This window comes from Thalassophryne amazonica, chromosome 1, assembly GCF_902500255.1.
Source record: "Thalassophryne amazonica chromosome 1, fThaAma1.1, whole genome shotgun sequence".
Lineage (NCBI taxonomy): Eukaryota > Metazoa > Chordata > Actinopteri > Batrachoidiformes > Batrachoididae > Thalassophryne > Thalassophryne amazonica.
In genome coordinates, this window is record NC_047103.1 from 61,344,556 (window position 1) to 61,416,644 (window position 72,089).

The 72,089-nt window shown below is 40.5% G+C and overlaps 1 protein-coding gene and 2 pseudogenes across 1 annotated transcript; 2 read left to right on the forward strand and 1 right to left on the reverse strand.

The window, feature by feature from the left end:
• Window positions 1–512: 512 nt before the first annotated feature.
• Window positions 513–26,262, forward strand: LOC117506475 (annotated as a pseudogene).
• A 5,812-nt stretch (window positions 26,263–32,074) lies between these two features.
• Window positions 32,075–44,178, reverse strand: tmem14ca (transmembrane protein 14Ca). The gene is made up of 5 exons (XM_034180862.1): window positions 44,108–44,178; window positions 43,764–43,848; window positions 33,426–33,527; window positions 33,180–33,267; window positions 32,075–32,238 (listed from the first exon to the last, which is right to left on the reverse strand). The coding sequence occupies exons 2-5, from the start codon at window positions 43,837–43,839 to the stop codon at window positions 32,181–32,183; spliced, it is 324 nt and encodes a 107-aa protein (XP_034036753.1). The 5' UTR covers window positions 43,840–43,848; window positions 44,108–44,178; the 3' UTR covers window positions 32,075–32,180.
• Window positions 44,179–55,925: 11,747 nt separating this feature from the next.
• Window positions 55,926–66,165, forward strand: LOC117506565 (annotated as a pseudogene).
• The last annotated feature ends 5,924 nt before the right edge of the window (window positions 66,166–72,089 follow it).

A 72,089-nucleotide genomic window follows, 5' to 3' on the forward strand; every position in this document is an offset into this window, starting at 1 on the left:
GTTACTTTTGGACAGACCTCGTATAGTGCTTAAACTTAAGTATTTGAAAAAAAAATTATATCATAAATTAAAACACCCATTATCTTAAATTTTACATCCATGGTGATCATCAATTAAGTAAATCTTGCAGTTTGTCAACAATCACTGGCTTAACATTCTTATCTAACTCTCATCTGGATATGTGGATGCCTCTGATGTGTACATGCATGCAAGTGTCTTTGAGCACAAATAAGTCATTGGGTACAGACACACCCATGGTTCCACATAGGCAGGTGCTATGCATGCGCTTTAAGAAATTAAATACTATATTTATTTAATCTAGTTATGTCTACCGGTCCCACAAATCCTGATTGTTTAAATGGGAAACAAATTTGTGGGACTGAGTGACATAACTAGTTTATGTAAATGTAGCATTTCATTTGTTAGAGTATGTAGATTCTGCGCTCCACTTCCATTTAACTTCCGTTTGTGCTTTTCTCTCTTTCACCCTTTTTTTAATCTTTTCATTTTGTATGCATGCTGTTAGGGAGAATAAGATGTTCTCAGAGAATGAAATTAGGAACATCATGTTTCAGGTGCTATCTGGGTTGGCTTTTGTACACAAACATGGTAAGAATCCTTTTTCTGTCCTTCTTTGCCTCTTTTACTGTAGTAGCTTCAGTTTTCATGTATATACTTGTAAAATTGTTTGACAGTCCTCAGGTAATCTGCTAACTGTACAATGTAGATAATGGTATATGGGTTAAGTATGCAGTGCGTATATATAAAATATTGATGTAACAGCTCTGTTTTATTATGATCACTGGTATACTCATGCACATACTTAAATATATTGATGAGAAACTTGATTCAAAATTAATTTCACCCATGTAGTCTCATATCCATCTCATATCACATTTTGACACAAATGGTTCATTTTCACTGAGCAATAGTGTATGAGCTATATGTACACAGGTGTGTACCTTTCCAATCATGTACAGTCAACTGAATTTACACCAGGTGAACTCCAGTTAAGCTGTAGAAACATCTCAAAGATGATTAGTGGAAACAGGATGCACCTGAGCTCAATGTACATGTGATTCTTAGTTGTTGTTTCTTTTAATAAATTGCAAAAATCTAAAAAAAAAAAAAAAAAGTATGCAGCATTTTGAGGGGAAAAATGAATTTCATCCATTTTGGAATAAGGTTGTAACACAGCAAATGTGGAAAAAGTGAAGCACTGTGAATAGTTTCTGGGTGCAATTTTAAACGTATGGCCTCAACTGTATGTCACAGTCAAATAACAATCCAGCTAGGTTTGAAAGTAACCCAAGCAGTATTAATATTTTATTTTATATAGCGGCTGAGTGGATCCTTGTCATTTGATTGGTGCGTTGTATGTCACTGGACATGGATTATTCATCCCATTTGTGTTGTGTTGCATTTACAGTGCAAATTTGGTTCCCATTTACTGTGTAAATTGGTTCCATACGTTTGGTACCATTGCACGCTGCGTCCAGCTGCTTCCGCATACACTAGCGGGTGTGGCATTTAGCTAAACATGGTGGAGTTTGTTTTGCTGACGGATGACGATTTGAAGGAGGTAATTGACAATGCTAATTCTTCTAACACACCAAAAAGCAATCTACTACACCATAAGCCGTCTGGAGGCATAAAAAGCAGTTTAAGAGGATGAAGTTAGAATGAAAAGCTGGACAAATTTCTGACGTGATTTTTCACTGGAATGAGGAAAGTGCAGACAGCAATCTGTGCATGAAGTCAGTGCACGGCATCACAGACTATATTATCAGAATTGTTTTTTGCAAGTTGACAGAACAATTTTGGTCTCCTATTTAAAGTTCGTGTTGGACTGTTGACGTCAAAGCAACCAGTGATGAACACAAAATGTAAGTCCCTTTTCAGTTTATAAATTAATAAAATATCAAATGACAAGGAATCTGTTTTGCTGTCATATAAAACAAATTTGAGGATTCACGTTCGATTAAAAACCTTATAGTCAATTCAATTTCAACTGATTTTATTTATGCAGTGCCAAATTACAACAAAGATGCCTCAAGGTGCTTCACACGAATAAGGTTTAACAGGAACAGGAACTTAGAGAACGGAAGAGAGAGATGATGAGTGATTGTACTCATAACACTGAAGCCTTTAACAACAGACTGAAGGCTTAAAACAGGAATGTTCACAATTCTGGAAATAATGTTCTCCATTCAGGAAATAAGGTTTGGTGTTCAGGAATCTTCACAGTTCATAAATTATCTTCAGAGGTCAGATGTCAAGTGCTGCGCACCCTGTGATGCAGTTCCAGTTAAGCAGGGCTTGACTTTAGAAACGACTTGGAGTGTTCTTAGTAGTTCAATGTCAGAGTTCATAAAGTTCTTGGAAAACAGTTCTTGGAACAGTTCTTGGATTCGGTTATTAGTCATGCACAGTCACTGGCAGGAAGGTGTGAGAGCGGAATCCCACAGAACATGAAGGAACTTAACTGCAGCGTTGCAGAACTACATGCTCTGTGGCAGAGAGCCTGAGAGTTCCAAAGTGATGTTGTTGTGCAGGTAGCTGTGGAGCCAGGAGTTGAGCAGCATGGAAGCCACACTAGGATAGTGTCTGTGAACACCAGGAAAAACACGCTCTAATGAGGGAATTAGATTTGGCCAGGTTACCTTGAATATAGCTGCAGAAAGCGCTGTCATCTGAGTGCATGGAAGCAGCAGGAAAGACAAGATCAAGGTCAGCGAATGATCATGGAGCGTCAGTGATCATGGAATCTCGATGAAGAATCTGCCAGTGAATGAGCTGAAAGCCTGGGTTTATGTAGCCCGGTGCTGATCAGCCGCTCATGCACGCCGGGTGTGTGGCAGTGATGACTGCAGGTGTCCTCGGCTCAGAGTGTGCCATCTGGGGGAAAATTCTCAAACTACACACAAGGTTAAAACCAGGGCAGGGGTAAGAGGCAGCCAAAGGCTGGCCACAACAATTTAGTAATTTAGTAAACATTTTCATTTGGTGCAGACCAAATTCAATTTAATTTATTTAGTTTATATAACACCAAATCACAACAAAGCTGCCTCAAGGCACGTCACATAGTAAGGTCTACCTTTCCAACCACATAGAAACAAGCACGCATGTGACAGTGGTAAGGAAAACTCCCTTTGATGATATTGAGGAAGAAACCTCAAGCAGACCAGTCTCAAAGGGGTGACCCACTGCTTAGGCCATTCTACTAAAAAGGTTTTCAAATCTGACTACACTTGACCTCAACAGATTTAAAACTTTCCTCGAAAACATTGAAATGTTAATTTCATCTAGGGCTAGGCCAAGCTACATTGTTTATCTGGTTTTAGCTGAATCTGCCTGCATTTTTATTTGGACTGTGACAGACACATTACTTTTAATATCCCATTATGTGTGGCTAGGCAACTTAAACAGCTTGGCTAATGTAAGGGAAAGGATGTCAGTGTTGAATTACAAAGGTCTGGAGTTCAAGCTGCTGCCGTCAAAGGAAAAAGATGTATATATCATATCTTGACTCTACTTTTTCATGCTGTTATTTGAGTGCCACAATACACATTTCCAACACCAATTTCAGGTCCATGTGAATGTCTCATTTCAAGGATTGTTCTCTGTAACTTGTTTACTTTTGTAATTTTTGCAGGTTTTTTCCATCGTGACATGAAACCAGAGAATCTATTGTGCATGGGCCCAGAACTGGTCAAGATAGCAGATTTTGGACTGGCTAGAGAGATTCGCTCTAAACCTCCCTACACTGATTATGTATCAACCAGATGGTAACTACTTTTAAGATCTCAGTAATCCAGTACAACCAATCAAAATACAAAACAAAGCCTCTGTTTTGAAGATATGTTCTCCCATATCTATTTTGTTTTCAGGATGTTTTTTGTGTGTTCTTTCCCCAGGTACCGAGCTCCAGAGGTCCTGCTTAGATCATCGACTTACAGCTCGCCCATTGATTTGTGGGCCGTGGGCTGCATCATGGCTGAACTCTACACTCTCAGGCCCCTTTTCCCTGGAAACAGTGAAGTGGATGAGATCTTTAAGATCTGCCAAGTCCTAGGCACTGTGAAAAAGGTGAGAAGTAAAATTTGGTCTTTGGTGGATTGTGCTGTGGTTGTGGTTCATTTCAATCCATTTGTAATTGGAAAAGTGCTGCCGTTGTGTTGGGGGCCAGATTTTTAGGGTTTGAGTTGGCATTACTGTTGATGATGTAGATCCAAGAGTGTATTTGGCATCAGTCAAATACGAACTTCAGCCAGAAAGGGCAAAGAAAAGTAAGTGATTTAGGTATCTAGGAACTGGTGCAAAGTAGGTGCTCTTTAATTGTCTCTTCAGACTTTGACAGATTTGTGTAGTGCAACAAACTGACCTAGGAACACCACTGTTTGTGATTATCAATACACTTGCATGTTAGGACTATTGATGAGTTTACAGGAAAATTCTCTTGTCCTGTTACACTGTTTTACGGGGTCTGTTAGAAAAGTATCGGACCTTTTTATTTTTTGCAAAAACCTGATGGATTTGAATCACGTGTTCTTGCATCAGCCAACCTTGAACCTTTGTGCGCATGCATGAACTTTTTCACGCCTGTTGATCACGTCATTTGCTGGTAAGCAGCCTTTGTGTGAGGACTGTGCAGCGCGCTCGGCAAATTTTCATTTCAAGGAAAAAGACGGAATGACTGGAGCAGCACCGCATCAAATTTTGCCAGAAACTGGACGACAGCCAGGTGGAAACCATTCAGATGATTCAGATTTCGATGACAATGCTCTGGGCATCACACAGATTAAGGAGTGGTATAACCGGTTTAAAGACGTCCGTACAACGGTGGAGAGCGAGCCACGCTCCGGTCGGCCATCAACATGCTGAAATGACCAGATCATTTCCAAAGTGAATGCTGTAGTGATGCGGGACCGTCGTGTGACTATCCGAAAATTGAGGAAGAGGTGGACATCAGCACTTTTTCGGCACATTCCATTGTGACAGAAGATTTGGCCATGAAAAGAGTGGCGGTGAAATTCGTGCCGATGGCTTCGGCATGAAGCTGCTGATGGCGGAGCAAAAGCAACTTCCTGTTGAAGTCTCACAGGACATGCTGTGACATGCCCACCTCTTCCAAATTACTCGGATAGTCACACGACTGAAAAGTCACTGAAAGCCGTCTGAATCTTCCGAATGGTTTCCACCTGGCTGCCGCCCAGTTTCTGGCAAAATTTGATGCGGCGCTGCTCCAGTCGTTTCGTCTTTTTCCTTGAAATGAAATCTGCAGAGCATGCTGCACAATCCTCACACAAAGGCTGCTTACCAGCAATGACGCAATCGACAGGCGTGAAAAAGTTCACGCATGCGCACGAAGGTTCAAGGTTGGCTGATGCAAGCACACGTGATTCAAATCCACCAGGTTTTTGCAAAAAAATAAAAGGTCCGATACTTTTCTAACAGACCTCGTATGATGAATTGTGTAACTGCATTGGATATTTTTCAAATCATGCCATTTGATGACGCTGAATACAGTATGCAGTATGTGTTAGTGTTTGCTGGATGCTGTTTGAGTAATAGAATTATCTTGTCTCCTGTATTAGCTGGATTGGGCTGAGGGCTAACATTTGGCTACTGCTATGAACTTTCGCTTCCCCCAATGTGTTCCGACACATTTGAAGACCCTGATCCCCAACGCCAGCAATGAGGCTATCACCCTAATGAAGGACTTGCTTCAGTGGGACCCCAAAAAAAGACCCACTGCTGTACAGGTAGGCCAGGCATGAGAATGAGGGTCTGAATTTTGAAAATACAAGGCTTTGTTTTCTGTGCTGTGGGTCCTTGGGAGGGAACCTGTTGGGTTCTGATGGTGAGCTCAGTGCTCATAATCTTGAGGCTAAGTTTGGAGCCCTCTGAGAGGACTCTGAGAATCTTTGTGAATATGGACCCTGGATGTTTTCAACAGGCATGGAGAACTGCTCTACCTGAAAGGGGATATGTTGGACAGTGAAAGAACACCTTGAGAAACTCTTAAATCCTACTGACATGCAATGTTTAAAAATGCTAAGTTGCAGGGACTTTAAACAACTGCAGCCAGTCTGCTCTGTATGTACCTGCTCCTGTCATCTCTTTAAGCTAAGCAGAGTGGGTCCTGATTGGTACTTGGATGTTACTGATTGGTACTTGGATTGGTACTGTTAAAAGATGATGAATTTGGTGAGCAGATGGACAATGCCCTCGAAAGGGATTTTATTTTGAATTTGATCCAGAACTTTTTTTGGATCCAGGAATGAGAAGATGTCCTTAAGCATTCTAACATGTGGCCTTAGCTGAGGCATAGTTAATTCCAGTTATGATTATTTTTAATGTTCTCATAAAACCTTACATTTGAGTTCCATTACTGCACTACATAACTAACTAACTTTTATTTTGGTGAAGTAGTGCTTCCACTGGAACTTATGCACAATTAGACAAAGTGCTTTGACGTGCAGTCAAATACCTAATTTCTTTGCCTCTGTCTTTCTAGGCCCTATGTTACCCATACTTCCAGGTAGGTCCGGTCTTACGTCCTCGTCCTGAGAGCCAGGAGAAGAAGAAGGTCCATGCCCGACAACTGCCCTTGAACCAATCATCTGTGCCCAAAGCTGATACACTGCATTCTTCCTCTGGATCCAAGCTTCCACATCCTCCTCCAAAAGCCAGCATCAACCTCTTCAGCAGATCCCCCTCCCCCAAGTTAAAAGCAAACTAGGAGGTTTCAGCCATGTAGTAAGTACTCATGTGTTAATCAGAAGCATGTTTACTGAGTTTAATTTTCTTAGAAAAACGCACCTCAGGATCTCCCAGAAACAAAAATGCAAGAACAAGGAATTTGGATTCTAGGTCTGCAGACTGGCAGTTTTCAGATCTGAGGGTGGGGGAGAAACCGTTTGAACCGTTTCTTTGCATCCTTGTTGTATCATATTTATAGAAAACCATATCGCTGGGCAGTGAAAATACCATTGCTGGTGGTGGGACAGGAGTACTGAAGAGTGGACGTCGTCGCTGGGGTCAGACAGTGGCTCAGACCTCAGACAGCTGGGAGGAATCTGATCCCTCAGAAACTACAGCTTCTAACTCTAAGAAACCCAGCCTGGGGAATGCAGATGAGGAGAGGAACTCAAAGGAGCACCACCAAGAGTAAGTTCTGTCATTTAAGAATATTTTGCAAAACTCAAACATCAAAAAACAAACAATAAACAACAAAAAACCTTTCAGTTTTTCATTGCTTACATATGATAAATTGTTGAATTGATAAAAATTCTCTCATCCATCATCCATTAATTACCATGTGTTTATGTGAGTACAGATGCAAGTTATTATAGGCCCACAGGTTAGAAAAATGTCTGCATACAAGGTCTGTTAGAAAACTATCCGACCTTTTTATTTTTTGCAAAAACCATATGGATTTGAATCACGTGTGATTGCATCAGCCAAGCTTGAACCTTCGTGCGCATGTGTGAGTTTTTTCACGCCTGTCGGTTGCGTCATTCGCCTGTGAGCAGGCTTTGTGTGAGCAGTGGTTCACCCCCCTCGTCGGATTTTTATTGTGAATAAAATGTCTGAATGATTTGGAGCTTTGCTGCATCAAATTTTTCCAGAAACTGTGAGAGACCTCTAGGTGGACACCATTCGGAAAATTCAGATGGCTTTCAGGGACGATCCAGCCGGTTTAAAGACCGCCCACAGCGGCTGAGAGCGCGGCGCACATCCGAGTGGTGATCGACAGGCTGAAAACCCCCGCTGAAACAACCAGATCATTTCCAAAGTGAAGGCTTTGTTGATCCGGGACGTCGTCTGACTACCACAGCAATGGCAGAAGACGTGGACATCAGCACTTTTTTTGGCACATTCCACTGTTACAGGGGTTTTTGTCATGGAAAGAGAAGTGGAGGGATGCGCCACAGAGCCGCGAATGGCGCGGGACAAAAGCACCTCCGTGTTGGTCTCACAGGACGGCTTTCAGACGGCTTTCGGTGGCTTTTCAGTCGTGTGACTATCCGAGAAATTGTGGATGAGCTGGACATGCCAGAACATGTCCTGTGAGGCTTCATCACGGCATTGCTTTGCGCCATGCGGTTCCGTCCCGACGCGTGAATTCCTCCGCACGTCTGTCTCAATGTGCCGAAAAAGTGCTGATGTCCACGTCTTCTGCAATTTCTGTGGTAGTCAGACGACGTCCCGGATCAACACGGCGTTCAGTTTGGAAATGAACGGCACATTCCACTGTTACAGGAGTTTTTGTCATGGAAAGAGGAGCGGAGGAATTCGCGCGTCGGGACGGAGCCGCATGGCGCAAAGCAACGCCGTGATGAAGCCTCACAGGACATGTTCTGGCATGTCCAGCCCATCCACAATTTCTCGGATAGTCACACGACTGAAAAGCCACCGAAAGCCGTCTGAAAGCCATCTGAAAGCCGTACTGTGAGACCAGCCGCTGTGGGCGGTCTTTGAACCGGCTGGAGCACTCCTTAATCTGTGTGATCCCCATAAAATCGTCCCTGAAAGCCATCTGAATTTTCTGAGTGGTGTCTACCTGGAGGTCTCTCACAGTTTCTGGAAAAATTTGATGCAGCAAAGCTCCAAATTGTTCAGACATTTTATTTGCAATAAAAATCCAACGAGGGGGGTGAACCACTGCTCACACAAAGCCTACTCACAGGCGAATGAAGCAACCAACAGGCGTGAAAAAACTCACGCATGCGCACGAAGGTTCAAGCTTTACTGATGCAATCACACGTGATTCAAATCCATATGGTTTTTGCAAAAAATAAAAAGGTCGGATAGTTTTCTAACAGACCTCGTATATTAAATGCTTACTGTCCTCTTAAAATTTTAAGTCTGTTATATTACCAAATTAATCATATTCATTGTGCGTTTTTTGTTATTCAGCATCACCATGTTAACCACTTCCTATACATTTAACAGCCTTTTACACAGTATTTTTATATACACCACAAACAAAAATGGGAGGGGGCTATATGTAGGAATCACCTTGTCTGTCCATTTCTCCATGAAATCCTTCTAAACCATTTGTTAGATTTCACTGAAACCTCACCCAAAATAATTCTGGTCCAATAGTGTCAGCAGGACATAATTGGACTTTTGTGTTGATACATCATATGATATTGATTTTGTAAGCCCAACTCTCCAGTCAGTTTATGGATATAAATAAAACATCATGCAATAATAACACCCCATATGAAGATGTGAATAAAGGAAAATAGTTCCGGTACGATATTGTCAAGGGGAGATAATTTGGGTTTGTGTGTAATTTATTCATCATATGATACTGATATTTTAAGTGCAACTCCATCAGAATAGAATAGAGCCTTTATTGTCATTGTACATTTATACATACAAACAAGGAAATATGTCCTCTGCATTTAACCCATCCTAATTACAGTTAGACACAATCCAACCACTAGGAGCACACAGGCACTAGGCTGCCACAGTCTGGCACCCAGGGACCAACTCCAGATGTAGAGATGCTGCCTTGGTCAGGGCCAGAGACAGGAACAGACCCTAAATAAGCATGTTTTTTGACCACAACTGCTTTATGGATTTAAATGAAATATCACACAATGGCAGTATATCATATGAAGATATGCATGAAGGAAAATATTTCATGTCTGAGATTGTCAAGTAGAGAAAATTGGAATCTACAGTATATTATAATAGCCAAGTGGCCTCTGCAGACGTACATGTGTGAGTGCGTGCGTGCCTGCGTGTGTATGGGTTCGATCACAGAGGAACTGGGGAGAGCTGACATTTGCCGTTTCGTATGCTTATGTATTTTGGGTCAAGGATGAATGCTGTGTAAACGGAAACTTGATAGAAGTAATATTTTTGGAGAGATTAGTGATATTAGCTAACAACAGTGAACAATGGACATTGTGCTGCAATGCACCATGGGAGTTTGGGGTTTAAAATGTTGTTATTGTGGTTCATGTTAGATTAACAGTGTTGTTAGTGTTATTGATTTATTGTGTTTTTGTAGTTCAGTTGGTTTAGTCAGTTTAGCCAAGTGTCATGTTGGCATTACCATGAGTGACAAATGTAGTGCGTTTCATGTCTTCCATCACTGTCTCTGTTTGTGGGTGTGTAAAAATAAAAGCACCTCCTTGCGGCATAATGCAGAAAAGACAAAAAGCTCTGGCTCAGTTTTCGTTCTTCCGTACAGCTCGCCACAATAAATTAAAAGAGAAGTGGCATCTGTGTACATGTATATGTACATGTGTATAACTTTGATCATGGACAAACTGGGGAGAGCTGACATTTGCCGTTTATTATGCTATATATTTTGGGTTAAGGATGAATGGTGCCAAAATGGAACCTATGATAGGACTAATATTTTTAAAGATGATATTAGTTAACAACACTAAAAAATGGACATTGATAATTACATTCTGGGCTCATGGGTGGTAGATCATCTACATATTAAAAGCATGCATGCGGGCATGTATGTGTGATTTTATTTAGTAAGTTCAATGTAAGTGCATAATATAATTGTCAATACTTTAAAAATACATGAATGACACAAGTGAAAACACTTATTTCCATTGTGGCCCATTCAAAAATCAAATTACAATAGAAGTAATAATAATAATAAAAAAAATGATGATAATGATAATAGTGTGTATATGATAATAAGAACTTAAGTAATTTATAAATTAAGACAGTAAATTAACATAAAAATTACATAATTAACAGGAAATAAAAGGGTTGAGTTTTCCTTTAAAAACTGTTGAGGACTAAGGTTCTGAAAACTCACAAATTATTCCAACTCATTATAGAAACTTTGCATAATTTATTACCACCCTTGAAAAATGTCAACTACCTATTTTATAAAAATTACACAGTGTAGAGCCCGTGGATCCCCATGGGCAATGCCTTAGCTTTGTGTTTAATTGTGGCATCAGCCTGTATGATATTGCCTTTATAGCGCAAATCCCCCAAAACTGTGTTACGGAGTTCAGTGGAACTTCAAGCAGTCAGCGATAGTTCCAGTGTGACGTCTTCAAGTAGAGATGATTGTAGTTATGTTATTTTTAATACATCATTTTATTCATCATATCAAGTCTAATATCCAGTCTTTCAGTAACTTCCTGGACTCAGTCATGAGAAGTGTATTTTCATGCAGTGAAAGTGTCACATGAAGAGAAGTTCCCTTATCTTGACACTAGCATTCTCCTGGCTGTGAGAGATAGATGGTTAATTTCAAGAGGTGGAGATGGACTAGTTGGATGGTGATTGCAATTTAGGACACAAAGTAGTTCCACGGTGTGGTAAATGCAGTGAAGCACAGCACAGCACCCGTTCCTACTCCCACACCTAATTTAATCTGATATTTGTCAGTTACATTTACAGAGGTTGACCAGTTACAATACGTAAGCAGCATACAAAAATACAAGCAGAGTAGGAGGTATCATTTTGTGAGCTTGCACAAAGACCTTTAGTTGTCTAATGTGACTCATAATCAATTCATATATATTCGGGAAAAATGGTAAAATAAACAATCAAAAACAGATCTCCAGCTGTGGTAGGCCTTAGGATCATGTTTTTGTAATACATTCAGCTGCTCTGAAGATGGCATAACAGTAACATATCACTCAAACCATAACATGATCATGATTTTGTTACTAGTTTGGGAGGTCTTGCGACCTGTACTCGGGTGCAACTTATGTACTGAAAAATCACCAATTCATTATTAATAATAAGTCCCTTTGACTTCTCCCTTGTTTTCACATGGGGTAGCAACAGCAGATCAAAGGTGAATCTGCATATTGATTTGGCACAAGTTTTACACCAGATGTACTTCCTGATGCAACTCCACATTCCATGCAGGATGGGGGTTGAACCGGGAATCTTTCACACTGGAAATGAGCTCACTTAACCACTTGGCCACCACCCCTGCTCCAATTATAATAACTATTTATATAGGACTTTTTTTTATATAGGACTTTCCCAGGAATCAAGACATAAAGCAAAATAAACTCCAATAAAAAAGGTGATTCATACTCTGAAAAATACAGTATAATGTTATTCAGTACATCCAAGATGAAAGGGGCAATAATTTCTTTCGTGATTCAGAAGGTTTGAAATTTATTTTAATTTGGAATCTGAGGTGTCGGAATTGCAGTCAAGATTTGACACTAAATGCATTTTTTGAAGATGAAAATTAAGTGACTGATCACAACAGAACCTTCTTTGCTTTTCAGATCCAAAGAGCAGAAACCTTTGTATTCCTTCAGCACAGTTACTAAGCTCCCGAGCAATGTTAAGATTGACCAGATGGACTCCAATCTCCCAGGATCAGCTGCAAGGCAGCATTATCTTAGCCAGTCACGATATCTCCCTGGTAAGACTGCATAAGCCAATTAGTTGTCTTGGTCACATGATTTATTGAGAGCTAAATGCATTCTAGAGATTAACCTGAAAGAGAATTCCTTTTCATAAAAGTAGCACATTTCTTATACAAAAAAAAAACCCCAAAACAAACACCAAATATAGCAGTAGGTACTATGTCAAAACATAACTGTAAAATAATGAAAATTCATAGGTTTTGAATTAATATGTGTGGTAAGACATTACAGAGCTTTGTATGACTTTGATTCCAGTTACCTCAGATTTCTACAGCTTGTATAATTAAGAACCATGTTGCAAGTTCCAGATCCTTTGTATACTTGTGAAATGCAAAGGATCTAGTCATCACTAGCATACAATCTACACAGTGCCATATTACATCACTTTAATGTGTAGCACAAATATTTTATCCTTGGATTCAGTTGGAATGTCCATTCTGTGTAATTTGTCATTGCTGTTGCCTTAAGGGTTGATTGGCAAGAATCAGTCAGCAAAGGAGCTGAGCGGTATGATGCTGCAAAGTATGTGGGAGAACTCCTCAAACGCTGCAAATAAACCACTTGCTCCGATTAATGGAGGTGTGTCTGTCACCAGAGTCAAAGGAGGTTAGAATAAAAGCTCTTTTCTGACATGTACACTGCAACATTGCAGTCACCCTCTTATTAGTCCAAGAGCCAAGGGCCATTTAATTACGTAGAATGACAGGTTGTTTAATGGGTATTTTTTGAAAGGAGGAACCTAGGCACATTCAAAACAGGAATGCTTGCATGTCCAAGGCGGGGCGTATAGTAGGAATTCACCATTTTTGAATAAAAGTCTACATTAAAACAAACATTTTGGTGTATAGAACTTTTTTCTACTTATGGAGATATTGAGGTTTTAATTTGCCCTACCCCATTATTTTTCGATAAATGCGAGTGCGGGAAAATAACAAAAGGGTTAATTCCTACTATACGCCCCGGCTGGGACACGCAAGCAGTCCTGTTTTGAATGTGCCTAGGTTCCTCCTTTCAAAAAATACCCATTAAACAACCAGTCATTCTACACAAATAAATGGCCCCTGGCTCTTGGACTATATGTTCTTACTGACTTTCAACATGCACCTGCTTTAGAGCAAAATCTGTACTTACACATCTTTGTTCCACCTAAAATGTTTGATTCTTGTACGTGTTCCAAATGGTCATGGTTCCAGTACAGAGCAAAATAATATATTCCTATTCAGGATACTGTTATGGTTCTTACTTCAGGTCCTGCTATTGTGATACAAAGATAAACCTTTTTTATTTCAAGCTATTTTATTTTTGACCAAAATGGCCAGAAACGGATCCATAATACGGCCACACCCCATATTGTGTTTGATGTAGAGTAAGCTTCTCACCCTGTCATAGGGTGTAAGCCCAGATACTTGGTGGAGGAATTTCATTTTTCCCACTTGTATTCAAGTGGGAAAATTGGAGGCAACTTTAACTTTTGACCCCTGTACAAAATGACACTGACCTTTGTCACCATTCTTGCTGTTTTATCGCGTAACTCGTAACATAGAATTCAGTCACAGATAGTCCAGACTATACCTTTTTGGAATCTTTATGATCAGGCAAATAATGTGGAAATAATGTGGAATATTTTTCATATGATTGGAGCATCTTTTAACTTTGACCTCTGTGTAATTCTTCAATTGACCCCTACCTGACCACCGATTGAAAAGTCAAGTGGCCAATCGTTTTTTCAAAAGAGGAGTGTCTAAGGAGTATTTCTGCTGAATTTGATGCTTTTATCACCATTTGCATGATTGTTTCACTTATCTGCTGCACTAAAGGAAAAGGTCTCTGTGAAGAGATCCTCCATTTCATTAGTGAAATGGAGGACTGCTACTATCCATAGATGGAGGGCCTTTGATAAACTGTAGCACCCTCCTAAAATCTTGCAATTGTATTCTTCTTCTTCTTTTTTCTTCTTCTTCTTATTGTTATCAACATTTATTTTTTTTCTATTGTTATTGGGCTTGAGACCAGAGGATTGACAGTTCAAATCATGGCTTTGAACCAGAATTTTTTCGCAACTGGCTCGTTACGAACAGAAATGCTTCAGGTTTTGGGTTCCACCCCAAAATTGACATTCCCAAACTAGTTAATAACATTCCATGTCTGCTGTGGGACACTGAAACACTGTATATGCCAGACCTATATGTGGCGCTGTAATGCTCCCATGAAAAATGGAGAAGAAGACAATACAGCATACTGTAGCAGGCGGCAGAAGCTATAACTTTTCAAAACAGAACACTGAGTAAAATAAACTCTGCTAAGAGTAAGCAGGTCTGTGCTGATGTATATTTATATATACATATTTATATATTATATTTGACCTGTTGTATATTTAAAGCGAATCAGTGTGTTTCTTGTATTTTAAAAGACATGACGCCAGTGGTGGGCACAGTTCCATAATCCGATAACCGATAATTATCGAAGATAATGTTTTCATTATCGGATTATCTTTTCAGATAACTTAGAAAACCATTATCGGACTAATTATCTTCCGATAAATTTTTGTTTTTAGACCGTTAACGTGGTCTAACACAGCTACAAACATATACAAAATTTAAAATCAGTTGAGCACCTACCTGTTAAATGTTTGTAGCAGATGTGTAGCTCTACCCTCTGCAGGCAGATGAGAACTGGTCACACAAAAAAACAACACCACGGACAACAGCATTAAACTCTAGTGCCTAAAACTCTCGTGAATATATTCTCTGGGTTTATAGACGTTATTGTGCTTGCGTTTATTAAATTCCACACATCTTAAACGTAGCAACACAGATTATCTGGAATTTTGTTTTGGCAAAATAGTGTTCATGGCAGTATTCGCCCTGAAGCTGGGCTGATATTTTCAATCACTGTACTCGGTTCCAGCTCAAACTGTACGACAGAACCGCACGGTGTAAAAGTTCAGAGCGCAAAATTTATGTTCTGACACACATTGTACATTCCAAAAACCACACGTTGGACTCGTGTTTCCAGAAGCAAAATGTAAACAGAAGCTTTTTTTTTCAAACTCAATTTACAAAAACTCTCAATGGGAGACATCAAAGTAAAAAAAAAAACAAACACAAAAAACAAAAAACATGGCAAGACAGGTCTGCGGTGTTTGCACAGGCACAGTGCGAGAGGTTGGACGCTTGTAGCGCTTTAGCAGCGGGTTACCCTCACAACGGCCGACCAGAATAGGTGGTGGTTGTGAGATGTTAAACGCAGCTCGTTACTCCATGTATAGTAAACAATAGAGAAGCTTGAATCTTCTACTGGACTGGGTTGCTTGACGTGAGGATGTTTCTCTTCAAATCACAGAAGCTTCCTCAGCTAAAATTCTTGCTCTGGTAGTCTGACTTCTGTCTTGACTCTTGTAGAGAAGAATAAATCAGAAGCCAACAAAAGCTGGAGTTTTTTAACCTAACCAGACCCCACCTACCGAGAGGCTGACTGCTATAGGCTAGTGACTAAACAATAGCTCTAATTAGCACCTATTGTGCTCTAGTTAGCACTCTCCTAATGACAGGACGGAAGCCTCCCCTGATGGCTCTCTTGACGACTCTCTCCTGATGACGTGAATGACTCATTACCATGAACAAAAGACTGAAACTGCTTTGACCTGAGTACCACATTGTAAACAGGGGACAAAGCGTGTCTGAGACCCGCTCTGCGGTTAAGGCTGGGTTTCAACTGTTTTACAAAGAATGCTTCCTTGACACCTCTCTCAAACCATTTCTTCTCTCTGGCTAAGATTTTAACTTCCTTGTCCTCAAACGTGTGGTTAGTGTCTTTCAGGTGGAGATGAACTGCGACCTCTCTGCGGTGCTGGTATAGCCTCTTGTGTAAAAGTTGCTTCGTCTCACCTATGTAGTGTTCATTACAGTTTTCCTGACATCTGACATGATACACTACATTGCTCTGTTTGTAACTAGGGATCCTGTCCTTAGGGTGAACTAATTTCTGTCTCAAGGTGTTGACTGGTTTAAAGTAAACTGGGATTTTGTGCTGTCTGAAGATCCTCTGTAGTTTTTCCCCTACTCCTGCTAAATAAGGGAGAGACACTCCTCTTCTTCTTGTCTCCGTCTCCTGTCTATCTGGTCTCTTTGTTTTCTGGGACTTCTGCACTTTGTCCAGGGACCAACATGGGTACCCACATACTGTGAGGGCTTTCCGGACAAGTTGTTGCTCTTTAGCATTTCCCTCTGCAGTTGTGGGCACCTGTAGGGCTCTGTGTTGAAGAGTCCTGATCACCCCAAGCTTGTGTTCAAGGGGGTGGTTTGAGCCAAAGAGCAGATATTGGTCAGTGTGAGTGGGTTTTCTGTAAACCTCTGTCTGGAGCTGCCTGTTCTCTCCAATCGTAACATCACAGTCCAAGAAGACTAAATGGTTGTTTCTGGCATCCTCACGTGTGAACTTGATATTGGAGTCCACCGAATTGATGTGTTCTGTAAAGTCCTTGACCTCCTGTTGCTTGATTTTAACCCATGTGTCATCGACATATCTGAACCAGTGACTGGGAGAGATGCCCGTGAACGACGTCAAGGCTGTCTTCTCCACTCGCTCCATGTACAGATTGGCCACAATGGGGGATACCGGAGACCCCATCGCACAACCATGGATCTGCCTGTAGTAATTCCCCCTAAACAAGAAATACGTGGTGTTAAGACAGATCTCCAAGAGTTGGCAGATGTGGTCTGGTGTGAGTTTGGTCCTTTCAGGTAGAGACACATCTTCCAGCAGTCTCTGCCTCACAGCTGAGATGGCCTCAGCAGTGGGGATGCAGGTGAACAACGAAGTCACATCAAATGACACCATAGTTTCATCTGCCTCCAGCTGCAGGTCTTTGATTTTGTTCACAAAATCTTGTGTGTTCTCCACATGGTGGTCTGAGTTACCCACTAGAGGGTACTTGAGGTGCTTGGCCAAATTGTATGTGATGGAATCTGTGCTACATACAATAGGCCTGAGTGGCACGTCCTGTTTGTGGATTTTGGGCAGTCCATAGATGCATGGAGTGGCGTCCCCCGGGTACAGTCTGTAGTATGTCTGCCTGTCGATGAGTCCCGCTTTCTCCAGGTTTTGGAGGCAGCTAATGATTTTCTTCTTATAGCCACTCGTGGGGTCTCTCTTCAGACGTTCGTATGTACGGGAGTCATTGAGCAAGTTGTTGATCTTGGCCTTGTAGTCCGATGTGTTCAGGACCACCGTGCATCTGCCTTTATCTGCTGGCAGGATAAGGATGCTTTGGTCCTTCTGCAGTGCTGCCAAAGCTTTCTGTTCTTCTCCTGTGATGTTGGACGGAGGAGGCTTAGCACTGTTAAGCGCTGCTGTGACTCTTAGTCGGAGGTCCCCAGCTTCTGACTCTGACAAACTGTTGTGTTTAATGGCTGACTCTACTGCAGTGATGTAATCTGCTGTCGGTATATGTTTAGGGGTCACTGAGAAATTTAGTCCTTTGGTGAGCACATCCTTTTCCGTCAGTGTAAGAACCCTGTCGGACAGATTCTTTACCCAATTTTCCCTGTTGTCACTAATTTGTCTGGGTGTATCTTTAAAACTACTCCCACTGAAAGTACACCTTTTCTGCACTAAAAGGTTGTGAAACTTCCTGATTTGCCTCTCCTTACTTTTTAAATGCTCAGCCATTTGAATTTTAACTATGAACTTTGTGATCTTTTTATGGGCCTCTTCCCCCACTAAGGTTTCTAACCTTTTGTAAAGACTATCAAGATTATTTTGGAGGTCTAATATTTTAAAATGAAGCCTTCTAATTCTAAGACCCAAAATCCTCCTAAGGTGCTGGATCTTTTCTGCTGTGTGGCCTGCTTCTAGTGCCTTTTGCTTCATGCATTTGGGAATAACATTGTTTTGTTTGCATCTTAGGTTAAATCTTAAGTGGTTTCTAAAGTTAGCTATCTTTTTAGCAGTCCTTTCCAGCTTACGTACCAGTGCCAGGGCCTCATGCCCACAGTTGGTCGCAATGTTTCTGTGTAGGCTCTCAGTTGTCCAGGTGGTTTCCATAGTAGAGAAGCTTGAATCTTCTACTGGACTGGGTTGCTTGACGTGATACTAAACGATGCAGGACACGCGATTAACTTGAAACTCGGTGCGATCCAAAAAATTCTCGCACGAATGAAAAATCAGCTGATAAAGGGCCAAAACTCGGCACTGGCACAGTAGATCATGGCAGTGTTCTATTTATTTTGACACCCGTTATATCAGATGGTTATCTAATTACAACTTGGCTTTTTTTTTTCTTTTTCTTTTTTTTGAAAATGCCTTTTTTTTTTTACAAATAAAAAATGGCATATTTTACAAAAGCACATTTATCTGTAAACACCAACACACGACACACCTCACATTAACCTGTTGGTTTACATAGAATGAATGAGTCAACCAATCAGTGTTAGCGGAGGCACATTTTACCAAGAATGCCATCTGTCTGTGTTTGTTACAAAACGTCTGAATTAGTGCATGAATAATTATTCAACATTAAAAGATATACACTCAACAAAAATATAAACGCAACACTTTTGGTTTTGCTCCCATTTTGTATGAGATGAACTCAAAGATCTAAAACTTTTTTCACATACACAATATCACCATTTCCCTCAAATATTGTTCACAAACCAGTCTAAATCTGTGATAGTGAGCACTTCTCCTTTGCTGAGATAATCCATCCCACCTCACAGGTGTGCCATACCAAGATGCTGATTAGACACCATGATTAGTGCACAGGTGTGCCTTAGACTGCCCACAATAAAAGGCCACTCTGAAAGGTGCAGTTTTGTTTTATTGGGGGGGGATACCAGTCAGTATCTGGTGTGACCACCATTTGCCTCATGCAGTGCAACACATCTCCTTCGCATAGAGTTGATCAGGTTGTCAATTGTGGCCTGTGGAATGTTGGTCCACTCCTCTTCAATGGCTGTGCGAAGTTGCTGGATATTGGCAGGAACTGGTACACGCTGTCGTATATGCCGGTCCAGAGCATCCCAAACATGCTCAATGGGTGACATGTCCGGTGAGTATGCCGGCCATGCAAGAACTGGGACATTTTCAGCTTCCAAGAATTGTGTACCGATCCTTGCAACATGGGCCGTGCATTATCCTGCTGCAACATGAGGTGATGTTCTTGGATGTATGGCAAAACAATGGGCCTCAGGATCTCATCACGGTATCTCTGTGCATTCAAAATGCCATCAATAAAATGCACCTGTGTTCTTCGTCCATAACAGACGCCTGCCCATACCATAACCCCACCGCCACCATGGGCCACTCGATCCACAACATTGACATCAGAAACCGCTCACCCACACGACGCCCACACACGCTGTCTGCCATCTGCCCTGGACAGTGTCAACCGGGATTCATCCGTGAAGAGAACACCTCTCCAACGTGCCAAAACGCCAGTGAATGTGAGCATTTGCCCACTCAAGTCGGTTATGACGACGAACTAGAGTCAGGTCAAGTGTTGGGAAAGTGTAGTGACACGGACCCACAACAGGGGGCGGTAAATGAACGGACAATAGAAGGAGTTAAATTAGAACACTTTACTGTTGTGAATGCCACAACCAAACACAGCAGATTACAGAATGTATACAAGTCAATCAATAAAGGTGTCGTGTGGGCAGGCTCGACGATAGGAGACGCCCGTCTGGAGATGAACCGGAACCACAGGATTTCCACCGCCACCGAACCCGAGGGATACTGGAGCCGCCAAGTCCCGAAGTCCCCAGGTGGCCACCGTCTCGGCGTGTCGGATCTGGTACTGCTGGCGGAAAACAAAAACAGTCAAGTGTGGGTGTGTGTACACCCAGTAACAATTATGGTGGGAATTCCACCTCCACCTCTCACTCAATATGTGTAAGCAGTGATCCTTCAGAGGAAAAGAGTGCCGTCCTGCACTCACTCAGCCTCCACAAAACTAAGGACCAGTACTCCTGCAAACACTCACAATCGAAAGATTAGTAGATTACCACAAAGGCTGAGGATATTACCTCTCACTGAAGATGATATCTCGGCGATGTGGTGGAGGTGTCTTCCTGTTTTTATTCCAGATGTGATGTAGATGATCAGTGACAGCTGTCATGGTGATGGGTGACAGCTGTCACCTCGGCTGTTCCTGGAGGCGGCAGCGCCCTCTCGTGCCTGAAGCCCGCACTAATCTCCAAGTTGCTCCCAGTGTGTACTGTAGTTGAGCACCTTGCATGGCAGCATACTGACTTTGGTGTATGTGAGTGTTCATGAACATGTGAATGTGAGGCATTATTGTAAAGCACTTTGAGCATCTGCTTCAGATGGGAAAGTGCTGTAGAAATGCAGTCCATTTAACAACTGAATGTGAGGCATTATTGTAAAGCACTTTGAGCATCTGCTTCAGATGGGAAAGTGCTGTAGAAATGCAGTCCATTTAACAACCACAATGGGAACTTGTTCATCATTGGCGGATATAGAATTACACACACACTCACTCACGTTCATCCTCAACCGCTTAGTCCAATCAAGGGTCGCAGGGGGGCTGGAGCCTATCTCAGCAGTCATAGAGCGCGAGGCGGAGTACACCCAGGACAGGACGCCAGCCTGTCACAGGGCCACAAACAGACAAACACATTCACACCCACTCGCACACCTATGGACAATTCAAAGATTCCACTCCACCTAACCCACACGTCTTTGGATGTGGGAGGAAACCGGAGCACCTGGAGGAAACCCACGCAAACACGGGGAGAACATGCAAACTCCACACAGAAAGGCCACAGGCGGGAACTGAACCCATGCCCTTCTCGCTGTGAGGCAACAGTGCTAACCACTAGCCACCGTGCTACCCCATATAGAATTACAGATTTAAAATACCTAAAGACAATATCTTTGAAAGTTTAATCAAATTTAGGAACAAATTAAGAACATGCTGTCAGTATTGACTACTCATAATTTGTGACACAAAAGCTGTAAATGTTTATCAGTGAGCTATTATCTTCTGATCAGTAGTTACAGGGCCATGGAAAATATTAGGAGCGCCTGCTACTTTTGAGACGGGAGACTTCTAGAATTCATTTGTCATGCAGACAGACACGCAGTACGTGTCCCTGCTGTTTCAACTTGTGTCTCCAATTCATTACTTATTCATGAGATTAAAGCTGATGGTGTAAGATCAAGTGATCCCTAAATGACCCCAGTCTTTCCACTCACCAATACTACAGTAGTGTTCAGAATAATAGTAGTGCTATGTGACTAAAAGATTAATTCAGGTTGGAGTAGATTCTCACAAATCCAACAAGACCAAGCATTCATGATATGCACACTCTTAAGGCTATGAAATTGGGATATTAGTAAAAAAAAAAAAAAAAAGTAGAAAAGGGGGTGTTCACAATAATATTAGTGTGGCATTCAGTCAGTGAGTTCGTCAGTTTTGTAGAACAAACAGGTGTGAATCAGGTGTCCCCTATTAAGGATGAAGCCAGCACCTGTTGAACATGCTTTTCTCTTTGAAAGCCTGAGGAAAATGGGACATTAAAGACATTGTTCAGAAGATCAGCATAGTTTGATTAAAAAGTTGATTGGAGAGGGGAAAACTTATACGCAGGTGCAAAACATTATTGGCTGTTCATCTACAATGATCTCCAATGCTTTAAAATGGACAAAAAAACCAGAGATGCGTGGAAGAAAACGGAAAACAACCATCAAAATAGATAGAAGAATAACCAGAATGGCAAAGGCTCACCCATTGATCAGCTCCAGGATGATCAAAGACAGTCTGGAGTTACCTGTAAGTGCTGTGACAGTTGGAAGATGCCTGTGTGAAGCTAATTTATTTGCAAGAATCACCCGCAAAGTCCCCTCTGTTAAATAAAAGCGTGCAGAAGAGGTTAGAATGTGCCAAAGAACACATCAACTGGCCTAAAGAGAAATGGAGGAATATTTTGTGGACTGATGAGAGTAAAATTGTTCTTTTTGGGTCCAAGGGCCACAGAGAGTTTGTGAGACGACCCCCAAACTCTGAATTCAAGCCACAGTTCACAGTGAAGACAGTGAAGCATGGTGGTGCAAGCATCATGATATGGGCATGTTTCTCCTACTATGGTGTTGGGCCTATATCGCATACCAGATTTCATGGATCAGTTTGGATATGTCAAAATACTTGAAGAGGTCATGTTGCCTTATGCTGAAGAGGACATGCCCTTGAAATGGGTGTTTCAACAAGACAATGACACCAAGCACACTAGTAAACAAGCAAAATCTTGGTTCCAAACCAAAAAAAGAATGCCTCGCAGATGTGAAGAAATCATGAAAAACTGTTTATTATACAACTAAATACTAGTTTAGTGATTCACAGGATTGCTAAAAAAGCAGTTTGAACATAATAGTTTTGAGTTTGTAGCGTCAACAGCAGATGCTACTATTATTGTGAACACCACCTTTTCTACTTTTTTTTTTTTTTTTTTACTAATAGCCCAATTTCATAGCCTTAAGAGTGTGCATATCATGAATGCTTGGTCTTGTTGGATTGTGAGAATCTACTGAATCTACTGGTACCTTGTTTCCCATGTAACAATAAGAAATATACTCAAAACCTGGATTAATCTTTTTAGTCACATAGCACTACTATTATTCTGAACACTACTGTACATGTTTCGACTCTTCTCACCTTCTATGATAGTCATTAAGCCTTGGCAAATGTCGATTTAGTCTCTTTATACTTTAATGCTCTGTATCTGTTCTCTTTTCATGTATTCTCAACTATTTTTTCTCCTTTCTGATTGCATGTCTTTCTGATCCATCTCTGCTTTTTACTGCGTCATAGAAGTGAATGCTTCTAAACGTGTGGAAAGTCCATCTGAGAAACCTGTTGTTAAAGAAAGAACACTGGAGAAAATTGATCTCTCCAAAGGTATTTCAGTAACTCCGTATCCAACTGAATTTATTCCCTTTCTTCATCCTTTGCTGTAATTTAGTGATGACTGTGTTTTGTGTTCAGACATCATGGTTTTAGAATGGTTTTTGGGCAGCGTGTGATAAACGGGCCAGTGCAGCAAGCTTCAGGTATACAAGCGGCGCCTTGATGTATAAAATACGCGTGCTGCTAAAAGCTCTGCATTAGACAAGGGTCCAAATACACACTTAGCCCAAAGAACAAAGAGCGCCAGCTGATAAAGACTGTAAAATGCAGCAGCGGGTTTTCATAGGTTAGGAGATATTTGACTGATCTTCATACTATTTGCAACTATTGCTGAAGCAAGTCAATGTAAAGGATGACTTCAGTCACGTATTCAACGGTTTGATTCCTCGGCAGTTGCTGGTGGCACTAAGTGAGTATCTAACACTACATGAGAACAACTATTAGCTTTAAAATATTATTGCACTTATTTTGTTGTTTGTAGTGCAGCAGATTTCTGCTTGATGAGGAATAAAATGACAGTTAAGATTCACATTTAGTTTATCTGGGTTTTGTTGTGTGTATGTGTTTTTCTTGCCCAGGGAATTTTGTGAGTACAAAGTACAACCTCTCTGGTGGTTACATCCCTTCATTCCAAAAGAAGGAGGTGGGCTCAGTCGGGCAGAGAATCCATCTTGCTCCTTTGGCTGGTCAGCACACAAGTAAGGTTTCAGATCTTCTCTGTATAGATGGCAAAATGTACAATGCTCTACAGAGATTCCAAAGACACTTCAACCAGATGACATTAATAATACATTAGTACACACAGAACAGAACATAAGATGTCAAATTTTAAGGCTGTTGCTTCAACAGTTTGTCTATTATAGTCACACCACACTTGGGGAAGATATGAGAAGCAGACTTCCAAATGTAATATTTTCTTCATCTTTATGACTCATTTGTCATTTTACTAATTTATTGACTGCATCTGCTTTGTAAAAGTTCATCACGACCATGGAGGAAAAAAAATGCTACCAACCTGCAAGACATGATTGCACATTTGACCAATCTGAAATTGAGTTAAAATCAAATTTATAAAATAAATTTTATATTTATATTTTATATTATTAAATTTTATAATAAAATTTGTCGTGCCCCCATGACTGTGAAGTTGCCAAGTACGCATGTGACGTGCCAGAGTGTTGGCTCCCCGCACAACACGTGTGCATGTGTTTCGCCCGCTTCCCCCCAACATGTGTGTGCATGTGCCCCCCCGCAGGCGAGGCGCGTCTTACCTGATCACAGAGTGACGCCTTGGTCTGTGCACTGAACGGACGGGAGCGTGATTAGCTGCTAACAGCTGTTGAGACATCTCTGGTCCTGGACATCACAGCTATGTGTGTGTGCTTGCTGTCCTCACGTGGAAGTACATAAAAACATATATCGCTTTTGTGAGAAACGGACCGTCGGTTCATGTGGACACACAGCAAGCGATCTGAATGTGTTGGGCCTGACACGCGTGTCCTGTGAGCGGCAAGGGACTATATGACAAGCCAACAGTGCGACAAATACACCACTTTCGTATCACGTATCAGCAGAAATACGCTGTAACAAATGCCGTTTGGCCAGTTATCACGGCGCTTTTTTTTTTCTTTTTTAAAAAATGCATTTATCTGCTTGTTGATTTTAGCAATTTCGCTCTGCTGTTATAAGACAGTGATTGTAGCACAATGGTAAAGTTTCCGTCTGGTAATGAGAGCTTTTGTAAATTGCAGGTTCAAATCCTGTGAGTGGCATTTATGTTTTAATTAACCAGGGTTGTTTAACTGCGAGGTTCTGTATTGCGTCCCCTTTTATTTAGAATTTATATCAACCCAGTGATTTTCACTAATTATACAGCTGGTTTTTAGTTTATTGTTCACCACATCAACGGTGCGATGTGGTGCAACACGTTCTAGCTGCTCGCACTGTGTTCCTGCTCACACGACACTGTCGCGTTGCTCGTTGGCTCGATGTTTTCGTGGTTCGCTCATACGAGCTGTTCTGCTATGATTCGCCCTTATTTGTACTATGTGTGAAGGTGCCCTAATACCGGTTCATTGTGACCAGTGTATAAGCATCCAGAATAACTACATTTGATTACTGAAAAAGGTTTAAATGCTCTAAAACACCCAAATCTTAAGTAGGTACTGTAGATTGCTCAGTTGTTTGATCATCTCAGCTCTAATGTTCTTTTCACATTTCCATCTCCTCATTTATAATATTTCCATCCAAATCCTAACTGGAACCATGTTTCTCCTCTTTCTTCACTCTTTCAATCTTTCTTCTACTGATAATAAAAAAGAAAAATCTAAATCTGTAAAATTCAAGTCCATATCCAACTCATCTTTAAGTGAGAACAATGAAGGTAATATGTATGTGTCGCTTCTGATTTTCCAGTAGATGCTTATCTAAGTCTTTTCCTTTTCAGATAAATTTTAGTTGCCCCTCATTTTTATCGGTTATAATGGTGCCTTGCTTTACATGTTAACATGCTGTAAATCCACATAGTGGGGAATATTTTATGTGCACTCTTTAATATTGTGGCATATGATCACAGATTATGAAGACTGGAAGAGGAGAGCAAACAGGACTCAGGTGAAGGGCAGCAGCTACTCTGCACTGGGAAAAACCTCTGGGAATCTCCTGACCAGAGCTCCTCCTGTGCAGCCCATGCATGGCCGGGTGGACTGGACATCCAAATACGGCGGGAATCAGTAGTTCTAGACAGATGGTGGTACTACCTCTATTGTCTGTTGGACTATGGTGCCTAATTTTGTAGACTTTTGGAAACTAATTTTTACTTAAAGCTTAAAGTAATTTCAATGTCATTGCTGCGGTAAATACAGACTTATAGATGCTTGCTGAAGAAAATTACAGCAAGAATGTGTTGTAGATAACACAACACATCTGGGGTGTAGATGGCACACCGGTGTTATTGTTTGTTGTGACCTTAGTATTGCAAATGTAAGATGGACATGAAATTTGTTTTGGAGATGATGTGATGATGTTTAGCCAAGACTGTTGAAGTGTCTGAGACAATCCTACCGTATCCAGTACAAGCCAATTCTGTTAACGTTGGGATTTTTGGACTAGGATTTAACTGTAAAAATTGTTTTTCAGTTTTATACATTAGTTTTTATTTTCAAGTATTGTGATTGTTTACTAGCTTTAAACAAAACTCAATTAAAGGGGTCATGTGCAAAAATCATTTATCCAGCTTTTATTGTTAAAAACAGTTTGGGTTTCTTGTTAAACATCCTCAAAGTCTCACAATTTGATTATTTAATGGAGCAACACCCCTGCTGTAAGAAATAACTAGGCCTTAAACTGCTCGCTTTAGATTCCTCTTACATATGTGAGATAAACCCACTTTGTCTTCGGCAGGTCCGCTGAGCTGGTGGGCAGTCAGTGAGACACTCCCACAAAGTCTGTGGGTGAAAGACTAAAGGCCCCCTGACACTTGCACGCACATCGTCGTGATGATCCTACCCACTGTGCTCCCAGCTGGATGCCGTGCTTTGTTCCACTGGATACCATGCGCTGTGTGCTGGACGCTGCGTATATAAAATAATTATTTTGTAGCGGATTAATCATTTTCTCTCTGATGTGGCTGTTGAAAATGCCTCTAATTGCTTCTGGAATCACAGAGGACTGTTATAGCTGCAGCTTTTCCTCTCTCGCGTGGGTGCACTGAACGAGGTGGAGAAAGCATTTGGAACCGCCTAAAAAGGTAATTATTTGTCATGTTTACATTGTTATGGCTTGGTAAAACGGTTGCATGTTCATCCCTTCTTGTGAGCAGCTGTAAAAGAACGTTTATGATAGATTTAACATTTCGTTATAACCATTCAGATGAGCTGTGCTCTGATGTGGTGCGCTGACGTAATCACTCACACGCTTTGTTTTAATTGTTTATTTAATGTTCACATAATTAATGCGTGATGGAGATTTTGAACATTTCAAAATTATCTGTGTGCACTTGCACGAAGCTGCGCACAGTTTACAATGGTTTATAACAAGTTTGAGACAAGTTTACTCTCGTGAACGACAGAGTACGTGCAAGTGTACGGATCAAAGCCGTGCAAGTGTCAGGGGGCCTTAAGCATGTCTGTATGAACAGCAGTGATATTAGTGTCCCAGTGTTTTAAGTGACAGGCATCATATTGTTTCCAGTGCCCGAGTGATTGAGCATTACTACACATCACACATACAGTGAGGAAAATAAGTATTTGAAAATCCTGCGATTTTGCAAGTTCTCCTACTTAGAAATCATGGAGGGGTCTGAAATTTTCATCTTAGGTGCATGTCCACTGTGAGAGACAATCTAAAAAAAAAATCCGGAAATCACAAGGTATGATTTTTTTTTTTAATAATTTATCTGTATGTTACTGCTGCAAATAAGTATTTGACCTCCTACCAACCAGCAAGAATTCTGTCTCTCACAGACCTGTTAATTTTTCTTTAAGAAGCCCTCTATTCTGCACTCTTTACCTGTATTAATTGCACCTGGTTGAACTTGTTACCTGTATAAAAGACACCTGTTCACACACTCAATCAATCACACTCCAACCTGTCCACCATAGCCAAGACCAAAGAGCTGTCTAAGGACACCAGGGACAAAACTGTAGACCTGCACAAGGCTGGGATGGACTACAGGACAACAGGCAAGCAGCTTGGTAGAAGACAACAACTGTTATGATTATTTATTAGAAAGTGGAAGAAACACGATGTCTGTCAATCTCCCTCGGTCTGGGATTCCATGCAAGATCTCACTTTGTGGGGTAAGGATGATTCTGAGAATGCACAGAACTACACAGGAGGACCTTGTCAATGACCTGAAGAGAGCTGGGACCACAGTCACAAAGCTTACATTAGTGACACATGACGCCGTCATGGTTTAAAATCCTGCAGGGCAGCAAGGTCCCCCTGCTCAAGCCAGCACATGTCCAGGCCGGTTTGAAGTTCACCAGTGACCATCTGGATGATCCAGAGGAGGCATGGGAGAAGGTCATGTGGTCAGATGAGACCAGAGTAGACCTTTTTGAAATCGACTCCACTTACCATGTTTAGAGGATGAGAACAACCCCAAGAAAACCATCCCAACCATGAAGCATGAGATGGAACCATCATACTCTGGGGGTGCTCTTCTGCAAAGGGGACAGGACGACTGCACCGTATTGAAGGGAAGATGGATGGGGTCATGTATTGCTAGATTTTGGCAAACAGCCTCCTTCCCTCAGTTAAGAGCATTGAAGATGGGTCATGGCTGGGTCTGTAAGAAGCATTTCAAGGTCCTGGAGTGGCCGAGCCAGTCTCCAGACCTGAACTCAATAGAAATCTTTGGAGGGAGCTGAAACTCCAAATCTGAAAGATCTAGAGAAGATCTTTATGGATGAGTGGACCAAAATCCCTGCTGCAGTGTGTGCAAGCCTGGTGAAAAAACTACAGGAAATGTTTGACCTCTGTAATTGCCAACAAAGGCTACTGTACCAAATATTAACATTGATTTTCACAGGTGTTCAAATACTTATTTGCAGCAGTAACATACAAATAAATTATTTAAAAAATCATACATTGTGATTTCCGGATTTTTTTTTTTTAAGATTATGTCTCTCACACCTAAGATGAAAATTTCAGACCCCTCCATGATTTCTAAGTGGGAGAACTTGCAAAATCGCAGGGTGTTCAAATACTTATTTTCCTTACTGTATTTCAGTGCAGTGGGTTGTTGGATGTATGGTTTTACTCTCCAAATAGTGCATATGGATGCAAAAATCATTCCAAAAGAAAAAAATGATTATAAAATGTACAGATTTCCTGCAGATACAGAATGGAGAGAAAATATATAGAAAATAAAGTCACAAGAATTGGAAGGAAAACAACATCCAGCTCATGTCTCAGTCAGGCAAGTTCACATTCAAGCTTATAGTGTATACATGCTGTGTATGCCTTCAGGCTTTTATACTATAATCAATTATAGCTGACAAAGTAATGCATTAATATTGATTAATTACAGAGCATATAAAAAAAATTTAACTTGATAAAACTCAGTGCAAAGTCAGAAATATTCAAAGGTCTGGATGGTTCTGCCTCTTACACAATTATTTTAGTAGCAAGTAAGATACTTACATAGAGTAACATATCTGCTTTAGGGTAGATTCACACTCTTGACAATTAGCCCGCTGTTTGCCAACAGAATGAAACGTCAATTAACGTCGACCAGCGCCGAGGTCCGCTAGACCCCGCAGGAGTTAAGTTGGCATCATTTGGGCAATGCTGATGTTCGTTGTGGTCCTGGAAAAACTTTCAACATGCTTAAAATCTTCGTTGTTCATGCTAAAACACTGGTAAGATTTCACCTCAGCTGCCACTATATCACCTCCAGTAGTACACTGTCACTGCTCTGTTCGCCTCCGCTAATCACAATGAACATCATTGTTGTTGACCTAGCTCCTGCAGAATCTGGCAAAGCTCAGCACTAGATGACGTTAATCAACTTTTCACCCTGTTGGCAAACATCAGGCTAATCGTCAGAGTATGCACAGAGCAAGCATTCTTTGATGTTTCACTGAGATTTTTAAGAATCTGCTACATCGGTCTAGCATCATCTACTTCAAGTCATAGTGTGAATGGGCCATAAAGCTTGGAATGGTCTCTATCACTCACCTCTTTCCACGCAATTACACCAATTCTGGAAAAATATTTGCATCTCATTGGCAAAGAAATCTAGTGACTTCTCTCAGCACCAGTGATGCACAGCTGCTTGCTGCATCATCAATGTAATGGTGTCCCTTCATGTGGTCTTTCAACTTGGGGAAAAGGAAAAAGTTAGAAGGTGTGAGGTTAGGACTGTACAGCGAGTGTGGTAAGTCCTAGTATAATTTGAGCCACTGCAGTGTATCCTGTGTTTTTTGACTTTGCGTGTCTGTGTGTGGATGAGCATTGTCATGCTGATGTTGCCCAGGACGAACCAGTTTCAAGCATGTGCACAGCTTTTGCAAAATGTCCACATATCAGTCACGTTGGCAGTGTTTCCGGCTTCCAAAAATTCTATGAGGACTATGCCATTACACCTACACTTGAGCATCTGTGCTGGTGTAATGGGGCGCCTGCTACAGGCATGGACATGCTGACTCATTCAAACTTCTCACCCACCTCCTGACTAGGGGTGCGGCCAATCCAAGTATCGGAAAATACGATCCAACGTGATGTTTTCCAATACCGGAGAGAAACCACATCTGTGAAACCTCTCAACTGCTGCTTGCGCTCTGCTCTGTTTATTGCTCAGTGTGAGGAGGGAGAGATTTCTGAGCTGAAGCTGAGTTGTTTCTTCCGCGCACCGCAGCCAAGGGTTTTAAGAAATGGGTAGCAGCAAATTTAGCCAGGTAGCAGCTCTCAGGTTTAAATGGTCTGTGCCACCAAGGATGGATTTTCCAAAAAAAAAAAAAAAAAATAGAAATGTGTGCTGAAAAGAGTCTGTGAAATGCTATAAACAGCGGAGCAGAGCTGAGCAGAGTTTGTTTCTGTCCACTGAATGGCGAAAACCCTCTGCATCTTAGATATACCTTCTGGCAAATTGTAGCTGAATTTTCAGTTCTCCTTTTTAAGAAAATCCTCAACAATTAATCATGAAGCTGTATAACTGGGGATACAAAATATCCTTATAAAATCAACAATAATAATATTAAAGCAAACAGAGCTCTGGTATCGGAATAGTATTGGTATCAGCAGATATCCAAACTTGGCTATCAGGATCGGATCGGAAGTGAAAAAATGGATGATGCATCACTACTCCAAACTACTGATGTCCACAATGGCGTTGCCATAGATGACTCATCCAGGAATGCAACATATATTCTGGAAATCAATTACTTCAGTGCATCCAGACAAATGTGATGGATTTTTGTGTGCGTGTGAATGACTGAAGTAGTAGAGTTCTAGTCTGAAATGCTTGTGGCCTTAAATGATTGTAAATGTAACAGTCACAGCCCCCTAAAATGTGTAAAAATGTTTGATTCATGATGTTTTTCATCCAGGTTTAATGATCAAGTAGCAGATACCAGAGCAGGTGATTTATAGATACACAATTTTTATTCATATGCATAAATAATAAAACAGTCTAGCAAATGCACTTTTTTGAGATCTAAATTAACCCCACTGGGTGACAGTAAGACAAGTATGACTGTGGAGTAGCAATGCATAAACACAGTAAATGTGTCCAGTGGAACATGCTGGTTAACAATATGGCATCAAGGTCAAATTGCTAGTTGTTGTCACTCTGTATACAGGCATTCTAGAGAAAGGGAGACATACCCTCTCAAAAGGGAAAGGGTGTAGTGGCAACTAGCAGCTTTCCATTTAAAACAACAGGCACAAAACAGGTTATTTATTAGAAACCTAAAAATTGGTGGTTTTATTTGTCTTTGTATTAATCATCTTAAAGACGGTAGAGTATTTTTGATTACTGGCTTTGCTATGTAATTTTAAGTCACCTGGTGACCTTCATGATAAAGTGTAGAATATGACCCCTTTAATATTCCTGCAAATCTCTGCACTTTTATAAACTCTGGGCAACTGATTTTCACTCTAATCAGTGAATTATGAAGTACATTTGTAAGACAAGTGCAAATGCCTGTCTCATGCAATGAATAAACATTTTCTACAAATTTTATAAAAACAAATAAAAACATAACCTTTAATTCCCAGTAAAGAATGACAAGTTATTTGAGTTGTATAAACAAGTATTTAATTCTCAAATATACTCTTTTTTTTTGACAATCACATTATCATTTAGTACATGCTGATCTTTCACCCCTGAAGTAGATGAAACTTCAACTTGGTCAGGATTCATGATGTTTTCCGAGTAACGTCAGGCCAACCTTCCCCACCATTAAAAGACTGAAATAAACACAACAACATTAGAGTAAATTTGCAGTTAATATTTAGATAGACAGATATATACTTTTAATGTCCCCATGGGGAAATTTGTCTTGGACTTCTCAAAAATCATGACCCATACAAAGATACAGAACAAGACACAAACAGTTCATAACAATAAATAAATAAATACATAAATAAAGAATAAAAATAAATTAAAAAAAACATACAAGTACTAAAACCTCCTAATGTGCCTGATTGTTAGCAGTGTTTATTATGATATTTGTTAAGGGCTATGATTGATATAGGAACAAAAGAGTTCCTATATCTATTCAGTCTGCAATGGGGGACTCTGAAACGCCGGCCCGATGGTAGCAACTCGTATTGCGTGTGCAGAACATGGGAGGAGTCAGAAAGAATTCTGTCCGCTTGCTTCATCACGCACTGATCAAAAATTGACTGAGGATTGTTATACTGTTTCAAACCAATGATTTTCATTGGTGTGAGAACAAGGTAGTTTAATTTTGATCTTAGGGACACAGGAAGGTTCCCAAACCAAGTGGTTATGCCATATCTTAGAATGCTTTCAAGAACTGCCTAATAAAACAGTAACATAATTTTTTGGTCGACTCCATGAAAACGCAAACTCCGTAGAAAATAGAGTTGTTGATTCAAGCGGGAACATAACCAGTCAACATGAGTGTTCCATGTAAGGGAACTGTCTATACAGACACCAAGATATTTGTACGATTGCACCTGTGTGATTGGTTGCTGGTGTATAATTACAGGGTTGTGATTGCCAACTAACTTTGGGTCAAAAATGACTTCCTCTGTCTTTTTAACTGGAATCACACCACTCAACAAACTGCCTCACCCTGCAGGCATAAATGTTATTGCAGCTGCAAATACGTAAAAATATACAAGTCACAATCTTCATATAAACATGGTGAATGACATGCTACCTTGCTCCAGCAATCAAGCCAGCTGGCATCAGCTTCCTGGAACTGTAGTACCTCTTTCCCATGATGCCAGCCAGAACTCCTGATGTGGCTGGAATAAACCATGTGACAGAAAGGTTTAGCTCGAGTTCAGGATGGAACACTGAGATTCATTCCCAACACACTGTACAGTAAGTAGATTACCATCCACAGGATACACGGTGAGCCACATTCAACACAAGCACTCTAGGACATGCAGAGTTTACCTACCGAGGGACACCCACACATTTTTTGGGTCGTTGGAGATCTGGTAAGCCCCTAAACCAGCAAGACTGCCAAAAAGAACACCAGCAGCGAGTGAGGGGATGCTGCCTGAAAGAAACAACAAACCAGCACTTCAACTAATGGCGTCTACAGACCTGAAGAGGATGTCAAATATCCATATACAGTTGTGCTCAAAAGTTTACATACTCTGGCAGAATTTTTGCTTTTTTTTTAGCCATTTTTAAGTGTATGTGAATGACAACACAAAAACTTATTTTCCCACTCATGGTTAGTGGTTGGGTGAAGCCATTTATTGTCAAACAACTGTTTCCTCTTTTTAAATCAAAATGACAAGAGAACTACCCAAATGACTCTGATCCAAAGTTTACATACCCCTGTTCTTAATACCGTGTGTTGCCCCCTTTAACATCAATGACAGCTTGGAGTCTTTTGTGGTAGTTGTGGACGAGGCTCTCTGATGGTAAAGGTGCCACTGAATATGTCTTGGACTTTATTTACATGAATTACAAAGAAATACAAACAGTATGGCACTTTATGGTAAATCTGTATGGAGTAGACAGTTCTCAAAAACTGAGTGACCGTGCAAGAAGAAGAGTGAGGAAAGCCACCAAGACACCCAGACAACCCAGGAGAAGTTATGGGCTTATGTGGCTGTGATTGGAGAAATTATGCACAGTGCAAGCTTTGCATTTTGCATCACTACTCTCAGCTTCATAGTGGAGTACAGCAGAGAAGGATTTTCTTTCACCAAAACAGATCAAATCCAGGCTTGCATCTCAGATGTACCTTCTGGCAATTTGTAGCTAAACTTTCAGGTCTTCTTTTTAAGAAAATCCTCCTCTGTACCACTCCATCATGAAGATAGATAACTGGTGATACAAAATGCAAAGCTTGCACTGTGCATAATTTCTCCAATCACAGCCACGTATGCCTATAACTTCTGAGTTGTGTGGGTGCCTTGGTGGCTTTCCTCACTCTTCTACTACAGTCACTCAGTTTTTGACAACTGTCTACTCCATGCAGATTTACCATAGAGTGCCATACCAGGGTTCTAGCTAGGATAAAATGTTAGCGTAGTGATAATGTCGAGGGAGCGAAGCCAGTGGGGGGTGTGTGGATGATTTAAGCTAAAAATTGGCCATTCTAGGGGTACCCAAAGGGGAAAAGCCAGGTACCACAGCCCAGGTCCCTTCATCGTGTCCAGAAGGCTGGGGAAGTTTGTTAAGTGGGCAATCTCATTCTGGGTTAGCCAGTACATGGCCCTCAGTGAGGCAGTATAAATGTCTGTGGACATTTTTAAGTCAAGACTTAAAACCTATTTTTATTCTCTTTCTTATGAGTAGTTTTTATTTTGTTATGTTTTATTCTTTTACTTCTGTTTTTAATTAGGTATTTGAATTTTTTATTTATTTATTTAAATTTTTTATGTTGAACTGTTCTGTGTGAGGCACCTTGAGACGGCTTTTGTTGTAATTTGGCATTTTATAAGCTGATTAAATGGAAATTGAACAACATTTTATTGAGTCTTAAAGTAAATAAATATGAAATTGGTTACTGGATCCTTAAACTCTGGACATAATAAACTCTATGAGGTCTGTCAATAAAGTAACAGTCCTTTTTATTTTTTCAAAAACTATATGGATTTGAATCACGTGCGATTACATCAGCCAACCTTGAACCCTCGTGCGCATGCGTGAGTTTTTCCACGCCTGTCGGTTGCGTCATTCGCCTGTGGGCAGGCTTTGAGTGAGGAGTGGTCCAGCCCTCTCGTCTTTTTTTGGCTCAGAGACTGGAGCTTTGCTTTATCAAAATTTTTTCAGAAACTGTGAGGCACATCGAAGTGGACACCATTCGAGAAATTCAGACAGTTTTTGGTGAAAATTTTAACGGCTGATGAGAGATTATGGAGTGTTACTGTCGCTTTAAGGACTCCCCACGGAGCCGCAGGGCGCGCCACGCTCCGAGCCGCCGTCGCCAGCCTGTTTCAAGCTGAAAACTTCCAAATTTAAGCCTCTGTTGACCCAGGACGTCGTGAGAGAACAGAGAAGTTTCAGAAGAGCTCGGGATCAGCAGTTTATCCAGACATTCCACTGTTAAAGGAGATTTTGTAATGAAAGACGTGCGGACGGATTCGCGCGTCGGCACCCAGCCGCTCATGGTGCGGCGCCACAGCAAAACACCTCCGTGTTGATAACCATTCGTAAGATTCAGGCGGTTTTCGATGGCTTTCAGTCGAGTGAGTATCCGAGAAATTGTTTAACAGCTGGGCATGTTCAAACTTGTCCCGTAATGCTTCCAACGGAGGTGTTTTGCTGTGGCGCCGTCTGCACATCTTTCATTACAAAATCTCCTTTAACAGTGGAATGTCCGGATAAACTGCTGATCCCGAGCTCTTCTGAGACTTCTCTGTTCTTTCACGATGTCCTGGGTCAACAGAGGCTTAAATTTGGAAGTTTTCAGCTCGAAACAGGCAGACGACAGCGGCTCGGAGCATGGCGCGCCCTGCGGCTCCGTGGGGAGTCCTTAAAGTGACAGTAACACTCCATAATCTCTCATCAGCCGTTAAAATTTTCACCGAAAACCAGCTGAATTTCTCGAATGGTGTCCACTCGGATGTGCCTCACAGTTTTTGAAAAAATTTTGATCAAGCAAAGCGCCAGTCTCTGAGCCATTCCTGAACAATGAAAAAAAGACGAGAGGGGTGTACCAGTGCTCACTCAAAGCCTGCCCACAGGCAAATGACGCAACCGACAGGCGTGGAAAAACTCACGCATGCACACGAGGGTTCAAGGTTGGCTGATGTAATCGCACGTGATTCAAATCCATATAGTTTTTGAAAAAAAATAATAACGACCGTTACTTTATTGACAGACCTCGTACATGGTGGAGCCTTTATCTCTGTACATAAACAGAAATAAAATGTTAGTTTTTGTCAAAAGCATTTCTTTTCAGACATTATTATTGGCATAAATGTCTTTCCATACCTATGAGCTGAGCTCTTGCAGCTCGCTGCTCTGCATGTCAGGTTCATAAAGAATGCAGGACATCTCATTTTGGGAGGAAAAATACTTTAGTCGATTGTAGTTTATTGTCTGTATTGCAACGTTTGTAAAGAGGTGCCATTTTATTTAAAGCTATAATTCATTTTGAAGTTATTAATTCCGAGCGGACTCTGTCTCAGCAGAGAGCCGTGCAGCATTTGGAGCTGTGCCAATGGAACGGAGGACGATTCTCGTTTCTTGACTGCAACAAGACATGAGTCCCAGGAAGTGACTTTAATACACACACAAGCGACTCATATTTTAATGGCTTTGAGAGGGGTTAAGAAGCGGACTTACTGCTTCTGAAGAGCAGCGAATCAAAGAGCCACCAGCCATTGAATCGAAGCATTGCTTCATTGACTCATGCTTCAAACTGGAGTTGCACTGCAGAAACGGTTGATTACAGACCTGTTACGCTGTATTGAAAATAAGCTTAACGGTCCAAAATGATATCGTAACGGGCCGTAATGCAAGTTTGCACTAGCTCGAACCCTGCATACTGTTTGTATTTCTTTGTAATTAATGTAAATAAAGTCCAAGACATATTCAGTGGCACCTTTACCATCAGAGAGCCTCGTCCACAACTACCACAAAAGACTCCAAGCTGTCATTGATGTTAAAGGGGGCAATACACCGTATTAAGAACAGGGATATGTAAACTTTTGATCAGGGTCATTTGGATAGTTTCTCTTGTCATTTTGATTTAAAAAAGAGGAAACGGTTGTTTGACAATAAAAGGCTTCACCCAACCACTAACCATGAGTGAAAAAAAGTTTTTGTGTTGTCATTCACATTCTCTTACAAAAGGCCAAAAAAGCAAAAATTCTGCCAGGGTATGTAAACCTTTGAGCACAAATGTATATATATTTTACATAAACTGAGGAACCAACCACCAGTTATCTTTTAGTCCTCATTAATTGCTTGGTAAATCCGATGATAATAAATAAAAAAAAAAAAAAAAATTAAAAGTGATTTCCTAGAATCCAATGTGATATCTGGACCACAAACAGAACCCCCCGAAGACATTAAATTTCCAATGATATATGTATGTGTGTATCTATCTATCTATCTATATATATATATATATATACAGTGAGGAAAATAAGTATTTGAACACCCTGTGATTTTGCAAGTTCTCCCACTTAGAAATCATGGAAGGGTCTGAAATTTTCCTCTTAGGTGCATGTCCACTGTGAGAGACATAATCTAAAAAAAAAAAAATCCGGAAATCACAATGTATGATTTTTTAATAATTTATTTGTATGTTACTGCTGCAAGTAAATATTTGAAATGATATGTGAAAATCAATGTTAATATTTGGTACAGTAGCCTTTGTTGGCAATTACAGAGGTCAAACGTTTCCTGTAGTTTTTCACCAGGTTTGCACACACTGCAGCAGGGATTTTGGTCCACTCCTCCGTACAGATCTTCTCTAGATCTTTCAGGTTTGGAGTTTCAGCTCCCTCCAAAGATTTTCTATTGAGTCCAGGTCTGGAGACTGGCCAGGCCACTCCAGGACCTTGAAATGCTTCTTACGGAGCCCCTCCTTAGTTGCCCTGGCTGTGTGTTTGGAGTCATTGTCATGCTGGAAGACCCAGCCATGACCCATCTTCAATACTCTTACTGACGGAAGGAGGTTGTTTGCCAAAATCTCACAATACATGACCCCATCCATCCTCCCTTCAATACGGTGCAGTCGTCCTGTCCCCTTTGCAGAAGAGCACCCCCAGAGTATGATGCTTCCACCTCTATGCTTCGTGGTTGGGATGGTTTTCTTGGGGTTCTCATCCTCTAAACATGGTAAGTGGAGTTGACTCCAAAAAGCTCTATTCTGGTCTCATCTGACCACATGACCTTCTCCCATGCCTCCTCTGGATCATCCAGATGGTCACTGGTGAACGTCAAACAGGCCTGGACATGTGCTGGCTTGAGCAGGGGGACCTTGCTGCCCTGCAGGATTTTAAACCATGACAGCATCATGTGTTACTAATGTAATCTTTGTGACTGTGGTCCCAGCTCTCTTCAGGTCATTGATCAGGTTCTCCTGTGTAGTTCTGAGCTTTCTCAGAATCATCCTTACCCCACAAAGTGAGATCTTGCATAGAATCCCAGACCGAGGGAGATTGAAAGTCATCTTGAAATCTTCCACTTTCTAATAAATAATCATAACAGTTGTTGTCTTCTACCAAGCTGCTTGCCTGGTGTCCTGTAGTCCATCCCAGCCTTGTGCAGGTCTACAGTTTTGTCCCTGGTGTCCTTAGACAGCTCTTTGGTCTTGGCTATGGTGGACAGGTTGGAGTGTGATTGATTGAGTGTGTGAACAGGTGTTTTTTTATACAGGTAACAAGTTCAAACAGGTGCAATTAATACAGGTAAAGAGTGCAGAATAAGAGGGCTTCTTAAAGAAAAATTAACAGGTGTGTGTGAGCCAGAATTCTTGGTGTTTGGTAGGTGTTCAAATACTTATTTGCAGTAGTAACATACAAATAAATTATTTTAAAAAAATCATACCTTGTGATTTCCGGATTTTTTTTTTTTTTTTTATGTCTCTCACAGTGGACATGCACCTAAGATGAAAATTTCAGACCCCTCCGTGATTTCTAAGTGGGAGAACTTGCAAAACCGCAGGGTGTTCAAATATATATACTCAACAAAAATATAAATGCAACACTTTTGGTTTTGCTCCCATTTTGTATGAGATGAACTCAAAGATCTAAAACTTTTTCCACATACACAATATCACCATTTCCCTCAAATATTGTTCACAAACCAGTCTAAATCTGTGATAGTGAGCACTTCTCCTTTGCTGAGATAATCCATCCCACCTCACAGGTGTGCCATACCAAGATGCTGATTAGACACCATGATTAGTGCACAGGTGTGCCTTAGACTGTCCACAATAAAAGGCCACTCTGAAAGGTGCAGTTTTGTTTTATTGGGGGGGGGGATACCAGTCAGTATCTGGTGTGACCACCATTTGCCTCATGCAGTGCAACACATCTTCCTCGCATCATCCGTGAAGAGAACACCTCTCCAACGTGCCAAACGCCAGCGAATGTGAGCATTTGCCCACTCAAGTCGGTTACGATGACGAACTGGAGTCAGGTCAAGACCCCGATGAGGACGACGAGCATGCAGATGAGCTTCCCAGAGACAGTTTCTGACAGTTTGTGCAGAAATTCTTTGGTTATGCAAACCGATTGTTTCAGCAGCTGTCCGAGTGGCTGGTCTCAGACGATCTTGGAGAAGAACATGCTGGATGTGGAGGTGCACTGGAACCACATTTTTTTCCTGGCTAAATGGTCCTTTTTTTTTAATTTATCAATATTTGTAGGTGATAATTAACCTTATAATGCCTGACCCAAGGAATGTATAGCAAAAAAATATAATGCAATGCTAAAATACCCTCTACCATATGAGCATAAAAATAAGAAACAATGTGACATTTTAACCTCTTAAAATAGGTCAAGGTTAGCTATCTTTGAACGTGTCCAAGGTCTGTGTCCCAAGAATGTTCCCTGTGAATTTGAAGACCCTGACAGAAATAGGAGTGGAGTTATGTTGAGCAGACAGACACACACCAAGTCTTCGCAATATCCGATGGCCATATTTTGGCCTTGGGTATTGATACGGTATTATAGGGTTAATGTTCTGTATTAACTATTTACCTGTTATGGCCCGATCACATGGCATTTGCTGAGCAAACGAAAAAAGTCACAAAGCCAAAAATCATTGAGAAAAAGTGGAGGAATGAGCCTGCACGTCTCCCATCACCGAAAAGCCTGTGAGTGCAGAGTGCATAAAAGACCAAAATGAACACACACCAAAAAAAAAAAAAAATGAAGCAAATGGTGACCTTGATGCTGTATTCATTTTTGCAGCGAGTCTGTGCTCTGGACAGCCACCTGCAGCTGTGTTGTCTTGACAACAGGTTTGAACGTGCGCACGCACATGCACATTGGAGCCAGAGACGGCATGCAAATGTGCGTAAATAGTTAAAGTAGTTGATCAAACGTTCTTGCCGCTATCGTTTCTGTATGAAAACGTTGCTTTTCGTCCCACACATGGATGAGTCACGTTCAGCTCGTCGGCTCTTTAGTTATTGATCCGTTCAGATATCGTCAATGTTCATGCCAGATGTCGGATGTGGGAGGGAGGTTGGACGAAGCTGGACAACAATCAAACGGAACGCTGATGGTACGGGAACTACACAAGCGATGAGAAACCATCAAGACAGAAAGCAAAATGGAATACAGACAAATTGAGGTTGTCATCAGGATTCGTTCACATTTTTTCATCAGTTTAAAAATTCTGACGAAGTGCCACCGACAGGAACGAAGCTGGACGAAGGTTAATGATGTCTCAGGTTTCATTTTGGCTTCGGTGTCCTTTGTTAGTGCTGTGTGACGTTAATGTTTCAGATGTATTAGTTGGTGTGGCTTTCAGAATTACTAATAAAAGGTAGTCTCAGGGTTCCTCCGGCTTGAGACAAGATACAACCCCAATTGCAATGAAGTTGGGACGTGGTGTAAAATTAAATAAAAACAGAATACAATGATTTGCAAATCCTCTTCAACCTATATTCAATTGAATACACCACAAAGGCAAGATATTTAATGTTCAAACTAATAAACTTTGTTTTTGTGCAGGTATTTGCTTATTTTGAAATGGATGTCTACAACACATTTCAAAAAAGCTGGGACAGTGGTATGTTTACCACTGTGTTACAACACCTTTCCTTCTAACAACACTCAATAAGTGTTTGGGAACTGAGGACACTAATTATGAGTGTCATGATTGGGTATAAAAGGAGCATCCCCAAAAGGCTCATTCGTTCACAAGCTATGATGAAGCGAGGATCACCAATTTGTGAACAACTGCGTGAAAAAAATAGTCCAACAGTTTAAGAACAATGTTTCTCAATGTTCAGTTGCAAGCAATTTAGGGATTCCATCATCTACAGTCCATAATATAATCAGAAGATTCTGAGAATCTGGAGAACTTTCTACACATAAGTAGCAAGGCTGAAAACCAATACTGAATGCCGGTGACCTTCGGTCCTTCAGGCGGCACTGCATTAAAAACCAACGTCATTGTGTAAAGGATCTTACTGCGTAGGCTCAGGAACACTTCAGAAAACCATTGTCAGTTAACACAGTTCGTCGCTACACCTGCAAGTGCAAGTTAAAACTGTACCACGCAAAGCGAAAGCCATACATCAACAACATCCAGAAACGCCGCCGCCTTCTCTGGGCCTGAGCTCATTTGAAATGGACAGACGCAAAGTGGAAAAGTGTGCTGTGGTCTGATGAGTCCACGTTTCAAACTGTTTTGGAAATCATGGACGTTGTGTCCTCCGGATAAAAGAGGAAAAAGACCACCCAGATTGTTACCAGCACAAAGTTCAAAAGCCAGCATCTGTGACGGTATGGGGGTGTGATAGTGCCCATGGCATGGGCAACTTACACATCTGTGATAGCACCATCAATGCTGAAAGGTACATCCAGGTTTTGGAGCAACACATGCTGCCATCCAAGCAACGTCTTTTTCAGGGACGTCCCTGTTTATTTCAGCAAGACAATGCCAAGCCACATTCTGCACGTGTTACAACAGCGTGGCTTCATAGTAAAAGAGTGCAGGTCCTAGACTGGCCTGCCTGCAGTCCAGACCTGTCTCCCATTGAAAATGTGTGGCACATTATGAAATGCAAAATACGACATCTGAGACACCGGACTGTTGAACAACTGAAGTTGTACATCAAGCAAGAATGGGAACGAATTCCACCTACAAAGCTTCAACAATTAGTGTCCTCAGTTCACAAATGCTTATTGAGTGTTGTTAGAAGGAAAGGTGATGTAACACAGTGGTAAACATACCACTGTCCCAGCTTTTTTGAAACGTGTTGCAGGTATCCATTTCAAAATGAGCAAATATTTGCACAAAAACAATAAAGTTTATCAGTTTGAGCATTAAATATCTTGTCTTTGTGGTATATTCAACTGAATATAGGTTGAAGAGGATTTGCAAATCATTGTATTCTGTTTTATTTACATTTTACACAACGTTCCAACTTTATTGGAATTGGGCTTGTACATTTGAGACTTCTTCCAATAGCAATGATGTTACAATAACCAAAATTGAAAGGGGGAGGGGGGCTGACAATTATAGGTAAATTGCCAAAATATTTATTGCAACACAGAACATGGTTTCTGGTTTAAGTCCTGCTGTAAAATCTAACCTGCAAAGTTAAATTACACCCAGCTAGTTAAAGGTGTCTCTGCTCTGAGCATTCTGACAAGAGAGATTTGTTGGTTCCCCTGTATCATTTCCGTGGTGTTACGAGAGGCTTTCACTGGATTATTTAAAAAAAAAAAAAAAAAAAAATGAAGGTGTTGCCATTCATTTTGAAATACGTCAGAAGAAAACATGAATAAAATCCTACCTCCCATGGCTTAGCATTTTAATGACTTATTTAAGATATTTTAATATGAACTAGGATGATTTTTGTTGTTGCTGATTCACATTATAGTTTGTGATAGTGTGTGTTTTGTTCTGTTAGGGAAAAAAACTGAATGATTGACTTGTGATCCTAACACCTTGTTTGAGCAAAATATGGTAAATGGACTGCATTTATATAGTGCTTTTCCATCTGAATCAGAAGCTCAAAGCATTTTACAATGATGCCTTACATTCACACAGACACACTCACAGATGTCAGGGTGCTGCCACGCAAAGGTGCTCACGACACACCAGAAGCAACTAGGGGATTAAGGATCTTGCCCAAGGGCCGTTAGTGATTTTCTGGGTTTAAACTGAGGATCTTCTGGTCTCAAGCGTTGGGCTTGAGACCAGAAGATCAAAATATGACTCCTGCATCAACAGTCTGCCCTCACGAGGCCAAAAGCAGCTGAAATGCCACACTCTTACTGTGACACCAGAGACACATCAGTAGGTTTGCTGTACTGAAAACGTCAATCCTTACAAGCAGCTCCAAGGAAAAATGTTGAGAAAGTTGCTACTGCTTCCTTCTTTCAACACCATGCCAGTCTTTCCCGCCAACTTTTATTTTAAAACAGCACACAAGTAAACACAGCAAACTTCCATTTACTTTGTCATATTTCTGTTGCCCTTAGACAAAAAGGGCCACTTTATATCTGAATGTGATCAAGTGTGGTGAAATAAAACAAAAGTCTGTTGGACAAACTGCAGCATGGCGTCTTTAGGAGGACGCAGCAGCGACTTTGTCAACGCCAAGCTGGGAAAATTCAAACGAAATACATACGTGCTTTCACATAACCAATGACTCCTCCAGATGCAACAAGAGCTGCATAGCTGTATCCTACCCAGTCCACGGGCATGCTGGACACCTGTAAGAGACAAAAAAAAACAACAACAAATACATAAAAACAATATGTACAATCACTGACTGACAGCCTGCATCATTCACAAAATGCTGCACAAGAAGCACAAACTACAAATATGACTGAACTTAACTTTGTTGGACATATATTGAACTCTCTAGCTATAAACAAAGCAAATACGACACAGTTTAAAAAGAAGACACACCTAAACATTGTGAATTGTGAGACAATCATGTATTAAAAAATAAACACACAAACATATTACCTTGAATGTCGTCCTCTACCGTGTGTTCTCTGTCGAGCACATATTACTGTTACACACAACGCATCGTTTGCACTGCACGACGGGAAATGTAGTTCTGTCTAGCAAAGTGAGGCGTTTGAAAATATTGGAATTTGGATCACCCAAATTGCTTGAATGCAGTGTTGTGGGTTGCTTGTATTTTGATAAATTGACTATTTTCCTACAAAATAAATGTAATCTGTAACCTACAACCAGTATTATAACATGAAAATAATGCTATATAATTAGATTCTGTTACTTTTTGATAAGCTCAACACCAAATGCGCAACAAGGCAAGAGAAACAAAGAGTCAACTTAACTGAGTGATGAGTGGTGAACCTTCTTGAAGGCCAACAAGAAGTTCAGAGGAGCTTTAGAGTCAATTTCTAGACAATTTTTTACTTTGGAGTATTCCATCAAACAGTAGAACAGTTGTGCTGTTTTCCTTTTCTGTATTTATTTTTTTTTTTTTTGCCATCTGTCATGTGAACTTCAGTGAGGTGAGTGAGAGCTGTTTGCTTGTTTTTTCTTCACCAATACATAACACCTGTGGGATGCGGTTTATAAAAACAGAGGTGCATTTTAACTGTCTTTATTATTATCATTAATATGGTCGATGTCGCTGACATTAATGAGCGAAGCTCTTTACTACCTGTGTATATATCATCAAACAATAATTTAAAATTGAATAATTGTTGCAGAACCTCAAAGTAATGATAGGTTACTTCACAACTGCCATTATGATTTTTTTAGGACAATATTGTAATAATATAAAGAAAGAAGTTTGTGCCATTTCTGGTTTGTGGCTTCATCTACCATTTAGCTTGCTTGCTCGCTCATATTATACGAGGTCTGTCAATAAAGTATAGGTCCTTTTTATTTTTTTCAAAACTATATGGATTTCATATGTTTTTACGTCAGACATGCTTGAACCCTCGTGCGCATGCGTGAGTTTTTCCACGCCTGTCGGTGACATCATTCGCCTGTGAGCACTCCTTGTGGGAGGAGTTGTCCAGCCCCTCGTCGGAATTCCTTTGTCTGAGAAGTTGCTGAGAGACTGGCGCTTTGTTTGATCAAACTTTTTTCTAAACCTGTGAGACACATCGAAGTGGACGCGGTTCGAAAAATTAAGCTGGTTTTTGGTGAAAATTTTAACGGCTGATGAGAGATTTTGAGGTGATACTGTCGCTTTAAGGACTTCCCACGGTGCGAGACGTCGCGCAGCGCTCTCAGGCGCCGTCGTCAGCCTGTTTCAAGCTGAAAACCTCCACATTTCAGGCTCTATTGATCCAGAACGTCGTGAGGAGATTTTTTTAATGAAAGACGTGCGGGCGGATTGCAGCATCAGCTCGCAGCCGCTGCGACGCTCCGCCACAGGAAAAACACCTCTGTTGGAAGCCTTAAGGACAAGTTGGAACATGTCCAGCTGTTAAACAATTTCTCATATACTCACTCCACTGAAAGCCATCAAAAGCCGCCTGGATTTTACAAATGGTTATCAACACGGAGGTGTTTTTCCTGTGCCGCCACACCGCACCGGCTGCGTCCCGACGCGCGGACCCGTCCACACGTCTTTCATTAAAAAAATCTCCTTTAACAGTGGAATATCCGGATAAAATGCTGAAACCGACTTCTTCTGAAACTTCTCTGTTCTCTCACGACGTCCTGGATCAATAGAGCCTGAAATGTGGAGGTTTTCAGCTTGAAACAGGCTGACGACGGCGCCTGGGAGTGCTGCACGACGTCCCGCTCCGTGGGAAGTCCTTAAAGCAACAGAATCACCTCAAAATCTCTCATCAGCCGTTAAAATTTTCACCGAAAACCAGCTTAATTTTTCGAACCGTGTCCACTTCGATGTGCCTCACAGGTTTAGAAAAAATTTTGATCAAACAAAGCGCCAGTCTCTCAGCAACTTCTCAGACAAAGGAATTCCGACGAGGGGCTGGACGACTCCTCCCACAAGGAGTGCTCACAGGTGAATGACGTCACCGACAGGCGTGGAAAAACTCACGCATGCGCACGAGGGTTCAAGCATGTCTGACGTAAAAACATATGAATGAAATCCATATAGTTTTTGAAAAAAATAAAAAGGACCTATACTTTATTGACAGACTTCGTATTATTATTATTATTATTACCTCCGCCAAGGAGGTTATGTTTTCGGTCGTGTCCGTTTGTTTGTTGGTTGGTTGGTTGGTTGGTTTGTTAGCAGGATTACTCAAAAAATCCTCAACGGATTTCAATGAAATTTTTACCAGGGGTGTATCTTGGCCTAACTTAGAAGTCATTAAATTCTGGTAATGATCCGGAACACGATCCGGATCCAGTAATTTTTTAAGGATTCTTTATCATTGCAGGATAGGGCCAATTTCAACATTTTTGCATCTAACTTCATGAAGACGGGTCACAAAGGCTGAACAAAAATTAAGTTATGACACAACAATAATTTAGCATTTATTTCTCCTCATTGAATAAACTTATTATAATATAAAAAAAACTTGTGTAGTTCATGCAGTTTCTCTTTATAAATACATTTGCTGAAGATCTAAGGGTTTAACCCTCTGGGTCCGACACCGTCACATACGACGGCTGAGACCAAGCTTTACAAAATTATGAATAACTTTTTAATGTTATAAGATAGAAACTTACTCTTTTTTGCTGAAAAGTTAACTCCGTAGACTTTCGAGCCACCATCCACCAGCTTTGTACTCCTCATAGAAGCTGTGTGATGATGTGACCCATGTGAGTGTCCAATCGGAATTGGTTCACCATCACATGGTTTTCCAAAATCCAATCGTAGGGCAGATTCACCTCACGTGACACACCAAAGATTGTTTTTAGGAGTGATGTGTTACTAGTTTATTATAGTTTGCTGTGTGTTTTGAATAAATGTGTGGAAAATGATTTCCCGCTTTACTTTTTCCTTTCATATTTCTGATTGTAAACCTTTATTACATTTATAAAACACAACTAAAGCATATATATTTTGAAAGTACAGGTTGTCCTGAAAAAGAGAGACATAAAACTTGATTGTGGGATGCAGGGAGAGCTGTTAACAGCAAAAATAAAACATTTATGCCAGGCGAGTGAACTGTCCAAAAAATGCCCTCAGACCCAAGAGGGTTAACCACTGAATCTGAAACATGATGGTAGATGCGTGAAACAACGTGGAATAAGTCTCTTTGCCAAAGGGTATTCCATGTGACATCAGTGACCCTATGGCCTTGGTGGAGGTTTGCACTCTCTGAGTGCTTCTAGTTATTATTATTATTATTATTATTATTATTATTATTATTATTATTATTATGAATAGCTGAGTGAGGAGTTAGAATACCTGGGTTCATGATGGGTCTGGATCAAGACTAAGATTCAGGCTGTCAATGACTTCCTGTACTCAGGCATCAGTAGTATTTCTGCATGTGGTAAAAGTGTCAAACTCTTTGAGAGATTCACTTGTCTTGGTAGTGACTTTCATGTCTAGGGGAGCTTGGTCTATGAGATCAAGTTATATCGAGGATGAAGTCATGACATCCCTGGACAGAAGTGTTTGGTGATATCAATGTATCTTTGCGGAAGAACAAAAGTCTAAGTCTTTATGGTACTGGTGACCTAATGTGACAACTGCATGTCTTTGGTACTTGATCTCTCCAGAGAACACTTGTGTACCTGACATTATGTCAAATGGGTGCTTAGTTGGGGAGACTCAGATAAGGTGCACTAATTGCATTGTGAGGAAACATGGATGACAGCATTCTGGCCATGTGGCATGCTTTCCTGAGCAGGATTCAGCAGACGGATGCCTCACTGCTGAAGACACCAATGACTGCACAAGGCCAAGGGCACGGCCACCCACCGTCTGGCTGTGGCAGATAGATAACTTTTACCATGCTTACAGACATACTTGGCCTGTCCAGTGGTGTTTCTGAAAAATGTATCAGTATCCCAGTGCAATGATTTCCCAATGGAGTTGTTTTCATCATACAAGTAGCATTCTATTTGGTTAATAATTTTACATTTCTGTTGAGCTACAGTATATGTGTTGTCATTAACCTGCATCTTCTATATTATAATAGCCAAGTGGCCTCTGTGTGCATGTGTGTGTATGGCTTTGATCATGGCAAAATCAGGGGGAACTGACATTTGCCATTTGGTATGTTTATGTATTTTGGGTCAAGGATGAATGCAAAAATGGAAAGTTGATAGCACACATATTTTTTGAGAAATTAGTGATTTTAGAAGACAATGGACGTTGTGCTGCAATGCACCATGGGAGTTCAGGGTTTTGAGGTTAAATATTGTTTTTGTGGTTCATGTTAATTTAATAGTGTTAGTGTTATTGATTTATTGTGTTTTTGTAGTTCAATTGGTTTAATCAGTTTAATTAATTGTTATGTTGTTGTTACCATGAGTGACTTAAGTGTCTTCTTGGTACCATGAGTGAATTGTGAATTGCTTTTAATGTCTTCCACCACCGTCTTTGTCAAATTAAAAACACCTGCTTACAGCAGATTGCAGAAAAGACAAAAAGCTGTTTTGATCACACACAAACTGGGGAGAGCTGACATTTGCCATTTGGTATGATTATGTATTTTAGGTTGGATGAACAGCGCCAAAACCGAACGCTGATAGGACTAATATTTTTAGAGAAGCTACATGTATTCAAATCAAATCAAATCAGTTTTATTTATATAGCGCCAAATCACAACAAACAGTTGCCCCAAGGCGCTTTATATTGTAAGGCAAAGCCATACAATAATTACGGAAAAACCCCAACGGTCAAAACGACCCCCTGTGAGCAAGCACTTGGCGACAGTGGGAAGGAAAAACTCCCTTTTAACAGGAAGAAACCTCCAGCAGAACCAGGCTCAGGGAGGGGCAGTCTTCTGCTGGGACTGGTTGGGGCTGAGGGAGAGAATCAGGAAAAAGACATGCTGTGGAGGGGAGCAGAGATCAATCACAAATGATTAAATGCAGAGTGGTGCATACAGAGCAAAAAGAGAAAGAAACACTCAGTGCATCATGGGAACCCCCCAGCAGTCTAAGTCTATAGCAGCATAACTAAGGGATGGTTCAGGGTCACCTGATCCAGCCCTAACTATAAGCTTTAGCAAAAAGGAAAGTTTTAAGCCTAATCTTAAAAGTAGAGAGGGTGTCTGTCTCCCTGATCCGAATTGGGAGCTGGTTCCAGAGGAGAGGAGCCTGAAAGCTGAAGGCTCTGCCTCCCATTCTACTCTTAAAAACCCTAGGAACTACAAGTAAGCCTGCAGTCTGAGAGCGAAGCGCTCTATTGGGGTGATATGGTACTATGAGGTCCCTAAGATAAGATGGGACCTGATTATTCAAAACCTTATAACTAAGAAGAAGAATTTTAAATTCTATTCTAGAATTAACAGGAAGCCAATGAAGAGAAGCCAGTATCAGTGAAATATGCTCTCTCCTTCTAGTGCCTGTCAGTACTCTAGCTGCAGCATTTTGAATTAACTGAAGGCTTTTCAGGGAACTTTTAGGACAACCTGATAATAATGAATTACAATAGTCCAGCCTAGAGGAAATAAATGCATGAATTAGTTTTTCAGCATCACTCTGAGACAAGACCTTTCTAATTTTAGAGATATTGCGCAAATGCAAAAAAGCAGTCCTACCTATTTGTTTAATATGCGCATTGAATGACATATCCTGATCAAAAATGACTCCAAGATTTCTCACAGTATTACTAGAGGTCAGGGTAATGCCATCCAGAGTAAGGATCTGGTTAGACACCATGTTTCTAAGATTTGTGGGGCCAAGTACAATAACTTCAGTTTTATCTGAGTTTAAAAGCAGGAAATTAGAGGTCATCCATGTCTTTATGTCTGTAAGACAAGCCTGCAGTTTAGCTAATTGGTGTGTGTCCTCTGGCTTCATGGATAGATAAAGCTGGGTATCATCTGCGTAACAATGAAAATTTAAGCAATGCTGTCTAATAATACTGCCTAAGGGAAGCATGTATAAAGTGAATAAAATTGGTCCTAGCACAGAACCTTGTGGAACTCCATAATTAACCTTAGTCTGTGAAGAAGATTCCCCATTTGCATGAACAAATTGTAATCTATGAGATAAATATGATTCAAACCACCGCAGCGCAGTGCCTTTAATACCTATGGCATGCTCTAATCTCTGTAATGAAATTTTATGGTCAGCAGTATCAAAAGCAGCACTGAGGTCTAACAGAACAAGCACAGAGATGAGTCCACTGTCTGAGGCCATAAGAAGATCATTTGTAACCTTCACTAATGCTGTTTCTGTACTATGATGAATTCTAAACCCTGACTGAAACTCTTCAAATAGACCATTTCTCTGCAGATGATCAATTAGCTGTTTTACAACTACCCTTTCAAGAATTTTTGAGAGAAAAGGAAGGTTGGAGATTGGCCTATAATTAGCTAAGATAGCTGGGTCAAGTGATGCCTTTTTAAGTAATGGTTTAATTACTGCCACCTTAAAAGTCTGTGGTACATAGCCAACTAATAAAGATAGATTGATCATATTTAAGACCGAAGCATTAATTAATGGTAGGGCTTCCTTGAGCAGCCTGGTAGGAATGGGGTCTAATAGACATGTTGATGGTTTGGAGGAAGTAACTAATGAAAATAACTCAGACAGAACAATCGGAGAGAAAGAGTCTAACCAAATACCGGCATCACTGAAAGCAGCCAAAGAGAACAATATGTCTTTGGGATGGTTTTGAGTAATTTTTTCTCTAATAGTTAAAATTTTATTAGCAAAGAAAGTCATGAAGTCATTACTAGTTAAAGTTAAAGGAATACTCGGCTCAATAGAGCTCTGACTCTTTGTCAGCCTGGCTACAGTGCTGAAAAGAAACCTGGGGTTGTTCTTATTTTCTTCAATTAGTGATGAGTAGTAAGATGTCCTAGCTTTACCGAGGGCTTTTTTTTATAGAGCAACAGACTCTTTTTCCAGGCTAAGTGAAGATCTTCTAAATTAGTGAGACGCCATTTCCTCTCCAACTTACGGGTTATCTGCTTTAAGCTGCAAGTTTGTGAGTTATACCACGGAGTCAGGCACTTCTGATTTAAGGCTCTCTTTTTCAGAGGAGCTACAGCATCCAAAGTTGTCCTCAAAGAGGATATAAAACTATTGACGAGATAATCTATCTCACTCACAGAGTTTAGGTAATTACTCTGCCCTGTGTTGGTATATGGCATTGGAGAACATAAAGAAGCAATCATATCCTTAAACCTAGTTACAGCGCTTTCTGAAAGACTTCTACTGTAATGAAACTTATTCCCCACTGCTGGGTAGTCCATCAAGTAAATGTAAATGTTATTAAGAAATGATCAGACAGAAGGGGGTTTTCAGGGAATACTGTTAAGTCTTCAATTTCCATACCATAAGTCAGAACAAGATCTATGGTATGATTAAAGTGGTGGGTGGACTCATTTACATTTTGAGCAAAGCCAATCGACTCTAACAATAGATTAAATGCAGTGTTGAGGCTGTCATTCTCAGCATCTGTGTGGATGTTAAAATCGCCCACTATAATTATCAGATCTGAGCTAAGCACTAAGTCAGACAAAATGTCCGAAAATTCACAGAGAAACTCACAGTAACAACCAGGTGGGCGATAGATAACAACAAATAAAACTGGTTTTTGGGACTTCCAATTTGGATGGACAAGACTAAGAGTCAAGCTTTCAAATGAATTAAAGCTCTGTCTGGGTTTTTAATTAATTAATAAGCTGGAGTGGAAGATTACTGCTAATCCTCCGCCTCGGCCCGTGCTACGAGTGTTCTGACAGTTAGTGTGACTCGGGGGTGTTGACTCATTTAAACTAACATATTCATCCTGCTGTAACCAGGTTTCTGTAAGGCAGAATAAATCAATATGTTGATCAATTATTATATCATTTACTAACAGGGACTTAGAAGAGAGAGATCTAATGTTTAATGGACCACATTTAACTGTTTTAGTCTGTGGTGCAGTTGAAGGTGCTATATTATTTTTTTCTTTTTGAATTTTTATGCTTAAATAGATTTTTGCTGGTTATTGGTGGTCTGGGAGCAGGCACCGTCTCTACGGGGATGGGGTAATGAGGGGATGGCAGGGGGAGAGAAGCTGCAGAGAGGTGTATAAGACTACAACTCTATTAGCTGACAACACTGAACAATGGACATTGCAATTTACATTATAGACTCACACGCCAATCCAGCAGGGTTGATGGTGGGTTTCCATAACAGATTTGCACAAACGTTAAGCAATATTTTTAGAATGTCAGCAAAACACAACCCTGAAATGGCAACATTTTTGCTGAATAATGTTATGTGACATCTGAGTTTTGTCCTCTCCTGGTGATTGTCATTCCAGTAGTCATGGTGATGACTGGTCCTGTTAAATATTGAAATTTCAGTGTTTTTTTTTTTTTTTTCAAATCCAGCATTACCTTAACATTTGCCTCTAAAAATGTTTAACAAACTCTTCCTCCATCCACATGCACAGTGTATTTTAGAATGACTCTACGTATGTATAACATGTGACCCATAATTACAGAAAAAGTGTTTTCATTGCAGTTTTGTGAACTATGGCACTTATATTTATTTATTTATTTTTTTGAATCACCCGAAAAAACACCTCATGTGAGCATAAAAACTTTTTTCAATTAGAGGTATTTCAAAATTCACGCGTTTCCATAGGTGTATTTTAACTTCACTGCCTAATTTCTCAATGCAGGGAAATCACCAGTGGATTCCAAGCAGATTTTGGAAGGAACAGTCTAATAATGGTTTAATCCTTTTCCCACTGTCTAACAGCAGAATGCTTCTTTCTCTCCATACTATCTGTCTATCTATCTATCTTTCTATCTAGATCTAAATCAATGCACAATATAGAAGCTAAATGTGAAAAACAAATGTCTGTACAACAGTACTGCTTAAAATGATGTTTAGTGTAATATATAAACAGCACCTTTTGACACTGTATCACGAGCATCTGCTCATGAAGTGAGGAAAATTAGATCTGTAAAAGCTAATTTTTTGGACTTTGTGGTTTGATTAATTTCATTCAAATTTATCACCTTTACTCAATATAATAAACATAATATTCACAAAAAGTCATCATTATTTCCTGAAGAGCCATTTAGCAGTTACTTCATATAACCAACAGATGGCAGCACAGGATTATATTGTGTTTTTATTCTGCAACTGCGTGTCTCCTTTTTGGTTATTAACATATGTCTCGTTAAAAAATAAATAAATAAATAACAAAAACAACACCAACAAAAGTGTGCAGAAGACAGGACCAATCAGACGGTCATATCTCCAAATGAGTCAACCTAAAACTTACTGTACAAAGCTTCATCCCAAAGTGTTGGTAGTAAAGCTTGATCTGTACTTTGAATAAATTTGCACGAATCTTAACCTTAAGTGACTGGTGCTGCACCGGTCCACCTGCTGGCCACTGTTCTGGCACCTCGGCGCTGAAAACGCGCGCAGTCTCATCTGATCTCAACTATCAACTTGTAGCCACTGAAGCAAGGTGGCGCTACAACACAATATATACTGGTCGAGGCAGATTTCTCATAATGGGCCTGAAAGCTTCTCAGCAGACCCCACAAATGTCACAAAGTAGGTACAGTAAGTCGTTGCGATTTTGTACTTTGAGCACCGCAGAAAATAGAACTCATGTGACGATTTGTAAGATAAGTGTGTCCAACTCCTTAACGTGGGACGAGGAGTTAATTAGCTCCAGTGCTGATCGATATTTGGAAACAATCAAATCGAGACAAAGAGAGAAGGTTTTGGGAATGTTAAGCAACAGTTTTTGGCACAGAAGATGATGCGTAAATTACGCACAAAAAAATTGGAGACCAATCAAAAACGCTTGAAGAGAATAATAATAATAATAATAATAATAATAATAATAACAGGAGCGGAGGTTTGCCGGAGGCGCGGCATTTGGTGGAGGTGTTTGAAATGAAGCTCCAGACAGATATTCAAAAGTCACCCCGCTCTCCTCACATACTCCTCCCGTTAGTGCGCAAACATGCCCCAAAACATTTCGAGCACCCCGTCCTCCTCCTTCTCCAAGCCGCCTTTTTTCAGAAACTCTGTGTAGCTGCGGGTAAGGTGTATGTGTGTCTGTGTGCGTGCGTGCTTGTTTTAAATATTAACGACACAGAAAAATCTATAGTTTCCACGCGGACGTATGCGCAACAGCCAATGATGCACTTGTGGAGATTGATTGGAAAAAAAAAAAAAAAAAAATATATATATATATATATATATCAACCGTCTCACGTCATGGGGAGGATTTTCAATAGTAAAACAAATGATGTTACCGGGTTTACCTTCAACTTATATATATCACTTTTATATATATATATATATATATATATATATATATATATATATATATATATATATATAATATATATATATATATATATATATAATTGTCTAAACTTTGACAGATGAAGCGCCTCCAACACTCGCACAAACTTGCTATTTCACTTGTTTTACGCAGGTAGTTTCCACACCCGCAGCAGTGCGCATGCGTCACCAGGTGGCCGCACCGTTGATCCAATCCAGGTAAGACAAAACAAAGAAAAAAATAATAGTAATAAGTATACTCCCGGACCGAAGGCTCATTGAGATAACACGGCGTTGGATCGAGCACCAAATTAAACCGGGTAAGGCAGAAGAGGAAGAATGTCAGTTGTGGAGAAATTGGGGGGACTGGCAGGTACGTGGAACTTGTTTTAAAGGCAAAGACACGGCTGTGGAAATCCAGCAAAACTGCCAAAGGGTCGAGCCGGCTGCAGGAGCAGGCTGCATCGGGAGTCTCAGATCTTTGGGGAGGACTCTGTTGTGCATGTTTGCGCACACAAAGTTAGAGATATTTGATTTGGGGAAGCTCTTTTCTTCTCCTTCTTTGTGCCATTGGTTTGATAGCATGCTAAAAATGCACCCACAGCTGATTTGCTCCAAAATGAATGTTCCCAAATCTGTGCCCGTGTGTGAAGCAAAATAAATAAATAAAGACTTTTTTTAATAAATATGTAATAATCAATCACAGGTGTCAAGCTCCGCCTTGCTTTGTGAGCTTGAACAGAAAAATCCTGGCGCCTTTCTTCTTCTTCTTCTTCTTCTTTTTGGTTTCAGCTGTCATTGTCAGCCGGTTTCATCTCTCTTCTCTCATTAATAACAACTGACTCCACCAAAAATGGTAATCCTGGTTTGAACCGAGAGGGGCCAACGCCTTAAAGACTTGGCGACCTGTCTGCTGACCCGCGACCCGCTGAGGTGGAGGCTCGGCCGGCGTCGGCGCACAGCCTGGCTCCCCCCGTAGCCGCTCATTCAAATGAAACAAAACCACGTTGTTGTGTTAATTATTTACCCCCCCCCCCCCCCCCCCCATTTTTAAACAGGTAAACCCGCACAGCCTTTTTTTTTTTTTTTTTTTTTTTTTTTTCTTTTTGCATGACACAGCCAGAAAACTCTCTGAAGATCTGCACTCTCAGTGGGATTACAACAACAGTTTGGCTTCAAATAATAATAATTAAAAAAAGAAAATCAAGAGTGTGGCGCATAAATCACCAAACAAACAAAAAAAAGGAGGGGGGGGGGGAATCAACCCAGCAAATTTTTTTTACCACTTTGGAGTCATAAGCAGGTGTAAAATGGTATTTCTTTGAGAGACGTCCCCCCTCTCCTGTGAGCAGCGTGCGTAACGTCTCGCCGTTTTGGTTTTTACCTGTGCGCTGGCCATTGCTGTTGTGCGTGCAGATGGACGGGGGGGGGGGAATCAAACGGCACTTGATATGTTAATGAGGCCCTGTGCCAGTGTTATTACAGAGCTGCTCCAGCCCTCCACTTCCACCATTAGAGGGAGACCTCAGAGCGCAGGACAGACAGCAGCTCACAGCTTCCATAAAACTTGATTTTTTTTTTCTTTCTTTCTTTCTTTTTTTCTTTTCTTAGCGGGGAGCACAAAACCACTGAGTGAAAAACAAGGCGATACGCAATATCCACCTGAACAACCCATGAAAATGCTCTGGAAATTAACTGATAACATTAAGTACGAAGAATGCGAGGTAAGGGGTTCCTCTTTGATTTTTCTTTAATATGGAATTTAATTTATGATTGTGTATCTTTGAGGAGGCGTGCTATTGTTTAATGTAGCGTATGTTCTTTTATGTTATTTATTTTTACTTATTGAAATAAAAAAGTGATTTTTATATGTAAGAGGAATCACTTTTATGTCAAGTGCAGAATGAAAGCATGTAATTCGTTTAAGAAATTATTTTCCACATTTACGTCAAATATAATAATAATAATAATAATAATACATTACTGCAAAAAACAATTCTAATGTTTAATCTATTGCGTTGTATGTATAAAATCACACCAGAAAAAAAAAACATTTTCTCCACTTAATTTCACATGAGCATAAAAAAATAATAAATGACACTTACAAATTAAAAAAAAAATATATACACAATTTTCTTGCATTTTTAATTAAACAAATTGTTATTCCTGCGCATCGCTGTCCGTTTTTTCCCGCAAGGCTAATTATCACTAATTTTCCAACCGGTTTGTATTATTATAATTATTATATGTGCAATTTGAGCCACTATATTTTGCGTGCAATGAGCATGTGTGCAGAGCACACAGTGAGTGATTGTTGTTGAAGTTTGGCAGTAATATCAGAGACTTGTTTAGGAGTGGAGAAGCCAGTCCGACGTGTTTTTTTTTTTTTGTTTTTTTTTTATTCTCGCCTGCGTCCTGCGTGGACAGGGACGGCCAGCAAGCAGGAAAACAAAAGCACCTTCCGCCGTTCGTGTTATGATGATTTAACCCCCTAAAGAACTTTATTAATGGGGGGGAAAAAATAAAATTTGCAATCTGGATCTTGCTGCCTGCCACTCGATGTGCGGTGTTGTGAAGAAAAGTTGTGCGTAAAAAGTTGGTTGGCGCGTCGGATCTCTGCCGCCGCGCATGCCAGAGACTCGGTGGATTTATTTTCTTCGCCTTTCCGGATCAGCGCTGAAATTAACCGGCGTGTCTCTGGGAATGGCTTCGATTCGACAGAGAAGAGGGAAAAGGAGCGCCACGGAGGAAAGCTCGGAAAACAAAAGGATGAAAAACGCGCCGTCGCTTGCTGGATTTTCACCCAGTTCAGAGGTGCACACGGCTGCTACTTCTTCTTCTTCTTCTTCTTCTTCTCTCTCTCTCTCTCTCTCTCTCTCTATCTCTCTCTCTCTCCTCTCTCTCTCTCTCTCTCTCTCCCCCCTTCATTCCATGTCTTTCTTTCACTTTTGCGTTTGGCCCTGGGACCCTTTTAAAACGCCCCCCCCTCCTCTTGCCTCTCTTTCTGATTCGTCAGACCTCTCTTTTTTGTCTCTCTCCACTCCCTCTCTCCTTCTCTCTCTCTCTCTCTCTCTCTGTCTCTCTCTCTCCTCTCTCTCTCTCTCTCTCTCTCTCTCTCTCTCTCTGATTAGATATACTGATTCTCCCTTTCAAGGACGTTCATTTAAGCGCATCAGACTCCTGCCTGCGTTGCGTCCCTCGCTTCACGCCCGATTTCTGACCGATTCTTTCCTTCCTATTAAGAATTACCTCTGATCTTAATAGGTCATCAATGCGTTCTATCGGGCGAGGTCCAGGAGGGAGACCAGGCAGCGGCTCTTTCGCTAACATGAGCCGATCGAGGGAAACGGCAGCGTTGTGGTAGAACCAAAGCGAAGACGGATGAGAAAACTTTTTGCACCCAAAACTCCAGCAGCACCGCCGAATATCTTCAGTTTTATTTTTCCCTCCATTACTGTTCAGAATTTTTGAGAGCCAGATGAAGGGACAGCGGGGATCTAACCACTTCTTTTCTGATGGATTATCGACCCTGCTCCTGTGGCACACATCTGATCGCCAGGGCGGGCGTAAAGCTTGCAGGAGAGACTCGCCTCGTCTGCAGGCTAATTTTTTGTTCTTTTTTAAAAAAGAAAAAATCTTTTGCAAGGGAATTCCTCAAAGTGTTCTTTTTGAACAATTTTTTTCTTGTTGAATCGCACAAAAAAATATCAGATGTTAGTGACACAGTTTTTTCCGCGATGGTAAGTTGCTGAGGATGATTTTTGAACTGTTTAATTCACCTTTATTTTATTTTCAAAATGTAATTTCGCGAACCTTGCATGCGTAAAATTGCGTGGATAAACACCCCCAGGACAAATATAAAAAAATACTAGCACTTCAGAAATATTTTAAGAATTTAAATGTATTATTTCACGAACTTTGTGGCCGCACATCAGCGCTATTTTACTGAAGGGAAAAAAAAATGCTCCATAGTTATTTAATTTAAACTCCATTCTTTGTCTAATTTCTGCTTGACGCGCAGGCCGTTTTTGATAACGCCTAAAAAATAAATAAACGCTCGTTTCTTTTCTTCCAGGATCGTCACGACGGCACCAGCAATGGGGACAGCCAGGTTACCTCAGCTGGGCGGCGTGGGCCAGAGTCCTTACACGAGCGCGCCCCCGCTTCTCGCACACACCCAACTCGGACTTCCAGCCCCCGTACTTCCCCCCCTCCGTACCAGACCATCTACCCGCCAGTCTCAGGACCCTTATTCGCACGTCAACGATCCCGTACTCCCTCAACTCCCTGCACGCCCAGCCGCAGCCGCAGCACCCGGGCTGGCCGGGCCAGAGGCAGAGCCAGGGAAGAGCGGCCTGCTGCACCAGCACCGCAGCCTCCCGCACCAGCTGTGCCGAGAGTACCGCAGGGAGGTGCTGCTACCGTCCGGACCCACGGCATCGACACAGGACTGTCGGACCTCTATCCCTATCCAGCGGAATACCCTCACTCTTTAGAAGACGTTCAGGTGAGACCTCAGTGCAGGCGCGAGCTCCCCCCCCAAAAAAGCGCATCTATCACAGTTATTATTATCCTGAACAACAGCAGCCTTGTAAATTGATCATAGTCTAATAAAAAAGCCTGACCGTTGTATATTTTTGAATTCATATTTTAATCTTTATTTTTTTTTGTATTTTACATTAATAAAGCACTTTTTTTCAAATGTTAATATTTTAAATGACAATTTGCCGCACCGTAATATGTTTTTTGTTAGTTTGATAAATGCATTTGTTGTTTTTACTGCTTAAAAAAAACATTTAATGGTGGGAATATTTTGCATTTCTTATTTTAATATTTTCAAGCGCAGTATCATACTAAACACCATAGCTGCCCAATTTCGTATTTCTGACTTTTTTCCCCTTCTAAATTAATTAATCAGATTCTACCAATTCACTCCCATTATTTTATAATAATATTAATAATAATAATAAAGATGGTGTTTAAGAAACGGATAAATTTAATAATGATTTATGTCGCAAACTACAATATATTTTACATTCTTGAATGGAAACTTATGAGATCGTGCGCACGCTAATGGAATATGCGTTATATTCAATTAATTCACAACAACCGGACATTGTGCACACTTGTTTTAATCGCCTAAACACGCCGTGATAAACGAATGCTACAATTGTCAATAAGGCACCGTTGTTATTGAGAGCAGTTTATTAATCAGAAACAAACACCAATAGTCCTCTAATTAGTTCATAGGCCTTTAATAGGTTGCCGCCGTAATTACTATCCAATCTAGATGAGAAGTTTCCTTGTGAGCAGAGACGACGGAGAGGGCGAAATTAGGTCAGGATTGTGGGGCGACAGAGCTTCCTTATTTAAGTCTGAGGTTCTGATGTGGTTGAAACGGACAATATAACAGGTATGATCCTCCGGAGTCTAAAATGCTGGCCGCTAATTGTTGTCAGGCTGCGCATCAGGCGCATCACGGTCACTGTTTATTTTTTAAGTATTATTATTATTTTAGTTATTTGTTGTTTGTTTGTTCCACAGCCTGTTGAGGATCAAGGAATCACCATCCCTGACCAGACTGTAATTAAAAAAGGTAAGCGGTTCTGTCTGATATTGTGCATGTTTTCTGCTGACCTGTTCTGCGCACCAGTTATGGCGCACCATTCTGCTCCACGGAGCTCGATGTAGTAACGCCTCACTGATCCTAATGCGCAGTAGCCTATTTTTCATTACATGCTTTCCAAGTGCATCAAACTGGCTGTACCTCTTTTTCCCCCCGTTGCTCCTCTCTCGCTTTATCTCTCGGGCGCGCTGATGGTATTTACTGTCAGCGTTCAGCGCGCAAATGAGAGGAGCTTTGTGGGCCCCGACAGTTACAGTCACAGGCATGCATTGTGTGGTTATTGTAAAAGAATAATAATAGTAATACTAATAATAATCCTAATAATAATAATAATAATAATAATAACTAATAATAACAAAAATGGTTTGCGTGCATCAGAAAATCACGCACACTGCACGCGTAGATTTTTCTTTTCTTTCTTCTTTCTTTCTTCTTTCTTTCTTTCTTTCTTTCTTTCTTTCTTTTTTCTTTCTTTCTTTTTTCTTTCTGTCAACGTGTGATAATTGGCATATTATATATTAGTAATTCTCCAGAGTTCGTTTTGCTTCTATTCTATATCAGGCTCCCCCTGAGCCATTAATGTCACAACTGATCCATCTAAAAAGGCGCACAGCGCCCCTTTTGTCCGCGCTGCTCTGCGCACCAGGACAACATCGCCACTTTATGCTGGATGGGGCTAAGTGTTATACACATGTGCATTTTCACATCGAGAGGAACCAGTCTGCTATCTGGTGCTCTGCGCGTTTTTTGTGCGTTATTTGGAGAGTGGAGATTTAAACGTGGATGGTGATATTTCTGATTTTATTGCGCACAAATTCTTATTATGCGCATGTATTGGATGTTTTCGCTCTCGTTGCTAAAGTGTGTTTCAAAACTGTAAACCTAGGGGGCTAACCCCTCCTGCTTTCTCATTTAGTTAAGGGCTCTGCATTGCATGAAATTCACTGAGCGCTCTCACTCCCTCCTCGGCTGTGTTTAGGTCCAGTGTCTTCTATCCAAGAACACAACGTCTCTGCCATCCCCCGTCAATAGGACCGGGCTTTTCGGAGGAGTGGTAAACCCGAACGAGGTGTTCTGCTCGGTTCCGGGTCGCTTGTCGCTGCTCAGCTCCACACAAAGTACAAGGTCACGGTGGCGGAGGTGCAGAGACGCCTCTCACCACCAGAGTGCCCTGAATGCTCTCTCGCTGGGCGGACGTGCTCAGGAGGTGAGTGTGGAATCCTCTCTCCCTCCCTCCCCCCCGTCTCTCTCTTTCTCTCTCTCTTCCTCTGTACCAAGAATAATTAAAATCGACCACCATGACACCAGCTCCGCATTTAAAACAGGAGGCGCTCTGTTAAATTCCATATTAAACTTCTCCGTGCACTGGATTTCTCTCTCTCTCTCTCTCCTCTCTTCTCTCTCTCTCTCTCCTCTCTCTCTCCTCTCTCTCTCTCTCTCTCGTCTCTCTCTTAAATGAATGGACCCTGGATCTCTCACCCACAGCTCTGTGGGCCCAGTGAAGGCATTACACATGAAAACATTGGTCTCCAGTGAACTGTCTGCTGAAGTGCTGCACACATGCAGCCAGTAATATGCTGCCTATTAAGTAGTGCTTTATTTATTCATTATGTAGAGTGTGTGTGTCTGCTGCCTGTGTGTGAGTGTGTGTGTGTGTGTGTGTGTGTGTGTGTGTGTGTGTGTGTCTGTGTGTGTGAGAGAGAGAGAGAGAGATGAGGAAAACATGCAAAAATAAGCCCAACCACCTATTTTATCCAACATAAGCTTATATGAAAACTATAATAATGAGCCCTTAAACAATGAGTCCATGACAGGAAACTGTTCTGCGAATCATTTAAGTTATTTATGAAGAAAATGGGTTGAGTTGCTGTGCACTAAAAGCAAGGAAAACCTAGGATTAAGTTTGTCCAAATTAAAATAACACATTGGCATAAATAAATTAATTTGGCACAACCTAATTAAGTTGTGTGTTCCTAATGGAAGCACAGTTTTAGGTAGGTTGAACTCTTTTGTTCTTATGTTTTTTCAGTGTATGTTGTATCCTTGTTCCCTAAATATATTTAGGCTTTTGTTTGTTGTTGTGAAAAATCAAACTATTGATGCATTTAAAACAATTTTCTGATACAATTAAAAAATAATCAGGGATAAAATAATCTTTCTAATGATTGGCATAGAAAAAGGTGTTGGGCAAACAGGTAATTGACAGTTATAATCCCTAAATGAAGAATTTAATTTGTCTTAAAAAAAAAAACCCTGGCATCTTAATCGGTAATCAGAACAATAGTTCTGACTGCATTTGTTGTTGCTTACAAATCTTAAGTATATTAAGGTTTGTAAGCAACAACAAACACAAATGTGAATGTGAAAGCAATCAAAACATATTATAATCATTCATAATCACTTATTCAAAGTAGCAATACACAGAATGATCTGTTATATAAATTTTCTTAATGGAGACTATTGAAAGTTACAGTTGACGTGATGAACAAAAAGAAAGTGAGTGAACAAAGAAGAAATCACTGCAGTTGACTAACAAATGATTAGTCAGAACAATAAAATGAAAAATAAAATGAAAAATATTCAACAATGAAAATAATTGTTATAGTTGCTGTTTTACACTGATGTGAGTAGTAATAAAGAGTGATTGTAATCGGTTAACAACTAATTGATTACTTGACTTTATAATCTGCAATCCAATCAGTTATGAAGATCGTTTAGTTGCAGTGTAGATGAAACAATGAGCAAAAAGAAAGCTGACATAAAGAAAACAAGAAAACAGTAACAGCAAAACAGCCAAAGTTACTTAATTTTCAAATTAGTCAGCAATGAAAAAAAATTAATTTATTTAAATTTATAAATGACATTTTATTGAGCACATGAGCACAGAATGGCCAGCATCCAAACATTCGTTCCAACTACATAACAGTCTGTTAATTTATGCCATAATATGTCATTTAATTAATAAAAGGTATTTGCAGCTATACTTAAAATTTATGAGCATAAATAGCTTGTGAACAAATGAGGGTTGCAATCACTTAACTAATTGAATAATTCTATAATATTCTAGACATAAATCAGGAATGAAGATAATAATAAATTGTGGGAATATTCATAAATAATAAATGAAGCAACCAGCAAAAAGTGTTTGCAAAAACAACAATTATTGTTCAGTGAGTGATGGAAATAATTTTATTGCAGCTATGATTAAAATGTATTTAGTGAAAGGTTGAGGAAAAACCAAACCATTCAAAAAGTAGAGATCAAGCCTTTAACCAACCAAGTATTCTAACACTTAACAAATAATTAGTTAATCAAGGCAATAACATGATTGTATCAAAATTTTAGAGAAATTGCTATAAAAACAAATAAATAAAAACAAGTGATTTAACTACAAGTCATGTAACAAATAATTTATAATTGCTTGATTTTTGTTTTCTGGTGTTTTCTGTTTATAAAAATACGCATCATTTTGATATTTCCCACTAAACATTAGACGTCTTATGGATGTTCTATGGACCTACAAACGCAATTAGACTTCTAATGTTTAGTGGGTTGTTGCTTCTGTTTTAATGCGGAAAAAATATGACAAAAGGTCTTGACAGTGATTTTATTTCCCTTTTTCTTTTCGTGCCGCAGGGCCAAATCTAAGAACGGTGGTCGATCCTTGCGGGAGAAACTGGATAAAATCGGCTTGAATCTACCTGCGGGCAGACGTAAGGCGGCCAACGTCACCTTGTTGACGTCACTAGTGGAAGGTAAGTCGAAAATCACGTTAGTGCTCGTGTTGCTCCCGCGATATCAGGTGCATGAGAGGGGGGTGGGGGGTCGGTTCTTTCCCTTTTTTCTTCTTCTTCTTCATTCTTTGTGTTGGAAATCAGCATGTATGCGCTCATCCGTGTAATGTGGAGAGACTTGGCCTCGCGAGTAATAAAGCATGAAGGATGAGAGAGAGAGAGAGAGACAGAGGGAGAGAGAGAGAGATGGTTTCTTTGGCCTAATTTTAAACACTGGTTGAATCTGTGCTGGATTCCAGTTAATTATTGAGTGCTGCTTATTGCTGCTGCGTCACCTCACGGATGAACAGTCGATTGATTGATTAACCCTGTATTACATTTCAAACATTCATTTTTAATTAATTCCTTTGGTTTTTGTTGTTGTTGTTGTTGTTGTTTTTGTTGCGCGGCACGAACCTGGGTGGAGTTTGGCGCCTTTGCGGCTGCATTTTATAATAAATGCTTTCAGAATGAAGGTGTGTTGCTGAAAAGAGAAAGAAAGAAGAAGAAAAAAAAAATAAAACCAGGGGGGTAATTGCAGGAACTGATTATTCAGCTCGGTTCTGTTTGTTGTGCTGTAGAAGGTGAAAAGCGCGCGATGCTTCACTGGCTGCTGTTAATCATTGCTTCAGAAAGGAGCGCCGTTTTGATGCGCGTTTTGCGCACAAATGTTGGATACTGTAGGCTGTACGCACGAGGCGCACGGTCACTGCATGTGATCGGCTCCGTGTTTGTGCAGGCCACTTTAGTGGAGTTGTGCTTTGATGCTAATTTGGCGCATGCGTCCTGCGGAGGCCGTGCGTAAAAGGAAAAAAAAAAAAAAGAAACGAAAATACGCTGTGAAAACGGCAGGAAATGAAAAGCGGTGGTGATGCTGAATGAAAGCGAACAGAAATATCCCTTTAATATTCCCATTTGGACTTGCTGGATTCCCAATAAAGCGCATCCATCAATAATCAGTTAAGATGTGTTTTACATCTTATTGGCAGCTTCTTTCCACCCTTGTTGTCATCATCACCATCATGGAAGTTTGTTGCAGTGAAGTTGCAGGTGCCGTAACCCCGCTGTCTGATTGAATAAACAGAGTGGGAGCGCGGATGAATCATGTCTGAGAACTGCTCTGATGTATTTAATAAGCAACCTCTCTCTTTTTTTCTGCTTTCTTTCTTTCTCAGGCGAAGCGGTGCATCTTGCCAGGGATTTTGGTTATGTATGCGAGACCGAGTTTCCAGCCAAGGCAGTAGCTGAATATGTAAACCGTCAGCATTCCGACCCAAACGAACAAGTCCAAAGAAAAAACATGTTATTGGCCACGAAGTGAGTGCTGTTATCACATTTCACTGTGTCACAACACGAGTCAGTGCGCACGCACACACCAGCAACCAAAAAAAAAAAAAAAAAAAAAAAAAAGCGGTGGACACAGAATATTGTTCTTTTCAAACTTAATTAAAATTAATGCCGATAGTTCTCCAGTCACCATGCAGAATTTCCTTCTTCTTCTTTTATCAAAATATTTTAAACGTACATAAGCAATTGTCTATTTAGTGTTTACACAAAAATGTTTTATTTTCTATATTATACGTTTTTCAAAAAAAAAAAAGTTTTAAAAGCTGTACAAAAGACGCAGTTTTTGCTCACATCTTCAAATTCAAGAGTTGAAAAAAAATTGATTTGTGCGCCCCAATTTGCGCCATATTTGGCTGACACGAATTAAAAATGATTCTTCTTCTTTTTTTTTTTTGCTCGTTATTAACGCGCCGATCTCTTGCCTTTCTTGACTGTTTTTTTTTTTTTTTTTTCCTTTTAGGCAAGTTTGCAAAGAATTCACGGACCTGCTGTCCCAGGACCGCTCACCGTTGGGGAACTCGCGGCCGCAGCCCATCCTAGAACCCGGAATCCAGAGCTGTTTGACCCACTTCAGTTTAATCTCGCACGGTTTCGGGACCCCGGCGCTGTGCGCGGCCATCACGGCCCTGCAGAACTATCTGACCGAGGCTATCAAAGCCATGGACAAAATGTACCTCAACAACAACCCCAACAGTCACTCAGATAACGGCACTAAAGGCGGAGACAAAGACGAGACACAGAAAGTGATTTTTTTTTTTTTTTTTTTGCTCCATCCACCTCTCCGGCCCGCACCCATCCAATATAAATATTATAAATACCTTATAAATACTATTAATAAAGATAAACGTGCCACTTCCTTCCTGTGCATTTTTTCGCCCCACTTTGGATTCATGGACGCAAGAATCATTTTCATCCAACACGTGAACTGAATGAAAAACAAAGAAAAGAAAAAAGAGGAAAAAAAACCTGAAGAGGAAGAGCTTCAGGGCGAAGAGAAGGTGTAGAGGACTTTTTATGTACTCCCCTTCTTTCTTTTTTTTCTTCTTTATGAGCTGCAACGAATGGACTGAAATCCAGCCAGCCCTCAATAATCTCAATTTTTAACGATTGTGACAAAAAAAGAAGCTAAAACAGGATGAATTCTTCTATCAGTATTGTGAATAATAAACTTGAAAACACTCGAAATTCCTCCATGTCACGACTTCAGTTGTAGACTCTCCCAGCAACCAACTTGAATATATTTTTTTTATTTTCAATTTTTCGTTGTTTTTGTTTTTGTTTTTTTGAATTTCAACACGATTCACGGTTATATAAGGGAATCAGTGTTCATGTATGTATATATTTATTTATGTGTAATTAATGGGAATTGTAAATATGGTGCGTCTGTTTAAACTTCTTTTTTATTTATCTTTGGTGCCTCCTGTTTTAGTGGGTTTGATTATTCGGTTCTAGTTCTTCATGTGATTTTATGATTCTTAGAAAACAGAAGTTTTGGGGTATTTTTAATTTCTCTGGGATATTTCAACTCAGCCCTCTTGTAGCATGTTGAGGTGACACTGAAGCAAGTGAACAAATTTAATAGAAATAAACTTCCATTTCTCTCTCTCTCACACGCACACACACACACACACTCTCTACCTATCTATATCTATATCTATATATATATCATCCTTATCAATTTTTTTTAAAATGACACCCTGAGCAGTTTTTTGTGTTCTCCTTTTCGTTTTGATACAAGCTTTTATGTGTTGTGCCAACCAGACTTCACCTCTTGTTCTCTCCTTGAAGCGCCATAAAAGCAATAAATGGAATATTGTCTTTTTAATAAAAAAATAAAAAAATTAAAATGTTCAAAGACATTCAAAAGGAAAAAAAAAAAAAAAATTTGGGGGACCACCTGATATCTTGTTATGTCCGATAATGTCCAAAATTGGAGGCGGTTTTAGCTGTATTGTATAGACATGTGCTGGCAATAGTTCCCATGCCTGTCAATGTATTATAGTCCTTTGTTGCCCAGAAAAAAATAAATATTTGATACGCTTCATCTCGATTTTTATTCATATCTTTTAATTTTTTATTCACACTGCGTGTTTTTCCTGCACAGTAATTGAGTTTAAGTCTCCCCTGACGATTGCTCCCCGCAATAAGTACCTGAACTCATTGTTTCCCCTCAAGTATAATAAAAATATCTTTCTTTAAACTCTGAGCTGCGGGATCGGGCCAAATGGCTTCCAACAATGTGCTTTTTGAAGTGCGCAGCGCCACCAACCCCTCCAGCTAAAGTCATGTGGGATGCGCACAGGCCTGGTGCGCGCTTTTACGCGTTCGGATCCTAAAGAACAATGGTAATTATTATTTTTTTAAGGTGGCTCCTGCTTGCTGTGTTTGTTTTGGTTCGTTTTCACGCGCCGCTTCCAGTGTCTCGATTCCATCTTTGTGATTGGCTGACAATTGCGCTTTGCTCCAGTTCTTACGCACTGCCGATTTGCGCTTTTTACGCGCTTTACATCGTTTTTGGGCAAGCAAGTTTTTCCTCATATCTACGATTTATCATGACGCTTGATCATTCCGAGGGTGAACGAGTTCTGTATCCGTAATTGCGACGCACGACGCCGGAGCAGGTGAAGCGAGCCATTGTCTGCCAGGCCGTGTTTTGTTGGCTCAGTCCTCAGATTGTGTGTGGGATCCTGTCCTGAGGCGCTATAGCTCACTCATAAAGGAAAGAGACTGCCCGGCTGCTCCTGCTTTTTTGGCGCACGAGGAAGAGGAGGGGAGGAATAGCGTAAATAGTCGAAACAATCGCGTTAAAGCAGCATTGAAAAGGAAGCCCTTCACGTGCGTCATTAATGTTAATGTTACTTAATAAATTTATCGGGGTTTGGGTGAATGGAAACAGGTTTTCGAGGGTGAAACGAAAGCATTAGAAATAGTGGTACGTGTGACAATGGTGGGCTCGTGCGTATTAATAATCTAAAATGAAAAAGCCTCTTTTGGGACTGCTAAAGAAACTCCAAATCCCATTGTCTGTCATTTGTTTACACTCATCCCACCCTGTAATTTGCATGACCATTTAATGCGAAATTGTAATTTTACTTTGTCATTAACCTGCATCTTCTATATTATAATAGCCAAGTGGCCTCTGTGTGCATGTGTGTGTATGGCTTTGATCATGGCAAAATCAGGGGGAACTGACATTTGCCATTTGGTATGTTTATGTATTTTGGGTCAAGGATGAATGCAAAAATGGAAAGTTGATAGCACACATATTTTTTGAGAAATTAGTGATTTTAGAAGACAATGGACGTTGTGCTGCAATGCACCATGGGAGTTCAGGGTTTTGAGGTTAAATATTGTTTTGTGGTTCATGTTAATTTAATAGTGTTAGTGTTATTGATTTATTGTGTTTTGTAGTTCAATTGGTTTAATCAGTTTAATTAATTGTTATGTTGTTGTTACCATGAGTGACTTAAGTGTCTTCTTGGTACCATGAGTGAATTGTGAATTGCTTTTAATGTCTTCCACCACCGTCTTTGTCAAATTAAAAACACCTGCTTACAGCAGATTGCAGAAAAGACAAAAAGCTGTTTTGATCACACACAAACTGGGGAGAGCTGACATTTGCCATTTGGTATGATTATGTATTTTAGGTTGGATGAACAGCGCCAAAACCGAACGCTGATAGGACTAATATTTTTAGAGAAGCTACATGTATTCAAATCAAATCAAATCAGTTTTATTTATATAGCGCCAAATCACAACAAACAGTTGCCCCAAGGCGCTTTATATTGTAAGGCAAAGCCATACAATAATTACGGAAAAACCCCAACGGTCAAAACGACCCCCTGTGAGCAAGCACTTGGCGACAGTGGGAAGGAAAAACTCCCTTTTAACAGGAAGAAACCTCCAGCAGAACCAGGCTCAGGGAGGGGCAGTCTTCTGCTGGGACTGGTTGGGGCTGAGGGAGAGAATCAGGAAAAAGACATGCTGGAGGGGAGCAGAGATCAATCACAAATGATTAAATGCAGTGGTGCATACAGAGCAAAAAGAGAAAGAAACACTCAGTGCATCATGGGAACCCCCCAGCAGTCTAAGTCTATAGCAGCATAACTAAGGGATGGTTCAGGGTCACCTGATCCAGCCCTAACTATAAGCTTTAGCAAAAAGGAAAGTTTTAAGCCTAATCTTAAAAGTAGAGAGGGTGTCTGTCTCCCTGATCCGAATTGGGAGCTGGTTCCAGAGGAGAGGAGCCTGAAAGCTGAAGGCTCTGCCTCCCATTCTACTCTTAAAAACCCTAGGAACTACAAGTAAGCCTGCAGTCTGAGAGCGAAGCGCTCTATTGGGGTGATATGGTACTATGAGGTCCCTAAGATAAGATGGGACCTGATTATTCAAAACCTTATAACTAAGAAGAAGAATTTTAAATTCTATTCTAGAATTAACAGGAAGCCAATGAAGAGAAGCCAGTATCAGTGAAATATGCTCTCTCCTTCTAGTGCCTGTCAGTACTCTAGCTGCAGCATTTTGAATTAACTGAAGGCTTTTCAGGGAACTTTTAGGACAACCTGATAATAATGAATTACAATAGTCCAGCCTAGAGGAAATAAATGCATGAATTAGTTTTTCAGCATCACTCTGAGACAAGACCTTTCTAATTTTAGAGATATTGCGCAAATGCAAAAAAGCAGTCCTACCTATTTGTTTAATATGCGCATTGAATGACATATCCTGATCAAAAATGACTCCAAGATTTCTCACAGTATTACTAGAGGTCAGGGTAATGCCATCCAGAGTAAGGATCTGGTTAGACACCATGTTTCTAAGATTTGTGGGGCCAAGTACAATAACTTCAGTTTTATCTGAGTTTAAAAGCAGGAAATTAGAGGTCATCCATGTCTTTATGTCTGTAAGACAAGCCTGCAGTTTAGCTAATTGGTGTGTGTCCTCTGGCTTCATGGATAGATAAAGCTGGGTATCATCTGCGTAACAATGAAAATTTAAGCAATGCTGTCTAATAATACTGCCTAAGGGAAGCATGTATAAAGTGAATAAAATTGGTCCTAGCACAGAACCTTGTGGAACTCCATAATTAACCTTAGTCTGTGAAGAAGATTCCCCATTTGCATGAACAAATTGTAATCTATGAGATAAATATGATTCAAACCACCGCAGCGCAGTGCCTTTAATACCTATGGCATGCTCTAATCTCTGTAATGAAATTTTATGGTCAGCAGTATCAAAAGCAGCACTGAGGTCTAACAGAACAAGCACAGAGATGAGTCCACTGTCTGAGGCCATAAGAAGATCATTTGTAACCTTCACTAATGCTGTTTCTGTACTATGATGAATTCTAAACCCTGACTGAAACTCTTCAAATAGACCATTTCTCTGCAGATGATCAATTAGCTGTTTTACAACTACCCTTTCAAGAATTTTTGAGAGAAAAGGAAGGTTGGAGATTGGCCTATAATTAGCTAAGATAGCTGGGTCAAGTGATGCCTTTTTAAGTAATGGTTTAATTACTGCCACCTTAAAAGTCTGTGGTACATAGCCAACTAATAAAGATAGATTGATCATATTTAAGACCGAAGCATTAATTAATGGTAGGGCTTCCTTGAGCAGCCTGGTAGGAATGGGGTCTAATAGACATGTTGATGGTTTGGAGGAAGTAACTAATGAAAATAACTCAGACAGAACAATCGGAGAGAAAGAGTCTAACCAAATACCGGCATCACTGAAAGCAGCCAAAGAGAACAATATGTCTTTGGGATGGTTTTGAGTAATTTTTTCTCTAATAGTTAAAATTTTATTAGCAAAGAAAGTCATGAAGTCATTACTAGTTAAAGTTAAAGGAATACTCGGCTCAATAGAGCTCTGACTCTTTGTCAGCCTGGCTACAGTGCTGAAAAGAAACCTGGGGTTGTTCTTATTTTCTTCAATTAGTGATGAGTAGTAAGATGTCCTAGCTTTACCGAGGGCTTTTTTTTATAGAGCAACAGACTCTTTTTCCAGGCTAAGTGAAGATCTTCTAAATTAGTGAGACGCCATTTCCTCTCCAACTTACGGGTTATCGCTTTAAGCTGCAAGTTTGTGAGTTATACCACGGAGTCAGGCACTTCTGATTTAAGGCTCTCTTTTTCAGAGGAGCTACAGCATCCAAAGTTGTCCTCAAAGAGGATATAAAACTATTGACGAGATAATCTATCTCACTCACAGAGTTTAGGTAATTACTCTGCCCTGTGTTGGTATATGGCATTGGAGAACATAAAGAAGCAATCATATCCTTAAACCTAGTTACAGCGCTTTCTGAAAGACTTCTACTGTAATGAAACTTATTCCCCACTGCTGGGTAGTCCATCAAGTAAATGTAAATGTTATTAAGAAATGATCAGACAGAAGGGGGTTTTCAGGGAATACTGTTAAGTCTTCAATTTCCATACCATAAGTCAGAACAAGATCTATGGTATGATTAAAGTGGTGGGTGGACTCATTTACATTTTGAGCAAAGCCAATCGACTCTAACAATAGATTAAATGCAGTGTTGAGGCTGTCATTCTCAGCATCTGTGTGGATGTTAAAATCGCCCACTATAATTATCAGATCTGAGCTAAGCACTAAGTCAGACAAAATGTCCGAAAATTCACAGAGAAACTCACAGTAACAACCAGGTGGGCGATAGATAACAACAAATAAAACTGGTTTTTTGGGACTTCCAATTTGGATGGACAAGACTAAGAGTCAAGCTTTCAAATGAATTAAAGCTCTGTATGGGTTTTTAATTAATTAATAAGCTGGAGTGGAAGATTACTGCTAATCCTCCGCCTCGGCCCGTGCTACGAGTGTTCTGACAGTTAGT

Coding starts and splice junctions, on each gene's coding strand:
- tmem14ca (XM_034180862.1), bottom strand. CDS start 43,839: ATGCCCGTGGACTGGGTAGGATACAGCTATGCAGCTCTTGTTGCATCT. Junction 33,268..33,425: donor AAATGTGTGGGTGTCCCTCG/GTAGGTAAACTC, acceptor GGTTTATTCCAG/CCACATCAGGAGTTCTGGCT. Junction 32,239..33,179: donor GGCTTGATTGCTGGAGCAAG/GTAGCATGTCAT, acceptor TGTTTATTTCAG/TCTTTTAATGGTGGGGAAGG.